The sequence below is a fragment of the Pangasianodon hypophthalmus genome, chromosome 30, assembly GCF_027358585.1.
Source record: "Pangasianodon hypophthalmus isolate fPanHyp1 chromosome 30, fPanHyp1.pri, whole genome shotgun sequence".
Lineage (NCBI taxonomy): Eukaryota > Metazoa > Chordata > Actinopteri > Siluriformes > Pangasiidae > Pangasianodon > Pangasianodon hypophthalmus.
Window position 1 is genome coordinate 6,512,756 of NC_069739.1, and position 72,089 is coordinate 6,584,844.

Below are 72,089 nucleotides of genomic sequence, written 5' to 3' on the forward strand. Positions count from 1 at the left end.
GGTACATCCAGTAAGCAGATAATTATGTTTATTTGTTTATATTTTGTTTAGTTGGGATTGTACCATATTTTAGTGTTGGGTTTGATTAGGAAAGGTTCACCTCTGTCAATATAAAGCTCACAGCTGATGGTGAGAGCAAAAAACAAGTCATGAGGTTGAAGGAATTGTCCAGTTTGTCATTAAGAGTTTTATTAAAAAAACAGGGTCAATAGTGGAACATCATCAGCTGGACTCAAAACCCTAATCTCTTGTTTCTCAGCCCAGTTCCTAACTACTGTGTGTGTTACACTATCTTGTGATCATGTGTGTATTTTTTTAAAATCCTTGAGAGCCACTTGTAGTTAGACAGATGTGGTTAGACACTAGGGATATAAACGGCTTGACAGTCATTTGCACTGCAGTCAATCCAAAGACTGGTGACGCATCTGTAACATCTGTTCTGGTGAAGAAAACAAAGTGTGAAATAGACAGACAGCTCCGCTAATGCCCCTGCATGGCTCTGTAGATGGATTCACTCCGCCTGTGTATCACGTATGTAAATGAGTTGATGACATCACCGTTCTACACGTGTTGGTGTGTTGCAGTTTAACATGGCAAGTGGAGGAGACAAGCCGCTGATAGAGCCGCCCCTGCATCATATAAGCCTCCTGTCTGGGAACATTTTGTACGGTGGCCGTAAAGTGCAGATGGATGCAGCAGAAATGTTGGATGTCCGGGATGATCACAGACAGAGAAACTGTCCGTCAGTTGATGCGACTGTTAGATGGACAAGAAGTGGATCTGTGTGCGCATGTATAACAGTCATAGGCCATTGTGTGTTAATCTACTCGAGTTTGAACTCAAATTAATGTATTTAGTGAGTTATAAAGAATGCAGTGATAAAGCATCAATCATTCTCTATAAATAGGCTCTATAAGAACAACACTCAACCAGACGCTAGCGCGCGCTCGTTACCTGAAGTTAGTCACATTTCAGGTACTGAGTCAAAGTCGATCTCTAAATAGTGAGAGAAAAAAGTCAGAATTGTGAGATGTAAAGTCGCAATTACCTTTTTTAAATTTTTTTTTTTTCCATAGTTAAAGTGTTCGTTACCAAATATAAGAGTATTCTTTCTTTGGATTTGGCAGTAGTATTTTTTTTTTCATAGCATAGCAAGTACCGAACCGAAACCGTGACCGTAAAATCGTGATACAAACCGAACCGTGAGGAATTTGAATTGTTACACCCCTATTAGACACCATGTTACAACTACATCTGAAAATAAAGAGCACTTGGAGAGAGTAATACTACAGAATTGCTTTAAGCTGATCAGTTTAAATAAGGTGTAATGTAGGAAGTGAAGTTGGTGGTCAGTGACAGAGGGACAGCAGAAAAAGGTATGAAATTCACACGCATCTATTTACAGCTAAGATCAGCATGAGGAAGCGACGTACAAGTTACAGGAAAATAACTTTTCTTTTTATGCTTTATATGAGTTATTATAGATATATTCAGTAAGACAGAGATTGTCAGAGATATAATTCAATAAATAAATGTAATAATAAAGATGTGTTTTTTCATTGCTGATGAAAAGTTTTGGCACCTAGAGGGAGGCTGCTGTGAGTTTGCTGTTTACCTTCCAGTGTTGTTGAGGATGATGCAGGTGGAGAGTTTGTTGTTTTACTCTGAGGCTGTTCTGATGGAGGTGTTGTGTCTGTTTTCCTCGACTGTGTTGAAGTTTCTCTTCTTCCTACTGAAAAGGCAAAACTTATTAAAATTAATGATCGTGTTTATCACTGTTAGTAATATGGCACATGACACTGGAGTAAAGCATTCTCACAGTCATTAATGAAAAAATGTACCTTTAACAGATAATCTGAAATCTCTGCTATCAGCCTGTACAGAACATCTGTAGTGTCCCTGATCCTCTTCAGTCAGGTCTGATATGAGTAGAGTGAGGTTTCCTGGAGAGTTTTTACTGACCAGTTTGACTCTGTTTCTGTGATGTCCAGTCTGTTCAGGGTAAATTTCTTGAAAGTGATTGATTTCAGTTGCTGGTAATGAAAACTCCCATTTTAGAGACTGTGGTTTGGCCTGTAGGTCAGTGCAGATGCAGGGCAAAACTACAGACTCTCCTGTGAACACAGTCACACGCTCTACCTCTGCCTTCTTCACCAGCTCACAGCCTGTAAACATAACATTTACAGTTAATAATAGAAACACTGCAATTATTAATATTCCCTGCTTGTAAATCACAACATTTTCTGCTGCAAACCAGAAGAGATTTTTAAACAATGTGCCAATCACCTATTTAAATCCTCTATATGAATCCAATATCAGGACTCTGATACACAATACTGACCCTATACGGACTTACTTTTATTTTAATAGCTGCTAAATATTTAATAATCTATATGAGTTTTAATTATTGTATTTCAGCTAATGATACTCTTGCAATTGGAAATTATAATTCCAATTAAGATATACACCTTGCATAAAAACAATAAAAGTCATCATATGTGTTTATGGCATGTACCTTAGCTTATAAATAAAGGTAAGACATTACTTAAGGGACATCTTCATAGGGCTACATGGTACTTACATAAACCCTTCATAACAACTGACATGCTGACAACTTAAACATTTATAAAGACATGTATTTAAAAAGACTTCCTAATGTGTCAGCTGACGTACAGACCGTGTTTATCAATGTTAATATTAAGTTGACATAACACCTAGTCTAGTGACACATTTCTGTAGACATTAAATGGTGTTATGAAGCTTACCAGGTTGATTTACTTTAGATCATTATGTAAAGTGTGTTATTTAGATTTTCTCTGACTCTAAATTAGAGTTGGTTTTAATGTTTCATGTCCTATTAACAAACTCTGATGTATCAGATATTAACATAAACCTATATAGCTTAACAAAAACTGACAAAACAAACTGACAGTGACATCTACTGAAGCCTTTATTAATGTTTATGTAGGCTTATGTCAGGTGTCATGAAGGGATTATACAGGTGTAGCTCTATAAACACTACAGTGTTAACAAAATTAATCACAGATTAGACTGAGAAATGTGTCAAATCCAATCAAATACCAGTCCAACATTTCAGGTCAGTCAGAATTGATCACGATTTATCACATGATACTGATGCGTCACAATATGACTCCTAAGAGTAATTGCCCTTTAATTATTGCAAATGGAGTAGACATTTTTGTTTCATATGCAACTATAATTCATTTGAAGACTTGTCAGTTCTGCTTTCACAATGAATATCAACTTTCATTGTGTATTTAAATGCTTTACCTTTAACATAAAGCCTGATGTCTCTGTGTTCCTTCTCAGTGCTGCACCTGTAGACTCCCTGATCCTCTTCTCTCAGGTCAGATATGAGCAGAGACAGATTAGCAGGAGAAATGTTATTAAACAGCTGAAGTCTGCCACGGTAGCGTTCATCATTTAACATTTCTGTCAGACGTCCTGTTCTGTCAGTCATCCAGGTGAATTTCTGAGGTTTGCTGTGTAGGTCAGAGCAGGAGCAGGGTAACAGCACTGAAGCACCTTTGTGTCGTGTGATTTCTACCAGCTTATCACCAGAAAGAGCACAGCCTGCAGAAACAAACATACAAAAAATTATGTTTATTATATTTTTGTTACGAGGCTCGGCGTTAGGATCTATAATAGTGTTTTGTGTAGCGCCCACTACATCGCTGGTGTGTGTTGGCTAAACCGAGTTTTTATTATGTGTATAATTACTGAAATACCCAGCAGTACTTTAAAACTAAGGAGGTTATCTGTGTAACCCGCTTAAAATTAACCTAAAGCAGAGTTGAGTTTTTTAGTTTTATCTAGTATTTAGGTTATTTTCAGCTATGTGTCTTAAGTGCATATCATTATTGTCCAGCAGATGGCAGTAGTGGCGCTGCAGAGAGGTGAAACCAATATAGTTTTCAGTAACGAGGAGAGGGAAAAAACGCGACCGAATGGTAGTGAGCTGAGCGGAGCTCTACACGAGGAAAGAACTACACCGAGTTAAATTTAAAACATAAGGTTTACAGCTATTTTGTTAGTTTCTACTTAGAAATCATCTTTTATACGGTATCACGGGGGAAGAGGCGTTTTAGTACTGATGATGATTTGTGGATTTTTCCGTTTCTCCGGTTGGTTTTTTTTTGTATGCATGATTTGATACGGCCTTTAGATTCACCGCCATTGGACAGCCGGAAGCACGGCGGAAGAGCAGAGCGCGAGGAGTCCTTATCAGCAGCAACTGTGTCTTCATCTCATCTCACAGATAAGCGCTGGAGATCATCACACTTTAAAAAACACACTACCCGGGTAGAACATTTAATTTTTTTTTTTCCTTTTTGAGAGCTCTGATCCTAATTTTGAAAGGCTCATTTAGATTTTTCTTTGTCCATATTTTTTTTTCTAAGTACACTGATACTGATTGGACTAGAAAGACACTGGATCTTACATCTGAAGGAAAAATATTGGATTTAAATTCTGAATTGAAAGGACATTTGAACATTTGACATTAGTTCTATACTAAAAGGACATTTATTTCTGAGTTACAAAAGGATATTGTGTTCCCAACTAAATACATTGTAACGGAAGAAAAAAGTCATTCTTAGTTTATGGTTTATTGTTAAATAAATGCCAGCTATGTATGTTTTTTGAGTGCAGTGAATTAGTGCCTGGATACTTTCATTTCATCACTCCTACTTGGAAAAAGTGTGAAGTCCTTACATCTGGAAGTCTAAGCGCATATACGAGCACGACTAAAATCCCCTTTACTAAAGAAACAAATACAAACACTCAATAGTTATAAAACACAAACAAACTGTTTACTTATTCAATCAAAAAAAAAAAAAAAAAAAAAAAAAAAACTACAGATATATAAAATTAAACCACAGTAGTGCTGCTAGTCTCAGTTCACACTCAGCAAAGTGAATTCAATTAAAAGAAAAATAGCCGGCAAATGTCAAACAAAAAAATACTACTACAAATGTTGCAGGCCTGTAGCGAAGCTAGGGTTCGTTGTAGCCTGAAAAATGGCTGCTTCACTCCTAAGAGCAGATAAAATAAAAATTCACTCACAGTCTTGCTGGTAATAGTGCAGTTCACACCTTACATGCACGTGATGTCAGTCCCAGGTCGGCCTCGGCGATGAGAGTCTGTCATGCGATGAATCCCACGGAGCCAGAGGAAGTTTGGATGTTCCGGAAACCCAAACCGCTATCTGGGTCTTCCATTCAGTTCACACTGTTGCCTCTTAAAGATGAGTGACTGTTTCTATAGTTCACTTTGTCAGCGCACCTTCAGTCCTTCCTCTACAATAGTACAGGCCTTAGCAGCAGCAATTAGCAATTTCTGGTGCACGTCGTCAGCTAAACCGAACCTAAACTCTTAGTCAAAGTAATGTTCAATTTACCCCGCACAATACCCAATGTCTATAAAGGTTTGTCACCTAAGTTACTTACGAGTATTTCTGAAAAATGTCTAAATCACACATTGATAAGAAAACCGTTGACTTTGCTACTTTCTTTTTTTTCCCTCTCCTCCTCTCCATCTTCCCCCTGTCCCGCCTCATTCTCCTGATGTCACGCCGTCCCGGACCCCCCATTGGACATAACAGCTTAGATGAGTTCACCTAACATTCCATGACTAAATAAATGAAACACAATATACATATTAGATAAACAATCTTGTACATTGTGATATTACGAAAAGAAAATATATACAATAAACAAAATAAACAACTAAACCAAATTTCTCAGCCTGGATCACTAACATTTACTTTTTATCCCAGTTACACTTGCAGGGCCTGCTTGTCTGAGAGGACAATACATGGAGTGTCCTCTCATTAGGAAACTCAGAGCCTACGGCTCAATACAAAAGCTCCGCAGCATAGCTGGAAAAATAGCACAGCATGGCCCTGTTGTTTGGCCAAACTTGAAAGAACTAAGTATTTACTTAATATTAAATATATCCAGCCCTGAATCTCAATATTCACTTCTCTGAACCAAAACTTAAATGTTCACTTTTCTTGAACATTAACATCAATATTACATTTTCTTGTCCTGAACCATGAACCGAATTAGTCAGAGCAGAATGGCGCTATTCTGCTAGCTGGTACAGAATTACGTCCTCAGGCGGAGTGAAGCTATTGCCGGGCTTATGAAGACACATGGCCAGGTGCTGCACATTTACACTGATTACCTGCACGAGAGCGCCACGTTATTAAAGCACGTGCAGGTGGCTGCGGATTTTCCTGAGAAGGCACTTGCGGTGTTACAGTTTTGTTTAGTTGGGATTGTACCATATTGTCGTGTTGGGTTTGATTAGGAAAGGTTCACCTCTGTCAATATAAAGCTGACAGCTGATGGTGAGAGTAAAAACAAGTCATGAGGTTGAAGGAATTGTCCAGTTTGTCATTAAGAGGTTTATTAAACACACAGGGTCAGTAGTGGAACATCATCAGCTGGAATCAAAACCCCTAATCTCTTGTTTCTCAGCCCAGTTCCTAACTACTGTGTGTGTTACACTATCTTGTGATCATGTGTGTATTTTTTCTTTTAAGACTCAAGTCCCAGAGAGTCACTTGTAGTGAGACAGCTGTGGTTAGACACCATGTTACAACTGAAAACTTGGAGAGAGTAATACTACAGAATTGCTTTAAGCTGATCAGTTTAGATAAGGTGTAATGTAGGAAGTGAAGATGGTGGTCACTGACAGAGGGACAGCAGAAAAAGGTGTGAAATTCACACGCATCTATTTACAGCTAAGATCAGAATGAGGAAGTGACATACAAGTTACATGAAAATAACATTTCTATTACATGTTATATGAGTTATTGGAGATACAGTCAATAAAACAGAGAATGTGCGACATATAATTTAGTAAATGTGTAAAAACATAGAATCCTCCTAATTCATTAGCCCACCTCTCTTCATCAGTACATTTTAGACTGAAATTAATCAGGAAAAAAATTCCACATGATCAAAGCTGAACAGGTCTAAATAAGGACATTATAACACAAGGCATGACGTGTATGTTTACCTTGCATATAAAGATTACCGCTGTCTTTGGACAATTTAACTAGAAGTACATACTGGTCTTGAAATTTGGCATTTTAGTAACATTACATTTATAAAATATGAAGCCATAATCAAATATTTCCATTGAATGTGTTCATCACTGTTGTCCCTATTTGATATTTAAAACTCGAAACGATAAACATTTTACAGTGTTGGTTTGGTTGTTCAGGAACAGGGCTGAACTACGGCCTACTGTAAACCCAGTCTGGACAGAAAGCACATGAACTAAACACAAAGCAGCTGAACTAAGAACTGGCTAATATTCTCTCTCCTTTCTGTAATAGAAAATAGAAAATAACTTCACTCACCTGCAGCGACGTGAAACACAACAGACAAAAGATACACACACTTCATCATTACTGATTCTTCTGCACACACACCAGTCCCTCAAAGTGAAAAACACACACTCTGTCACACTGCCTGAGTGTCTGTCTTTTATATACTTTGGTTTTCAGGAAACTGCAACAACGCTATGTCATTTCTCATCTTTGAAAATCTCTTTCATCACTCTTTCCATGAATCAATTTACATTTTATATGCACTATTAATACTTATACATATATTTTCTCATGTGGTGGTTTTATCATACTTCATGGTATCATCCTTATTATCTGTCTTAGGTGTCATTTTCTCAATGCTTCCATGTAGCCATTTTCTTTAGATGAAATTTTGCCTAAATAAGCAAATGAATGCATTAAAAATGGCTGTTAGTGTTTCAAATTTGTACAGTTTCTCCTCACCTTAATCTTAAGCAGCTCAAGTGGAGATTGTTAGATGACCCCTAGGAAGCCTGAGGGACCGAGTCAACACAACAGTAGACTTCAGGAGCGAAACTGTTCTGAACATATTGCAAAATAACATCCTTTTTTAATTCATTAAAAATTACATGATACTTTTTATTAAAAAAAAACTACTACAACGAATAATAGTAATAATAATATTTCAACATGGATCATTTAACTTTCGTGAGTATATTAAGCTGAATGAGCTGCAACATTAACTTCACTTTTCAACACACATCAATTCTAGTGTTTGGGACAGAGCTGTAATGTTCATCAGTATATTCATCAGCAAGTGTGTTTCCCTAGACTTACAGGAAGCAATAGACACAAATTTACTATGTGTGATCTGAGGAGCACTTAGAGGCTGGTCATGAGTGATGATCATGACTCATTATGAAAAGTAAGATTAATCATAAGTGTATAATTATAATCAATAACATCATTTATTAGCATTTAAAGATCTTAAAATGGAGAAAAAAGTGGTTGTTTTATTTAATTATTTATTTATTCTTTGATTACAGAGCTCTGGTTAAGTGCCTAAGTGGAGACATCTTGTGCCATAAAGCTGCTACTACAGCTGGTCTACAGATAATTGCTCATTAGAGATCTAAATCTACATCCAGATTTCTGCAGAAAGAAGAAAGAAGGCCTTTATTGTCTCATATACATGTACAGGACAATACAATTATTTTCCTTCACATACTGGTAGGAATTTGGGGTAAAGGTGTAAAGCTGCTTTGTGACAATGTGTAATGTTAAAAATCCTCTACAAACACCATAACATAAACTAGATAATAACTACTCATGAAAAAAAAGCCAAGCAACCGAGGAGTGAAAACACAAAACTTATAAATAGGAACCAATCAGGAGAAACACAAGACAGGTGTGTGCAGGAAATCAGTGAAACAACCAAGGAAGAAATTCATACTATGAGAGAGATGCCCTCTGCTGGTCTGGCAGGGAATTGTCTGTGGTAACAAATATAAAGTGATCTTTTCTATTTTTAATGACTTTGTGTGACAGTATCTATGTAAATTGTGCAAAACGTTGTATTCTTGTACATTTTGCTTCATTATTATAGTTTTTTTTTTTTAAAAAAAAACACTGGGTTCAGTTTTTTTAAATCTGTTAAGTGAATTGAAGTATTTAAGTTTTGATTCGCTTGATTGACCACTCCCGAAACCTTATGGGATTTTAGAAGTGCTGTGTAGAAAACCAGATCTCTGTACAAGCCTGCTTTACTAATTTATTTCATTTTTGTCTATAAAACAACATGAAATGGGCTGTCATAGGAAAATAATCAACAACAGAGTGGTATGAGAGTGGCCGTTTTCCTACAGTACATGTCGTAGCGGTTTATTCCACTTATACCACTGCAATTTGGCAAAAATTACAGTTTTTATTTATTTAAGAATGACACGTCTTATATTGTCTCCTATATATGCTCACCAAGAAGCAGGCCTAGACTAGATTTACTGAAAATGCCACTTTGTCACTACAACATGTGACATTATTAAGCTTGCCAGTCAGATTCAGCCAGGTCACTATGTACAGTACCAACTAGTGTTGAGGATGTTAGGACTGATGATGGCAGCCATAACAGTAATCCCCCTCCTCCTTGTGCTAGAGTCCTTTAAGGCTCCTCCTTACAAGCAAGATACCAGACTGAAATGGGTGTCTCTGAAAACTGCCTTTTTGCTAGTGTTCACTTCAGTGAAACGTGTGGAAGAACTACATACTCTGGTAATAAGCTCTTCCTGTGTGTGTTCCTCATGACATGGTGGCATACGTTATCCAGTTGATTCTCACCACTCCTGCAGTTAAGAAGGTTGAAATAGTAGTTAAGTATGTAACTATGGTTCTATGAGCCCTGGATGAACAGAGTAAATGCCAGTAGGTTTCAGGGAAAAACGTCCATATGACGGTGATATTTACTGCATATACTGTGTCACACATCCTTTACAATCTTTTTTTATAGTTGGTTACATATATTTCTCAACACTGAGTTCAATAAAATGTTAAAAAGTATAGATGGAGCATTTCACAGAGGAAGTCTCTGAAACCAAAATATTAATATTTTTCTTCATCTTCCTGCTGAAATAAAATGGACATTTCAAATCTCAAAGCCACTCAGATCAGTTTACAGTCACCTGCTCTATGCTCCCAATAGAAATCAATTCATCTAGAAATATAAAGTAGAAAGTAGAATTTTACTGTAGAAATGTCATTTTATTGCTCTTCAAAATCAGTGAATCTGTCAGTATAATTGAACCAGGAGGCTTTTTGATTCATTATAAAAGGGACATTTCAAACTGCTAGATGATCAAACCCACTGAAATCAGTTCACAGTGACCTTCTCTTTTTCTTTTTTTCTTTAGTGCACTCACACACACACACACACACACACACACACACATACATTTTATACTGGATTGAAAAGTGCCTCCTGGCACAATTATATTGACAGATCCATTGACTTTGAGAAGCAAATACTTTAAAATTCTACAGTAAAATTAGTTCATTATTATTGTGAACATAGAGTAGGTCACTGTGAACTAATTTCAGTGGGTTTATAATGAATCAAAATAGCCCCTTGGCCCAATTATATTAACAGATCCACTATATTATATAGATCCACATTATATTAACGCTCGCTTTCCGCTTTCGGTGTTATTACCGCTAAGTGTCTAAAAGCCGCGCCCCCGAATTGCACGAGCGGCTAGATTCCCCGTTGTTTCAGGAAGAGCAGCTGGTTTAACCGCAGTCAGGTGAGCCGGGTGCAGAGCAGCGCACAGATGCACACAAAAGCAGTTCGGAGAGTCAGCGTTGAAACAAAGGAAGAGAACTTTGAGTGTTTTCCCGTCATGGAGAAGTTCAATCCACCATCACCTATGCAGCTCAGCGGTAATCTTGCTGATAACTGGAAACGGTTCAAGCAGAGGTTCAGCATCTGTCTTGCTGCAGGCGGTGCAGGAGGGGATGATGAAAAGCTACAAGCATCCATCTTTTTGCATGTAATGGCTGAAGATGCACTGGACATTTCTAATAGCTTTCAGCTTGACGATGCAAATTTAACACTGATTGTTCTTATGGTAAGATTTGAGGAATTCTTTGTGCCAAACCAGAAAGTCACTTCTGAGAGATAGAAGTTTTTCTCTGCTGACCAGAAACAAGGAGTGAGTTTTGACCAGTACCTTGCTGAACTGCACACACTGAGTAAGACTTGTGAATTTGGAGATTAAAGAGATTCACTAGTGAGAGACAGAATAGTCTGTGGGATTCCTGACAATGGTCTCAGGGAAAGACTACCTGACTACATACTACATAGACTACACACACTCCTAGGCAAAAAGGAAAAAAAAGAAAATGGGCTAATCCTAAAATGGGAAAACATTAAGCTTTTAATGGTCTCAACAACAAATCATTGGTCAGAAAATTAGCAAGAATTAAACAAATGCGCTCCTGAGACCTCCTGTGCCACCATTTGCTGGTTTGCTTTTGCTGCAGTGAAGTGTTTGGGGAAAAGCTAGAAACAGGGAAATTCACTTATATAGTTGTGGTGGAGCGTCGGCTGTAGAAGGCCGGTGTGGGAGAGTGCAGAGGAAGACTCGGGAGACAGGAGGAATTTTAGTGGAACTCTGGCTCATGTTTATTCAGTCGATGAATTTCAGTGCACTTTCATCAGAATCAACAGAATCCAACACACAGCAGGAACTGGTCTGTCCCAGACTCACAGCTTTCACTCTATCAAAGTCAAGTTCACGCACTGTGTGTGTGTGTGTGTGTGTGTGTTGCACACTCTTTTCTGTCTCTCAGGTTATGAGCCAGCCTGAGGGCACAAAGAGACACACAAGTAAACTTGAGCAAATCAGACACAGTGAGAATCGTCATGCGTTACCTGCCAACTAATTGTATTGAATTAACTTTGTTGGCACTAATTTATCAGGCTTTTCTAACAAACTAACCCTCTGTGTGTTACAATGAATCTTACCTACTTTCGGTGGAATTGTACATGAACAGTAGGTGCAAGTTCAAGTGTTCATTTTTAGCAGAGATGTATATACTGCTTTTATAAAAACATGATTACTCTAACTTAAGTATTTGTTAATCTATTAAGCGAAAACCAAAAAGTGTTAGATTGTGCCCTGCTCTCCTCTATACTGATATACACTGAAAACAATTCTCCTCTATCCATAAAATTACATTAGTACCACATGTACTTTCAGTGGTATGTTTCCATGACTTGCGTACATGGCTTTTATCTCATTACTGATATTATAGAATTTTGTTTATTGGAATTATTCCAGTTGTGTGTGTTAACTTACTGTTGCAATTTTTGTTAAGGTTGATATAAAGTAAGTAGAACCCTTGTAAAGTATGTAACTATGGTTCTATGAACCCTGAATAACCAGAGTAAATGCAAATAGGTTCCAGTAGATGTCCATATGACAGTGATAATTACTGCAGATACTGACATAAAACACTTTGTGACTGTTGAATGGTCTCAGCGCGCACACACACACACACACACACACACACACACACACACACAGGAAGGTGTCGGGGTGATTCTCATCTCTGGCAGTTATCTCGTGGTAAGAAAACCACAGCTGCATACATACATAGAGTTTTCTTGGAGCCACTGTGAGCATGTCAGAGTAACCACATGATTGAGGCCAGGGCAGCATGGGGGCTGATGGGAAAACGGCTACTTCCTCTTTCTCACAGCGTCAGTTAACCGACGTTGTGCCATGCACAGAGAATACTGTGTAATACTCCACACTCAACAAGCACACTGTAATATTTTTACATTTGGCTACAAACAGCATATAGTAGTGTTTTTACACAAAATAGTATGATGGCAATAAAACTTCTAGAACATTCATTTCTTAACCTGATATAAGAATGGTATGAATAAGATAAAAATGACATGTACACTCAAATTATAATTAGCAAATTATCCATCCAGTTTTATCCAGTTTTTTATTCATTAACAGACAAAGTGAATGCAGAACAATACCCTTAGCTAACATAAGTAAATGTAACACAATACTCTGGATGAATCTGTTGAATTTGCTTTTTATGGTACAAAAAAAATTACATATATAAATGTATTTATATTTACTTTGAATTAGTTATAATGCTGGCATATTCAGTTTTCTCTCCAGCGTTGATCTGGACTCGTGCTGCTCCGGCTGTGTTAATGTGGGTTACAGTAGAGTAAGTAACATCAGGTACAGTCTGTGAAAAGACAGAAGATGAAAATTACACACATAACAAACATAAAAATTCTGTGTCTCTTACCATTTGACTCCAAAAAGCAAGTAAAATCCTGTAAAGACAAAACAAATTTCCAAATCTGAAGATACGTTCCTATAACTCACTATTCAGTGAAAGCATGTGTGTTTCATGTGTGTTACCTGCAGCGTGTCACAAATACAACTAAATCTCTAAAGCTAGAAACAAATCTGTTATAACTGATGATTGCAGAAGCCATGCAGAATTGAATGGAGATCAAATTAAGAACACAGTAGGACTCAAAGACTTAAAGATGTCACATGATGATAAAAATGCAGCTGAACCCAGGCCTGCATGTACACTAACCCGATCCTCCTGCTTTCCTTTACAGTCTGGACGTCCTTCAGTAATCATGCTCTTTTCACATCTTCCTCCTAATGAGAAAAGACCTCAGAAATCACACCTCTAGTGGTAATTACAGAATTTCACTATTTGAAGTAATCAGGTAAAGTGTTGAGGCTGCTGTTCTGCTTCAGCTCACATACATTAACCCTGAGTGATGCAAAGAGCCACATTTTAAACTTTACTTTGCAGTGATTATTGTACGTGCAAGTATCTTACTGAATTACTGACTGACTTATTTAGTTATTGACTAATTGTAACTAAATTTATAAAATTGTTACTGAATTACCGCGATCTGATTCCCAGTAGAAAAAAAATTGGGAAATTGTAAAAAAAAAAAAAAAAAAAAAAAAATAGTACAAAGAAACACCCACAAAATTTACCTAGTTAATCAGTCTCAAAATCCGTGTGTGCGTGCGTGTGCGTGCGTGTGCGTGCGCGTGCGTGCGCGTGCGTATACCTCTGCATTTCCAACAAATAAATGCCACTACACCGGCTATCACCAACAGTAAAACTGCCATAATGCCAAAAACTGTGTAATAAAACACCAAGAATAATAATTAATAAATGTAATAATAAAGATATGTTTTTTATTGCTGATGAAAAGTTTTGGCACCTAGAGGGAGGCTGCTGTGAGTTTGCTGTTTACCTTCCAGTGTTGTTGAGGATGATGCAGGTGGAGAGTTTGTTGTTTTACTCTGAGGCTGTTCTGATGGAGGTGTTGTGTCTGTTTTCCTCGACTGTGTTGAAGTTTCTCTTCTTCCCACTGAAAAGACAAAACTTATTAAAACTAATGACTGTTTTTATCACTGTTAGTAATATGGCACATCACACTGGAGTAAAGCATGCTCACACTCATTAATGAAAAAATGTACCTTTAACAGATAATCTGAAATATTTTCTATCATCCTGTACAGAACATGTGTAGATTCCCTGGTCCTCTTCAGTCAGGTCTGATATGAGTAGAGAGAGGTTTCCTGGAGAGTTTTTACTGACCAGTTTGACTCTGTTTCTGTGATGTCCAGTCTGTTCAGGGTAAATATCCTGAAAGTGACTGATTCCATTAAACTGCCATTTTAGAGACTGTGGTTTGGCCTGTAGGTCAGTGCAGACGCAGGGCAGAACTACAGACTCTCCTGTGAACACAGTCACACGCTCTTCCTCTGCCTTCTTCACCAGCTCACAGCCTGTAAACATAACATTTACAGTTAATAATAGAAGCACTGCAATTATTAATATTCCCTGCTTGTAAATCACAACATTTTCTGCTGCAAACCAGAAGAGATTTTTAAACAATGTGCCAATCACCTGTTTAAATTCTCAATATGAATCCAATATCAGGACTCTGATACACAATACTGACCCTATACTGGCTTACTTTTATTTTAATAACTGCTAAATCTTTAATAATCTATAATATCGGTTTTAATTATTGTATTTCAGCTAATGATTCTCTCACAATGGGACATAATAATTCCACTTAAGATGTACACCTTGCATAAAAACATTACGTATTAATATGTATAATTAATACGTGTTAACTGTACATATTAATATACTAATTTATGGCGTGTACCTTAGCCTTGTCATGGAACTACACTTCCCAGCAGCCCCAGCACGTCACATGTCCTAATCACACTCACCTGTGTCTCGTCTCACCCTCATTAACACCCCTATATAAGTTCTAGTGTTTGTGCAGCTCATTGTTAAGCTTTTGTTGTTGTTGTTGTGTGTGTCACAGCCAGAGGCCTGTTTCACGAAGCCGGTTTCGGTGGCTACTCAGGTAAGTCTGCGTTTAGTTTGAGTAAACTCTGCTTTTTCACTCTCAACAAGGTGGAGTGGTTTTTAGCGGGTTTCATCGCCATGGTAACGTACACTACACGGCTAACCTGCTCCGGAGCAGCTTTTATTCTGTGTAAGAGAACTCCAACCCAAACTGGACCAATCAGCTGTGAGCAAAGTGAGAGAACTCTGATGCAGGAAAGTTAACCCTTTAGTGTTTGTAGCGATGGCTTCAGCGTTTGTGGAGAATCCTCTGGAGCGCAAATAATAAGAAAGCACTTGGAAGGGAAAGAATTTTTAGGGACAGACACAATCCCCTGGATTTCCCGATGACCATCTGGATGAAAGATATTGATATTGGGCAGATGGTGTAGTTTATCATGTCATACATATTAATATTTTAAGATTTTTTATATTAAATGAAATTACATGAGTTGTTGGGGTTAAGTTTTAATCAGTTTATTCTCATTGTGAGTCTATAACAATAAACTTATTCATTTACACAATCAGTAATTTTCTCCAGCTTTAGCAGCTGCAACAGTGTTGCTTTTTTGCGGTTAGTGTAGGTTTAAATTCCTCATATTTCCGCATAATAATCTCTTGCTCTTCAGCCGGAAGTCTGCTCACCTGCTTTTTTCCATCTTGAACGCTATTGGCTGTTTGCTGCAAACGTCTGGCTTTTATGTGCACGCGCACGCTGAGTAAACCCTGATTCAGGGTTAAAACCTGGGTTTACTGAGAAAGTTGATAACCAGCATCATGAAAGCTGTTAACCTTTAATTAACCCGGGTTAGATCTGTTTGGTTTATGTAGGCTTATGTCAGTTGTCATGAAGGGATTATACAGGTGTCATGTAGCTCTATAAACACTACAGTGTTACCAAAATAAATCCTAGATTAGACTGAGAAATGTCAAATCCAATCTGAGAGCATTCCAAAGTTCAGGTCAGTCTGATACCATAATCAGTATTTACTGTCATTTATCACTTGATACTGATGTGTCACAATATGACTCCTGGATTAATTCCCCTTTAGTTATGGTAAATGGAGTAGACATTTGTTTCATATGTAACTATAATTCATTTGAAGACTTGTCAAGTCTGCTTTCACAATGAATATCAGCTTTTATTGTGTATTTAAATGCTTTACCTTTAACATAAAGCCAGATGTCTCTGTATTCTTTTAATCCAGTGCTGCACCTGTAGACTCCCTGATCCTCTTCTCTCAGGTCAGATATGAGCAGAGACAGATTAGCAGGAGAAATGTTATTAAACAGCTGAAGTCTGCCACGGTAGCGTTCATCATTTAACATTTCTGTCAGACGTCCTGTTCTGTCGCTCTCCCAGGTGAATTTCTGAGGTTTGGTGTGCAGGTCAGAGCAGGAGCAGGGTAACAGCACTGAAGCACCTTTGCGTCGTGTGATTCCTTTCTGATTATCAGCAGAGAGAGCACAGCCTACAGAAACAAACATACAAAAACTCACAATCTACTGAATACTATGGAAGTATTTTCTGGACAAATTGACAACATTCACAAATTGAAATGTTTTGCCCTTACTGTGGCAAAAGCTTTGAAGCCGTGCCAAGCTTCACATTATTATCATTATTATTATTATTATAGTAATTAATAAAGGTTTTTAAGTGATATTTTAGGCTTAATGCTTCTCTTTAAACTTGATCGATTGCCCATTTATTAAAAGTAAACTTTTAGCCATGTATACTCGGATATTGTGAATTGCGTGTTTTTGTTACTGATTTATTTAAAATGGTCATTTTGTAGAAAGTTAATTTGCTTTGGTTGTTAGATTCGTTTTCTCATTTAAGCGCTATTACCGCTAAGTGTCTAAAAGCCGCGCCCATTAAATTTCTTATGAGGCTAGATTAACCGTGGTTTCAGGAAGAGTAGCTGCTTAACCACAGTGAAGCTTGGAACGGCTTCAAAGCTTTTGCAACAGTAAGGGCACATTTCATTTTTTGAAACAGAAGAAAAGAACTTAAATAATTCAAGTGTTTTCGCTAGTCTAAGATATCAGCAGACTGAAAAAGCATAGTTCCTTTACACTTTGATAGTCATACCCCGTGTCCAATCAGAAACGAGCATGTGATGTTCAATAAGGACCTACCCTTTCCGTTTTGAGTTAATGTGTTTTTGGTTTGTTAAAATGTTTTGCACTTTAGGGCCACTACAATTTTGGGTTTGCCATCAGTTACATCTGCGATGGTGAAAAACATGTAGAGAAAACAGTCAGTGTTTGTAGACTTTGCTCGACGCGAGTGCCGCATGCTCATGGCAATACATCTAATATGACGTCATCTACACCGTCATCACCCGGGGATTGATAGCGCGCGGGTATGAAGCCCGTAGTGATGGGTTGTTCTTTAATGATTCGTTCATTTTGAACAAATCTTTAATGTGACTCGGGAAGAACGAGTCGTCTCGGGGAGTGATTCGTTCAGTCGCGCATGCGCAACATCCTATAGGTTCTGTACTGGAATTAGTTCACCTGTTTCGAGTCTTCGGGTCTGAGTCATTCGTTCATCACGTGACAGTGACAACCCCATAAGCTTAACCAGTGCAGTCTGAGCCGGAAAGAGAATTGATTAGTTCATCTCTCGAGTCGTTTGGTCTTTTGTCACCTGACCACTTCCCGGATCAGTACCTCAGTCATTAATACTATAACGTAAAACTGTATTTTTTGTATGTTGGATCATATTTAGGAATTATCATAAAATTATCAAAAGATGTGTAATAAGCATTTTCCTAGAAATATTTGTTACTGTTTCTTGAAGATCTGTGGTGTTATTGTTGTTATTATTATTATAACAACACCACAGAACCTTCAAGATTTGAAGACTGTTTGTGTGGAAGAATGGGCCAAAATCACACCTGAGCAATGCATGCAACTAGTTTCTCCATACAGGAGGTGTCTTGAAGCTGTCATTACCAACAAAGGCTTTTGTACAAAGTATTAAATAAATTTCAGTAAGCGTGTTCAGTACTTTTTCCCTGTCATTTCACATTATTACACATAGCTTAATTTATGGACATCTATGGTTTGTTTTTTTTTTGTTTTGTTTTTTTGTATGTGTGGATTGCATGGGTTGTTACCAACATCTGGTGAAAATTTCATGTCAATAGCACCTTTAGAAATATATTTACTGAGAAAAATGGTGACGTGCTCAATACTTATTTTACCCTCTGTATGCTTCAGTACATTTAATTCCAAAATCGTGTATTGTCTGTTTTACTACTACTGACTGCTTAAGAATTATTAGTTCATGTGGATAATACATTTTGGGATAATTTGAGATTTGGTACATCCAGGAAGCAGATAATGATGTTTGTTTGTTTATATTGTTTAGTTAGGATTGTACTATATTGTAGTGTTGGGTTTGATTAGAAAAGGTTCACCTCTGTCAATATAAAGCTCACAGCTGATGGTGAGAGAAAAAACAAGTCATGAGGTTGAAGGAATTGTCCAGTTTGTCATTAAGAGGTTTATTAAACACACAGGGTCAGTAGTGGAACATCATCAGCTGGACTCAAAACCCCTAATCTCTTGTTTCTCAGCCCAGTTCCTAACTAGTGTGTGTGTGTGTGTATATGTGGCTGTGTTGTACATGATCACAAGATAGTGTGTTTTCTTTTAAATCGCACAGAGCCACTTGTAGTTAGCCAGCTGTGGTTAGACACCATGTTACAGCTACATCTGAAAATAAAAAACACTTGGAGAGAGTAATACTACCAGCGTTGCTAACTCACACATTTAAAGTGAGATACACACTTTCAGGCTCTGTCTCACGCTCTCATGCTGCCCAAGTAAATCTCACACCAAATTAATTAACTAGCCAATGTACATATACAACATAGTCACGAATTTGCTCATATGATTATTTTTTTTTTCCTGTCAGTATAAAGAAGGTGTGGGGTTTAATTACACCAGTGAAGCCCCTCAACTTCTTGATTGGACCAATCTGAAGCGGCTGGGTTGAAGCAACATTTCTTCATTTCTGGAGAAAAGACAGAGGATAGTGGATTGGGCAAGAGACCCCCTGAGCTAATATTAGGTAGCTAGGTAACTAGCGTGCTATTTAGATCAGCAGACGTTTCTAAAATTGCATCTAGTACAACTTTAAGCTTAAGCATTTTGGTAGTTTGCAACATTAAGATGAATTTACAAAATTAATTGTTAGTCAAAAAGCATATAATGTAGCTTATAAATGTTTTTACAAGTGTATTTATAGGTAGCATACATGTACTGATCTAATTCTCTCTCTTTGACAGAGTAAAGTAAAGTAAAGAAAAGCAATCCCTAAAAAAGACTGCAGGGGCAGCCACATACAATTGCAAATTCAACCCCCATGGTCAAATGAATGAGCATTTATCAAGGCTGGAAGTACACCATTCAATTTTTGGTGCACAGTGTGCAGACATGAACTTGAATGTAAGCATCGAGGCAGAACAGATGTGCTGCGCCATGTTAACAGGGAGTCGCACCTGGAAAAAGTACAAACTCTGGAGAGCTGTTCCAAACTGGACAAATACACCTTGCCAAGAACAAGTGAAATGGCCCAGCTCGAGGCACAGGTGAACGATACGTGTCGGAGAACTGTCTATGAAATTAATTTTTAGTGTATTTGTGTGTAGGTATGTACATGTATGTGTTTGGGTTAAGTATATTTTATATACCTTTGTTACTTGTGCACAGACCAGAAGACCTGAGGTTAAGATGGCAGTCACCATGGTGCAGCACAACATTCCACTGACTTTCTCTGACCACTTGAGCCCATTCCTCAGAGTGTTTCCCTCACAGTTTGCCCAAAGATATTCTTCTGCCAGGACTAAGACCAGCGCCATAATCAACAAGTGTATAGCCCCCTATCTTACGAATGAACTAGAGAAGAACCTCTGCAATCAGCTTTTACATTAGCGACTGAGGGTTCCAATGATACTGGTGTGTATGAACATGTTGAACAGTTGATTACTGGGTGCTAAAGTCTATGTACAATTGAGTAATCAATTATATATTCCTAATATATAAACTATAATTTAACTCATTTGAGTCATAGGTGCTAAATGTTGCATTAAGTTATACTAAAATATGCAAATAAGTGTTGGATATATTCATTTTCACAGGAAGACAGAAGATGAATCCGATCACTGTGAAACTATGGAGTTTTGAAGGCGTGGTTCACAGATTTCTGGATATGGGCCTAAGTACAGGGACCAACTGCTGCACTGCAGAGGCCATGTTTAGTAAAATGCATGGGATGCTGCAAAGATACAACATCCCATGGACCAGTTGTGTGGCTCTTGCAGTTCACAATGCCAGTGTCAACATGGGTATCAGAAATTCAGTTAGGAGCAGGGTCCTGGACCAGAATCCTTCTGTATTTGTCCAAAGCTGTCAGGCATTGATATTGAGGATTTTTGTATTGATCTTGTATACTGGTTCAAATCCAGAAGAGAAAGAACATGCTTGATGGCAAGTTGTCCTTGCACAACAAATTTATTGTACTTTGCCATTTCTGGATCTCACAAAATTCCCAATCGTTTATTGAAGGGCCATAATACTCATAATACTTAAATTTTTATATTATATATAATTATATATATTTTTAGAGTTCTGTGTGTTTTGTGACAAAGTACATGAAGGTACTGCAGCATTTGAGCATTAGGTGGCTCAGTTTGGACCTAGCTACGAACTGTATACTCCATCTCTACAATGCTCTAAAGTGCTACTTTAGATCCATAGTTTTGTAAAAGTTCAGTTTGATTATTATTTGCATAAATAATGAAATTAATGTACAGAAGGACGCTATAGCTGATGTGGTAACTTTTTCAATGTTAAAATACTTTCTCCTACCCCAGCTTATTAAGCAGAGACAAATAAGTAAGCTATTTGTAGGTTAATTTTCTGACTGTAAACACTGTATCTCTGTGGCACTAAAAAGTGAATTGCTTATTTTCTAATTTTGTTTGGGGAAGCTAGTTGTGCAGAAATTACCCACTTCAGCTTTAATAAACCATACTTCCTTTGTATATGAAAGGTAAGTAAGATTTTTTTCTCTGTTTTCAGGATCCAACCATTGAAGTTCATCTCCTGTTATCAAGTACTTCTACCTGTATTTATGGAGTTTAATCTGTTATTCACGTTCAGTTAGTGTAATGTGTTTTTGGGAGGTTAATATCTCTTTCAGATAGGGAGTTTCATATGAAAGCTGATGTCAAAGTTCCTGAAGCCTGTAGCTTTCAAGACAGGTTTAGAGACTGCTGACCTTCTAGGACAAGAAAACCAACTGCCATCTGAATAAAAGTGACTAGATACAGGTCCATAAATATTGGGACAGTGACACAGTTTTGGTAATTTTGCCTCTGTACACCACCACAGTGGATTTGAAATGAAGCAGTCAAGATGTGACTGAAGCGTAGACTTTCAGCTTTAATTCAAGGGGTTTAACAAAAATATTGCATTAACCGTTTAGGAATTGCAGCCATTTTTTACAGAGTTCCTCCATTTTCACAGGCTCAAAAGTAATGGGACAAACTAATATAATCATAAATATTAGGATTATTTTTATTACTTGGAGGTAAATCCTTTGCAGTCCATGACTACCTGAAGTCTGGACCCCATGGACATCACCAAATGCTGAGTTTCCTCCCTTGAGATGATTTGCCAGGTCTTTACTGCAGCCATCTTCAGTTGCTGCTTGTTTGTGGGTCATTCTGCCTTCAGATTTGTCTTCAGTAAGTGAAAAGCAGCTCAGGTGGGTTGAGGTCAGGTGACTGACTTGGCCATTTAAGAACATTTAATTTCCAAGCTCTTCGGCTGCTTTCACAGTATGTTTTGGGTTGTTATCCATCTGTACTGTGAAGCGCTGTCCTATCAGTTTTGCAGCATTTGACTGAATCTGAGCAGAAAGTATAGCTCTGTACACTTCAGAATTCATCCTGCTACTTCTATCAACAGTCACATTATCAATAAACCCCAGTGACCCAGTTCCATTGGCAGCCAAACATGCCCATGCCATAACACTGCCTCCACATGTTTGACGGATGATGTGGTATGCTTTGGATCATGAGTCCTTCCTTTCCTTCTCCATACTTTTCTCTTCCCATCATTCTGGTACAAGTTAATCTTGCATCAGAACTGGTCAGACTTTTTTTTAGAGGTTTTTTAGCAAAGTCTAATCTGGCCTTTGTGTTCTTGAGTGTTACCAGCGGTTTGCATCTTGAGGTAAACCGTCTGTATTTACATTCATGAAGGTGGCTCTTGATTGTAGACTTTGACAATGATAGGCCTACCTCCTCCAGAGTGTTCCTGACTTGGCTAGATGTTGTGAAGAGGTTGTTCTTCAATAAGAAAAGAATTCTGCAATCATCCACTTTAGTTGTTTTCTGTGGTCTCCCAGGCCTTTTCGTGTTGCTGAGCTCGTCAGTGCATTCCTTCTTTTTAAGAATGTACCAAATTGTTGATTTGGCCCTCCTAAAGTTTCTGCTATCACTCTGATAGGTCTGTTTTGGTTTTTCAGCTTAATGATGGCCTCCTTCACTTGCATCAACACCTCTTTGGACCGCATATTGTGAGTTCCCATGTACAGCTAATGCAAATTCAACACTTGGAATCAGCTCCAGACCTTTTATCTCCTTAATTTATCATGATATAAGGAGGGAACAGGCAACAGCTGGCCATGAAACTTCTTATCAGTCAATTGTCCCATTACTTTTGAGCCTGTGAAAATGGAGGAACTCTGTAAAAAATGGCTGTAATTCCTAAACGGTTAATGCAATATTTTTGTTAAACCCCTTGAATTAAAGCTGAAAGTCTACGCTTCAGTCACATCTTGACTGCTTCATTTCAAATCCACTGTGGTGGTGTACAGAGGAAAAATTACCAAAACTGTGTCACTGTCCCAATTTTTATGGACCTGACTGTATGTTACTTTTTTTTTTTTTTTTTTTTTTTTTTTTTATAAATGAAAACTGCAATAACTTATTGATATGTAGTGAGGGCAGCATGCTTCTGCTGTGAGATGAAGAGATTTGTTGTCTTTTTGGCACTTCAGCTTGGCCCTAGGACTGACAACAAACGCCACTGTGAGAAGGCTGCGTGAGGCTGGCGAGATTTCCTCCAGTGATGTTGCAAACTTCTACAAAGCAGCAAAGGGCTTTCTGGTGAGGTCTACAGAGTATACCTTGACAAAGCTGCAACTGAATGACCCAATTCTCTCACATGCTCAGTTTGTGGACTTCAGGCAGAGACTGGACACCAAAAGGGATGATGTGCTTTACTTTGTCCAAAGGTGAACAAATTAACCCTGTTTATACCAGTAATCTGAGAGACTTGGAGTGGTGGCTCTACCAGCTGCTGAAATGATCAGTTTCCAGTTTTTATAATTGCTTGCACATTTCTCAATACTATGTTCACTTTTTCAAAACTCTTCACACAGTTGGCTTTACCAGTGTGCACATCCATATCAATATCACAATGCCCTATAACTATTGAAACACTTCATACATGCCTGGAGCATACTGGAAACACACCCTGGATTGTACACCAGTCAACTGCAGGAACCATACACATACACATACATAACAAAGAGCAATTTATCTTAGCCGGTTCACCTACTGGCATGTTTTAGAAGGAGGAAGGAAATCCACATGGACATGAGAACAAGCACAGAAACTCCACACAGATGGGGACCCTGGAGCTGTGAGGAGACAACGCTACCCACTGCATCACCACACTGCTCATAGGTCCACAGCTTTCCCCTTTTGTATAGATGTTAATGAAGTGAAAAATGGAACACCTGGGTAAAGCTAAATTGAAAATGAGCTGTGGATTGTTTGTTTGTTCTTTACAATTATTATTATTTTTTTTATTATAAAATGTACCACTTTGTTTGGATTTGATCTTGTATCGATTAGTTTTGAAAACTGTATGTGAACATGTGAAAAATAATTTGTAGATACACAGAGTTTTGTTGGAGGTTGAGTTTGAGTGAGAAAAGAATTCAGGAATTTTGAAAGCCGAGGTTATTCAGCCTGTTCTGTGTCAAAGCAATAAAAATTGAGACACAGTTCAGTCCATATAGACCGCTAATGTGAGTTTTGAAAATGTGAACGGGGTATTAATAAAGGTACTTTTTTTTTTTTTTTTTTTTTAACTGAATAAGGTGTAATTTAGGAAGTGAAGTTGGTGATCACTGACAGAGGGACAGCAAAAAAGGTGTGAAGTTCACACATCTATTTATAGCTAAGACCAGCATGAGGAAGTGACATGCAAGTTACAGGAAAAAAACTTTCTTTAATGCTTTGAGTTATTATACATTCACTAAAACAGATTGTGAGAGATGTAATTCAGTAAATGTGTAAAAACATATGCTGTAAGTATTATAGGGATGTAAAATAATCTCACTGTAGAATCCTCCTTGTTCATTAGCCCACCTCTCTTCAGCAATACATTTTAGACTGAAGTTAATCAGGAAGAAAAAATCGTGTAGTAAGTAAAGTTGTTAATTATAACTCTAAATGATAAACATTTTACAGTGTTTGGTTTGGTTGTTCAGGAACAGGGCTGAACTACGGCCTACTGTAAACCCAGTCTGGACAGAAAACACATGAACTAAGAACTGGCTAATATTCTCTCTCCTTTCTTTAGTAGAAAATAGAAAATAACTTCACTCACCTGCAGCAACGTGAAACACAACAGACAAAAGATACAAGCACTTCATCATTACTGATTCTTCTGCGCATACACACCAGTCCCTCAGAGTGAAACACACACACACTGTCACACTGCCTGAGTGTCTCTCTCTTATATAGTTTGGTTTTCAGGAAACCACAACAACACTGTCATTTCTCTTTTTGGCAAATATTTTCATCACTCTTTCCATTACCTAATTTACTTTTATATGCAGTATTAATAGTTATTCATATATTTTCTCATGTGGTGGTTTTATCATACTTCACAGTATCATCATTGTCTCTCTTAGGTGCCATTTTCTCAGCGCTTCTGTGTAGCTTTTTTTTTTAAAGAAATTTTTATCTAAATAAACAAATGAATGCATTAAAAAATACTTTTAGTCTTTCAAATTTGTACAGTTTCTCCTCACCTTAATCTTGATTTTAAGCGCTGTTTCTATACTTTATCAGCTCAAGTGAAGTTTGTTAGTTTGTTAGGAAGCCCAAGGGACCGAGTCAACACAACAGTAGACTTCAGGAGCCAATTCAGTGTCAGTTGAATTCAATTTCAATTCAGTGAAAATGACAGATGACATGTTTTATAAATAATAAAAAAAAATACTACTACAACTAATAGTAATAATAATAATTCAACATGGATCATGTGATTTTAGTGAGTATATTAAAAGCAAAACTGGACATAAGCTGCAACATTAACTTCACTAATTTCAACACACTTGAATTCTAGTGTTTGGGACAAAGCTGTAATGTCCATCAGTATATTCACCAGCAAGTGTGTTTCCCTAGACTTACAGGAAGCAATAAAGACACATTTACCATGTGTGAGCTGAGGAGCACTTAGAGGCTGGTCATGAGTGATGATCATGACTCATTATGAAAAGTAAGATTAACCATAAGTGTATAATTGTAAATATTATCATGGGTTATTAGAGTTTAAAGAGCTTAAAATGTAAAAAAAAAAAATTATTAGTTCATTTAATTATGTTTTTTATTTATTCTTTGATTATAGAGCTCTGGTTAAGTGCCTAAGTGGAGACATCTTGTGCCATAAAGCTGCTACTACAGCTGGTCTACAGATAATTGCTCATTAGAGATCTAAATCTACATCCAGATTTTTGCAGAAAGAAGAAAGAAGGCCTTTATTGTCTCATATACATGTACAGGACAATACAATTATTTTCCTTCTCATATTGGTAGAAATTTGGGGTAGAGCTGTAAAGTTGCTTTGTGACAATGTGTAATGTTAAAAGTTCTCTACAAACACCATAAACTAGAAAATATCTACTCATGAAAATTGCTAAGCAACTAAAGAGGGCAAACACAGAACTTATAAATAGGAACCAATCAGGGGAAACACAAGACAGGTGTGTAGAGGAAATCAGTGGAACAACCGAGGAAGACATTCATACTATGAGAGAGATGCCCTCTGCTGGTCTGGCAGGGAATTGTCTGTGGTGACAAATATAAAGTGATCTTTTCTAGTTTTAATGACTCTTCTTTGTGTCAGAGAATCTATGTAAATTGTGCAAAACCTTGTTTTTGTACATTTTGCTTCATTATTATAGTTTCTATTTAGAACACTTGTGTCAGTGCTTTTAATCTGTTAAGTGCATTAAACTATTTAAGTTTTGATTTATTTGATCCACCACTCCAGAAACCTTGTAGGATTTTAGAAGCACTGTGTACAAAACCAGAAAACATAATTTATTTCATTTTTGTCTATAAAACAAGATGAGATGTGCTGTTATAAGAAAAAAATCATCAGCAGAATGGTATGATGTCGTTTTAGTACAGTTCATGTTGTAGCGTTTTATTCCACTTCTACCACTGCAATTTGGCAAAAATTACAGTTTTTATTTATTAAAGAATGCCACGTCTTATTTTGTCTCCTATATATGCTCACCAAGAAGCAGGCCTAGACTAGATTTACTGAGAATGTCACCTTGTCACTACAACATGTTATATTATTAAGCTTGCCAGTCAGATTCAGCCACGTCACTATGTACAGTACCAACTAGTGTTGAGGATGTTAGGACTGATGATGGCAGCCATAACAGTAATCCCCCTCCTCTTTGTGCTAGAGTCCTTTAAGGACTACTAAGTCCTACACTACTTCTTGTGCCAAGCCAAAGAAGAACTACATACTCTGGTAATAAGCTCTTCCTGTGTGTGTTCCTCATGACATGGTGGCATACGTTATCCAGTAGATTCTCACCACTCCTGCAGTTAAGAAGGTTGAAATAGTAGTTAAGAGTGTAACTATGGTTCTACGAGCCCTGGACTAAATGCAAGAAGGTTTCAGGGAAAATATTCATATTACAGTGATATTTATTGCAAATACTACATCATACTTCCTTTACAATCTTTTTGAAAGTTGGTTACATATATTTCCTCAACACTGAGTTCAGTTTTTCAGAACGCTTCTCTTCTCTACCAACATGCAGCTCAGTACAGCAGTTAACCTCACAACCAAAAATGCAGATTAGATCCATGTTCATTCATTCATACATGTTCAGTAAGCACTTTATCCTGCTCAGGGTCATAGTGGATCTGGAGACTATCCTGGGAACACTGGATGCAATGTGGGAATACATCCTGGAAAACACACTCATTCACACTTAGGTGCAATTTAGTGTAGCCAATCCACAGAGATTTGCTGGAAATCTGATCCACAGTTCAGTCCACTCTGTGCTAACTGTGTGAGCTTTGAAAAAATGAACTCACTTGTGTTTAAAAAAAAAAAAAAAATTATAAGGAATATTATGAAAAATTTCACAAAATCTGGGTTAGAAACACATTCAACAATCCTCCTTCTGTTATTTTTACACAAAGTCTTTAAAAGTCACTTGTATAGCAGTCTTCTTACACAAAACAGCATGATGGAAACAGCCTTCTAGAGTATTCATTTCGTAACCTGATATAACAATGGTACACATAAGATATAAAATAACACACACTTGCATATACCTGAATCTGCTATTTAAATGTAAAATTTATAAAAATCACAAAAAGTCAATATTGTGAATCCTGTGCTTGCCATAGTGTGTATTTAATATGTTTTCAGCATTATTCTATAATACCTGAGAATGTATCTATATTTACTTTGGATTAGTTTGTTATAATGCTGGCATATTCAGTTTTCTCTCCAGTGATGATCTGGACCCGTGCTGCTCCGGCTGTGTTAATGTGGGCCAGTAGAGTAGCAAGTGTAAATGACAGAAGTAAATAAAGTGACATCAGACACAATCTGAGAAAAGACAGAACATGAAAAATGATACATATATCACATATATAAATTCTGTGGCTCCAAGAGGCAGATAAATCTCTCTACAGAGTGTGATGTGCCTGATAACATGCAATTTGGTTCCGCTTGTGTGTGTTTCTGACCGGACAGTTTAGAGAAGGGCACCAGTTGTTGGACTAATGCTGTGTGTGCGCGTGCTTAAAGTTATGTATAATAAAGTAGCTGAAAGGACGTTGAATCTCTCTGTCGTGTTGTTAAAAGCATAACATGGTGTCAGAAATAGGGACTGGCGAACACTGGAGAGTTTTTGGAAAAAATAAATAAATGAATTAAATAAACGGCAGCGATGCCAGAGCCACAGAGAGCGCGAGCTGCACGGAGAGCTACAGTACATGGGCATGCACATGTGAGGCGCCGGGGCGCGAGCGCAGGTGAGACTGCGGTTAATCTAGCCGCTCGTGCAATTCAGGGGCGCGGCTTTTAGACACTTAGCGGTAATAACACCGAAAGCGGAAAGCGAGCGTCCGCGAGCTCCTACACAACCAAAGCAACTTCACTTTTATACAAAAAGAAATTTAAATAAATAACAAAAGCAACAAACAACAGTTCACAGTATTTATGAGTATACAGGGTAAACGCTTTTATATTTACACTTTTACTTTTAAATAATGGACAAAATCGATCAAGTTTATAGAGACGGTATAAATCATTAAGGCAAATAAAAATAAAAACATCATTTAAGAAACTTTATTATTATTATTATTATTATTATTATTATTATTATAAATCTAAGCATGAATAAAATGTTAAAGTATAGATGGAGCATTTCACAGAGGAAGTCTCTGAAACCAAAATATTAATATTTTTCTTCAACTTCCTGCTGAAATAAAATGGACATTTCAAATCTCAAAGCCACTCAGATCAGTTTACAGTCACCTGCTCTATGCTCCCAATAGAAATCAATTCATTTAGAAATAGAAAGTAGAAAGTAGAATTTTACTGTAGAAATGTCATTTTATTGCTCTTCAAAATCAGTGAATCTGTCAGTATAATTGAACCAGGAGGCTTTTTTGATTCATTATAATTATTACAGGTGACTGCAGGATTGCTAGGTGGCGATAGAGATTCGTGCTGCTTGAGTAAAAGTGAAAAAATGGCGCGATCCTAATAAAACCCAGCGCCACCTGGCAAGTCTTTAATCAGTTCAATCATGTGGAATTCATTAGTTTTTCTTTCCGTGTTTATCTGCGTTGATCGGCCATTATCGGAGTTTATCACAAATAATCAGCATTTAGCCATTATGGGCATTTAGCAGCCTTTTTAGCATTTATCTGCCATCATCAGCTATTCTCAGCGTTTATCTGCGTTTATCAGCATTAACCAGTGTTCATCAGCCATGATCAGTGTTTACTAGCGGTTACCGGTCTAAACTGCTGGTCAGGATAATAAAGGGTGACGTAGACGCAGAAGCGTTGCTTATTGGCTGCTGCACTGGCATCGAGGGAGCCAATCGGAGCACGGATAGAGTTTCATGGCTGAACTAGACATATATTCACTACACATACTGTACATAGACACACATATGCATGTAAGATATCAATCAAGCACAGTTTTGAAAATATTATGTAAACACGTGAAAAATAAGATGTGTGAGTTTTGAAAAAGCATGTAACTAACTGTAAAAACAAACAAACAATCAAAAATTGTTAAAACTATGAGGAGTATTTGGAAAATGGCCCAAAAACTAGGTTAGAAACACATTCAGTCCAGACAGATTCAACAATCCTCCTTTTATTTTTTTTTATGCAAAATCAGGAGACTTCAAATTTCACACGAAAGTCACAAGCAAGAACATGTAGAGCAGTCTTCTTACACAAAACAGGATGATGCTTCTAGAGCATTCATTTCTTAACCTGATATAACAATGGTACACATAAGATATAAAATGACACGTACACGCAAAATATAATTAGCAAGATTATCCATCAGCAGTTTTTAATGATTAACAGTGAATACAGAACAATACCCTTAGCTAACATAAGTAAATGTAACACACACATGCATATGCCTGAATCTGCTATTTAACTGTAAAATTTATAAAAATCACAAAAAGTCAATATTGTGAATCCCGTGCTTGCCATAGATTGTATTTAATATATGTTTTTAGCATTATTCTATAATATCTGAGAATGTGTGTATATTTACTGTGGATTAGTTTGTTATAATGCTGGCATATTCAGTTTTCTCTCCAGCGTTAATCTGAACTTGTGCTGCTCCGGCTGTGTTAATGTGTTATTTAGTACAGAAAGTTTCAACATCAGGTACAGTCTGTGGAAAGACAGAAGAGGAAAATTATACATATAACACACAAACAGTGACAATACTGTGGCTGTTGACGTTGAATCTAAGAAGCAAGTAAAATCCTGTAAAGACGAAACAAATCTCCAAATGTGACTTCTTTCTTTACACCATGTTTTGTTCTGATAGAAGCAGCAGAAGATACTTTCCTATAACTCACTGTTCAGTGAAAGCATGTGTGGTTCATGTGTGTTACCTGCAGTGTATCACAAATACAACTAAATCTCTAAAGGTAGAAACAAATCTGTTATAACTGTTATTTTACGTGTGCTAACCTGATCCTCCTGCTTTCCCTCACAGTCCTGATGTCCATCAGTAATCACGTTCTCTCCACATCTTCCTCCTAAAGAGAAAAGACCTCAGAAATCACACCTCTAGTGGATTGTAAGTGGTTTCTGTAGTAAGGTGTGGAGGCAGCCGTGCTGTTTGAACTCACACACAGTAATACTGAGTAAAACAAAACAGTACTGGTTATGTGTGAAAGCAAACATTTACTTATTTGGCTCAGAATACTTGTGAACAAACAGAGAGACAGACTGACTTACTGACTGACTGCCTGGCCTTGATCTGATTCCCAAGGGAACATTTCAACAAAATGTATCAGCAAAACATTTAGTTTTCTTTCAGCATGAATTGAATTAAGTGGTTAAGTTCCTGTAAACGCAAGTTGGATCACAAATTCTTCAGTTAATCTCCAAATCTGCTTTTATATTCTGAATTGGGAAGCCAAAATAGCAAGTTACATAAAAAGGATTTAATCTGAAAGAGAAATTCCATCAGTTAACCTTTGAAAAACTTGGGGTGTGTGTGTGTGTGTTGTGCTTCTGCATCCCCAACAAATAAATGCCACAACACTGAGTGTCAGCAGCAGCAAAAGCACAGGAATACAGAAAACTGTGTAATAAAACATATAAAAATGTGAGTAAATCTCTATTAAAATAATAGAGATGTGTTTTTCACTTGGGATAATGGAAAGTTACATTAGCTAGAGGGAGGCTGAGTGTTTGCTTTTTTTTAAATTATTATTATTTTTTAAAATTATTTTTATCTTGTTGCTAAATGATGATGATGCAGGTGGAGAGTTTGTTGTTTTACTCTGAGGCTGTTCTGATGGAGGTGTTGTGTCTGTTTTCCTCGATTGTGTTGTAGTTTCTCTTCTTCCTACTGAAAAGACAAAACTTATTAATACTAATGATTGTTTTTTATCACTGTTAGTAATATGGCACATGACACTGGAGTAAAGCATGCTAACAGTCATTAATGAAAATATGTACCTTTAACATATAATCTGAAATATCTTCTATCAGCTTGTACAGAACATCTGTAGCGTCCCTTGTCCTCTTCAGTCAGGTCTGATATGAGTAGAGAGAGGTTTCCTGGAGAGTTTCTGACCAGTTTGACTCTGTTTCTGTGATGTCCAGTCTGTTCAGGGTAAATTTCCTGATAACGATTTCTTCCATTAAACTCCCATTTTAGAGACTGTGGTTTGGCCTGTAGGTCAGTGCAGACGCAGGGCAGAACTACAGACTCTCCTGTGAACACAGACACACGCTCTACCTCTGCCTTCTTCACCAGCTCACAGCCTGTAAACATAACATTTACACTTAATAATAGAAGTACTGCAAATATTAATATTCCCTGCTTGTAAATCACAACATTTTCTGCTGCAAACCAGAAGAGATTTTTAAACAATGTGCCAATCACCTGGGTAACCCTAGGTAAGTCTGCGTTTAGTTTGAGTAAACTCTGCTTTTTCACTCTCAACAAGGTGGAGTGGTTTTTAGCGGGTTTCATCGCCATGGTAACGTACACTACACGGCTAACCTGCTCCGGAGCAGCTTTTATTCTGGGTAAGAGAACTCCAACCCAAACTGGACCAATCAGCTGTGAGCAAAGTGAGAGAACTCTGAGGCGGGAAAGTTAACCCTTTAGTGTTTGTAGCGATGGCTTCAGCGTTTGTGGAGAATCCTCTGGAGCGCAAATAATAAGAAGGCACTTGGAAGGGAAAGAATTTTTAGGGACAGACACAATCCCCTGGATTTTCCCGATGACCATCTGGATGAAAGATATTGATATTGGGCAGATGGTGTAGTTTATCATGCCGGCTTCTTGAACCGCACATTAAAGATCTGACGCACTGAACCGCAAACTGTGTGTGTTGCTGTACGGTTCTTTCTGAGTGGAACATATTTGCATTATTCCTGTCCTAATATATTTTCATTTATATTACTAATATTTAATTAAAATTTTTCATTTATAGGCCTGTTACATGAGATGTTGGGGTTATAAGTTTTAATCGGTTTATTCTCATTGTGAGTCTATAAAAATAAACCTATTCATTTACACAATCAGTAATTTTCTCCAGCTTTAGCAGCTGCAACAGTGTTGCTTTTTTGCGGTTAGTGTAGGTTATAATTCCTCATATTTCCGCATAATAATCTCTTGCTCTTCAGCCGGAAGTCTGCTCACCTGCTTTTTTCCATCTTGAACGCTATTGGCTGTTTGCTGCAAACGTCTGGCTTTTATGTGCACGCGCACGCTGAGTAAACCCTGATTCAGGGTTAAAACCTGGGTTTACTGAGAAAGTTGATAACCAGCATCATGAAAGCTGTTAACCTTTAATTAACCCGGTGTTGGAAAGGAAAGTGCAAGCCAGTCCAGCAGAGGGCGCTAACAGACTATCATATGACTGCCTTAAAGACTACTTGAACTGTTTATACAGTTAATCTTGCTTTGGTGGATTTGTACGTGCGGAAAATTGTAAAGCTTGTCATATTTACGCAGTATATGTATAAGTTTGAGCAACTTTATTGTGCATTCGGGCCGTTCACTGCTTGCCGTTGAATGACTGAATAACTGAATGCACTTTCTGCTTCCCGTCAGTTTGAGATGTAAACAGTTGGCGGTAACATTTGCATCTTGCACTGTAATTGTTAATTATCGGCAACTTTTTGATCTAAGGAGGATTATTTGTTATTAATACGGTTTATGATTCATATGACGTGTGGTACAGCTCGATTGTCATAATCATTTTCATATAGTTTAAGAGCATGTTATTGTCTATTTGACTATTTCAGCATAAGACAATCTAATAACTATCAACTGTATTGTTATTAATGATTAATGCTTGTGACTGTACTCAGAAAAGCTATTACATAGATACATTACATACATTTCCTTCTGTAGAACCACATCTCTATCCACCTGTAACCTAAAGGAATCTAGTTGGAATAAAAGAGAATGTAGGTGGAGAACAAAGCACTTGTGCATTGTAACAGATTCCCCACAGTGATCATAACTCCAAACTTGTTACACAAACTTAATCCTTCATTACACCCGGGTTACATCTGTTTGGTTTTCGTAGGTTTGTCAGGAAGGGATTATACAGGTGTCATGTAGCTCTATAAACACTACAGTGTTACCCAGATAAGTTTGGATTTGACATTTCTTAGTCTAATCTATCTGATAGCCTCCCAAAGTTTCAAGCCAGTCTGATTCATAATCAGTATTTATTGTCATTTATAACTTGATACTGATGTCACAATATGGCTCCTAGATTAATTCTCCTTTAGATAAGATAAATGGAGTAGACATTATTACATATGTAAGTATAATTCATTTGAAGATTTTTTTCATTGTGAAAGCAGACTTGATATCAGCTTTTATTGTGTATTTAAATGCTTTACCTTTAACAGAAAGCCAGATGTCTCTGTGTTCCTTTTCAGTGCTGCACCTGTAGACTCCTTGATCCTCTTCTCTCAGGTCAGATATGAGCAGAGACAGATTAGCAGGAGAAATGTTATTAAACAGCTGAAGTCTGCCACGGTAGCGTTCATCATTTAACACTTCTGTCCCATCTCCTGTTCTGTAGCTCATCCAGGTGAATTTCTGAGGTTTGGTGTGCAGGTCAGAGCAGGAGCAGGGTAACAGCACTGAACCACCTTTGTGTCGTGTGATTTCTGTATCATTATCAGCAGAGAGAGCACAGCCTACAGAAACAAACATACAAAAACTCACAATCTACTGAATACTATGGAAGTATTTTCCACACAAATTGAAATGTTTTGAACAAGTGAACAAGTGTTTTCGCTAGGCTAAGATATCAGCAGACTGAAAAAGCATAGTTCCTTAAACTTTGATAGTCATACCCTGTGTCCAATCAGAAACGAGCATTGATTAATGTTCAATAAGGACATACCCTTTCCATTTTGAGTTAATGCGTTGCGTTTTTGGTTTGTTAGTGTTCTGCACTTTAGGGCCACCGTAATTTTGGGTTTGCAATCAGTTACATCTGTTATGGTCAAAAAAAAATGTGAAAACAGTCACTGTTTATAGACATTGCTTGACGCAAGTGTCGTTTGCTCATGGCAATCTTCAGCTGGACTCTAATCTCTTGTTTCTCAGCCCTGTTCTTAACTAGTGTGTGTTGCTATCTTGTGATCATGTGTTTTTTCTTTTAAATCCCAGAGAGCCACTTGGTAACATGATACCATGTTACAATTACATCTGAAAAGAAACACCACTTGGAGAGAGTAATACTACCAGGGTTGCCAACTCTCACGCATTTAGAGTGAGACACACTTTCAGGCTCTGTTTCATGTTCTTATGCTGCTTAAGTAAATCTTATGTTGTAAAAATACAACATTGTCACATTTGCTCATGATTTTATTTATTTATTTATTTATTTTTTGTCAGCATCAAGAAGGTGTGGGGTTTAATTAAACCAGTGAAGTCCCAACTTCTTGATTGGACCAGTCTGAAGCAGCTGGGTTCTGTACCAGCCACATTTCTTCCCGCTCTGTGCAAGGTCACTGAACAAAATGAAAATGGTGCTGGAGTAAAGACAGAGGATGGTGGATTAGGTAGCTAGGTAACTAGCGTGCTATTTGGATTAGCTGAAGTTTCTAAAAGTGTGTCTAGTACAACTTTAAGCTTAAGCATTTTGGTAGATTGAAGCATTAAGATTAATTTACAAAATTATATGCTTTTGACTACAATTTAATGTTGTGGCTTTTAAATGTTTTTAAACAAGTGTATTTATAAGTAGCATTCATGTACTGATCTAATTCTCTCTCTTTGAAGAACTTAAGTAAAGAAAAGCAATCCCTAAAAAAAAAAGACAGCCATATACAGTTCAAGGCTGGAAGTACACCAATCCATTTTTGGTGTACAGTGTGTAGACATGAACTTGAATGTAAGCACTGAGGCAGAACAGATGCGTTGCACCATGTTAACAGGGAGTCGCACCTGAAAAAAGTACCAACTCTGGAGAGCTGTTCCAAACTGGAGAAGTACACCTTGCCAAGAACAAATGAAATGGCCCAGCTTGAGGCACAAGAGATCAATGTCTGAGAACTGTCTATGAAATTCATTTTTTGTGTATTTGTGTGTAGATATGTACATGTATGTGTGTTTGGGTTAAGTATATTTTATATATCTTTGTTACTTGTGCACAGAGCAGAAGAGCTGAGATTAAGATGGCATTCAGCCCATTCCTCAGAGTTTCCCTCACAGATTGCCCAAAGAGATTCTTCTACCAGGACTAAGACCAGCATCATAATCAACAAGTGTATAGCCCCCTATCTTGTGGATGAACTAGTGAAGAACCTCTGCAATCAGCATTTTACATTAGCGACTGATGGGTCAACGATACTGGTGTGTTTGAACATTTGATTACTGAGTGCTAAAGTCTATGTACAATTGAGTAATCAATTATATATTCCTAATATATAAATTATAATTTTGAGTAATAGATGCTAAATGCAGCATTAAGTTATATGGGAAGAGAGGGATTCTGTAATTGATTTCCCCTTTTGTACAGATGGTAATGAAGTGAAAAACAGAACACCTGAGTAAGGCTAAATTGGAAATCAGCTGTGATTCTTTGTTTGTTTGCTTGCTTGCTTGTTCTTTATAATTTTAATTTTTATTATTATAAAATGTATCACTTTGTTTGGTTCTGAACTTGTAATGATTAGTTTTGAAACCTGTATGTGAAGAATAATTTGTAGATACAGAGTTTTGTTGGAGGTTGAGTTTGACCGGAAAAAGAATTCATGAATTTTGAAAGCCGAGGTTATTCAATCCTTTTTGTGTCAAAGCAATAAAAATTGATACACAGTTCAATCCATATAGATCGATAATGTGAGTTTTGAAACTGTGAACACAGTATTAATAAAGGCACTGTAAAGTTAAAAAAACTGCAAATAGGGCATAATGTAGGAAGTGAAGTTGGTGGTCGCTGACGGAGGGACAGCAGAAAAAGGTGTGAAATTCACACGCATCTATTTACAGCTAAGACGAGAATGAGGAAGTGATGTACAAGTTACAGGAAAATAACTTTTATATTACACTTTGAGTTATTATAGATACATTCAATAAAACAGATTGTGAGAGATGTAATTCAGTAAATTTGTAAAAACATACACTGTAAGTATTATAGGGATGTAAAATAATCTCACTGTAGAATCCTCCTTATCCATTAGCCCACCTCTCTTCATCAGTACATTTTAGACTGATGTTAATCAGGAAGAAACAATCCACATATTTCCATTGAATGTCTTCATCTCTGTTGGTCCTATTAATATTATGACACTGTAGTAAGTAAAGTTAATTAAAACTCAGAAATGATAAACAGTTAACAGTGTTGGTTTGGTTGTTCAGGAACAGGGCTGAACTACGGCCTACTGTAAACCCAGTCTGGACAGAAAGCGCATGAACTAAACACAGCAGCTGAACTAAGAACTGGCTAATACTCTCTCTCCTTTCTGTAATAGAAAATAGAAAATAACTTCACTCACCTGCAGCGACGTGAAACACAACAGACAAAAGATACAAGCACTTCATCATTACTGATTCTTCTGCACACACACCAGTCCCTCAAAGTGAAAAACACACACTCTGTCACACTGCCTGAGTGTCTGTCTTTTATATAGTTTGGTTTTCAGGAAACCACAACAACGCTATGTCATTTCTCTTTTTGGAAAGTCTTTTCGTCACTCTTTCCATGACTCAATTTATTTTTATATGCAGTATTAATAGCTATTCATATATTTTCTCATGTGGTGGTTTTATCATACTTCATAGTATCATTGTTTTCTGTCTTAGGTGCCATTTTCTTAATGCTTGCATGTAGCCTTTTGCTTTACATGAAGTTTTACCTAAATAAATAATTGAATGCATTAAAAAATGGATTCAAAATATTTGTACAGTTTCTCCTGGCTTGATCTTGATTTTAAGGGCTGTTTCTGTATTTTCTCAGCTCAAGTGAAGTTTGTTAGATGACCCCTAGCAAGCCTGAGGGACTGAGTCGACATAACTTCATGAGCAAAACTTGTTCTCAACATATTGCAGTGTGACACAGCTTCCTTTTCAGTTCAATAAAAATGACCAATGATACTTTTTTCTTAAAAAAAAAAAAAAAAAAACAGCACTACAACAACCAATAGTAATAATAATTATAATTCAACATAGATCATGTGACTTTAGTGAGTATATTAAAAGCAAAACTGGGCATGAGCTGCAACATTAACTTCACTTTTCAACACACATGAATTCTAGTGTTTGGGACAAAGCTGTAATGTCCATCAGTATATTCACCAGCAAGTGTGTTTCCCTATCATTATTTGGCGACATCATGTGCCATAAAGCTGCTACTACAGCTGGTCTACAGATAATTGCTCATTTGAGATCTGAATCTACATCCAGATTTCTGCAGAAAGAAAAAAGAAGGCCTTTATTGTCTCATACATGTACAAGACAATACAATTATTTTAGGAATTTGGGGTAGAGCTGTAAAACTCCTTTGTGACAATGTGTAATGTTAAAAGTCCTCTACAAACACCATAACATAAACTAGATAAATACTAATGAAAACAAATGCTAAGCAACCGAGGAGTGAAAACACAAAACTTATAAATGCGAACCAATCAGGAGAAACACAAGACAGATGTGTACAGGAAATCAGTGGAACAACCAAGGAAGAAATTCATACTATGAGAGAGATGCCCTCTGCTGGTCTGGCAGGGAATTGTCTGTGGTGACAAAGATAAAGCGATCTTTTCTATTTTCAGTGACTCTTCTTTGTGTCTCAGTATCTGCGCAAATTGTGCAATACGTTGTATTCTTGTACATTTTCCTTCATTATTATGGCATATACTCAGAACATTGGGTTCAGTGTTTTTTTTTGTTTTTTTTTTTTAACCTGTTAGTTTGTTATAATGCTGGCATATTCAGTTTTCTCTCCAGTGATGATCTGGACCCAAAACTCTCCAAATCTGACTTCTTTCTTTACACCATGTGCTGTTCTGATAGAAGCAGCAGAAGATACTTTCCTATAACTCACTGTAGTGCCTGTAAAATTCCCACCAATAAATGGGTTGAATTTATGTCACTAAAAAAACTGAATTCATGTGTGAGGTTATGTTTTTTTTTCTTCTGTAATTCAATGTAAATTGTCTTGTTTAAGTGGTTAAAAGTGATAAATGCTCTCTCACATTTGCAGTGTGGGGGGATGGTAATTGTTATTAATTGTTTGGCCAATGGGTAAAGAGGACTGTTTCATTTTGGCGGAAAAGGGGCGGAGTCTCAGGGTTTTTTTTTCTCCCCCTCAGGAGTGAGAAGGAGGACTGTGAAATGTATTTTTCTAGGGTTTGGAATTTTTGCTTTCAGGGGAGGGAGTGAAGAAATGAAGAGTATCGGCAGTTGTTTTCTTTGGGAGTGAAGAGAAAGAGGAGCAAGGGATACAGAATAGCGGAAGAGGAACAACGAATCTCGCTATTTTCTTGATTCGACTTGCTTAAGCCCGGATGCTAACGCAAGACAGAGCGAACCAGAACAAACGGTACTCTTGTTCCAGTTCGAGTGGACTTGTTCGGCGAACCGGGAAAAGTTTTCCTCGAGTCTGACTTGAAACGACAAGGAAAAGAAAGTTCCCGCGCGAACAGAGGGACTTTGACTCAGTAGAAAAGAGAGTGAGTTTTGTCCGAAGCCTGTCGGTTGACTCGGTCACGGAGGAGTGTTTTTGTGAAAGCTTCAAGCTGCTTCTGAGTAGCGAGTTCTGTGCTAGGTGTGCTGATGTTCGGCGAGGATCTCCGCACGTGCATTTCTTGTCTCTCCTCAGGAAACGTGGACCTTAGCGGTTCTTCTCGCCACTTTTCCAAGGGTTTGAGTACACTTTGTTGTTGTTGAACAGATATGAGCTCCAACAATTGACTTAAAATCTCTCAGCTGGATTTTATTGAGTGTTATTTGGGTGTTGTTTTGTTTCTTTCTTTTAGTTCTTATCCTGTGTCTGTTTCTAGTTGAAGGGTTAAACTATTAGCTGAATTGGAAAGTAAAGCTTAAACATCTATAGAGATAAAATACTCACAGAGAGATTTAAGGGATAAATATATGACACTGACTCATTTTTAAAGTCATATTTCCTTTTTGTGTATGTACACAAAAGAGTGTATCGACTTTCTCTACTTGCAAAGTGTTGGTTATAATTTGATAGACAACTCAGTATTAAACCACTGAATTGAGAAATTGCCTTGAGGACTCACACATCACGTAAATCTCCCAAATTTTCCTTAAAGTAATCTGAAGCAGGGAGGAAAGTCTTGTGAAGTAGACAACAAGTGTGTTACTGAATATTCCTACATTTCCTGTTTACATCTTGTCAATGAAAAGTATTCAGATGTACTTCCCACCTGTAGTTAAAAGTTCATGGAAACTCCCCTAGACGTTGTTTAAGAGCCAGAATCATGGGTGTGAGGGCTCAATCACTGTTCAGTGAAAGCATGTGTGGTTCATGTGTTCTAGCTGCAGTGTATCACAAATGCAACAAAAGCTCTAAAGGTAGAAACAAATCTGTTAAAACTGAGCTTGTGTGATATTTTCCTCTGCTTATGATTTTCCATTTTGAAAAACCATGAGAAACGATTTAATTGCCCAGAAAAGACAGAAAAATGAACATTTCCACTATTTCTGGTTTAAAGAGTGTAGGGGAAACGTTATAAAATATTAGTAGCTGTGCAGTCAGGAGCTGCTTGTTGGCAGTGGCAATTTCACAAACTCAGCTAGTTGGTTGATTTTTAGGTGATTCTGAAGTAAAATGTAAAGAAAAATTAAAAAGTACATTTTCAATATAAAGTTTTAAATAACTGGCTACATCATGTCCACATGGCTAAAGTTTTCACTATTGATCTCCTGCACAAAATGGTGAACATGTCTGAGTGATTAAAAACAGTGTATTGAATCACTTTCTAATTATCATCACCATTACCATTATTTGTAAAGTGGTAGATATGATACTTTGTTGCAGGTCTATTTAATCTTTTTGAGGCAAAACAATCATCCTTCTTTCACTTTTGGTGGAAAACCAAAAGGGCTGGTTTTGACCATTTCAGGCCAAAGGATTTTGGTATCATCCCTAATAAATATAATTAACTGATGTTAAATACATACTGTACATATCTAATGTTAGCTAAATCAAACATACATTGATCGATTGTTTCACATTAATGAACTCAAAACATTCTCCGTTTGCCGTTGCAGAAAGTGAGGGCACCCTGTGAGTCGAGAGCATGTGAGATGGAGGGAAGGGGGCGGGGCTTCCAGGTGGTGTCTGTGAACATGGGAGAGCTCAACATATACGTGCAAATCATGCCCACAGCCCAATTTTACTTCAGATATTTTACAGTTTCTTTTAAAATACAGATATATAGAAATATATACTAAGCAATGTTTAGGCTGCATTACTTTCTATTCCTGGCAGACTAGATAATAACTCATGAAAACAAATGCTAAGGAACTAAAGAGGGAAACACAAGACGGGTGTGCACAGGAAATCAGTGGAACAACCAAGGATGAAATTCAGGAAGGTATCTGGATGATTCTAACCACAACTGGCAGTTTCAGGCATTAAGAAAACCACAGCTGTAGTGTTTTTTAATGGAACTCAAAGGACACTCAGCATATCAGAGTAACCACATGATTGTGGCCAGAGCGGCATGGGGGCTGATGGGAGAACGGCTACTTCCTCTTTCTCACAGCGTCAGTAAACCGATGCTGTGCTATGCACAGAGAATACTGTGTAATACTCCACACTCAACAAACAGTGTCATATTTTTATATTTGGCTACAAACAGCATACAGTAGTCTTTTTACCCAAAATAGTATGATGGCAAAAAACTTCTAGAACATTCATTTCTTAACCTGATATAAGAATGGTATGCACAAGACGGAAAATGACATGTACACTCAAATTATAATTAGCAAGATTATCCATCCAGTTTTATCCAGTTTTTTATTCATTAACAGACAAAGTGCATAAGTAAATGTAACACAATACTCTGGATCAATCTGCTGAATTTGCTTTTTATGGTACAAAAAATTATAAATGAATATAAATCATATAAATGTATTTTTTTTTTAACTTCCGATTAGTTAGATCTTGATCTACATCCAGAAAGAAGGTCTTCATCTCCTCATATATATGTACAGAACAATAAAATTATTTTCCTTAAAGTTGTTTTTCTACTGTTAAAAGTCCTCTACAAATAACATCTAGTTGAATTAAATAGGACAACCTACTAAGTAATGTTTATGCTGCATTACTTTTTCACTCTGATGGACTAGATAACAACTACTATGTAAAACAAATGCTAAGCAGCTGACAGGTAAAAAAAAAAAAAAAAAAAAACTTATAAATGGGAACCAATCAGGGGAAACACAAGACAGTTGTGTACAGGAAATTAATTGGACAACCAAGAAAGAAATTCATACTGTGAGGGGGGATGCCAATCCACTCTAACTCAACAGACCCCTCTAACTTCTGCCCTGTGTGCCACAGTCGCTCTTTGGGCTTTTTGCCAAATAATCCCTGGGTAGGAGAGTGCAGTTTTCAGAATCATGAAATTCGCATAGTTGCAAATCAGCCATGCACTTTCAGGTCATTGCAGCCCAGTTCCATGTTCTAATGCCCATAAAGATTTCTTCTACATGCAGCTATGTTATATTAGCCCCCAGGTGTGAATGTGTGGGAATGGTGCCCTGCGATGAACTGGCATCCCATCCGAATTCTCCCACCTGGTGCCCTAATTAAGCCTATAGCAGCATCATGCTGTTCGTAAGCCATAGTACCTATGTTTTCTTCTCTTTGCTTGAAATATAGCATCCTTGTTTCCATAAAGTGGGACGTGGAAAGTACCTACTTGATATTTCTGACTTTCTATCACAAAGAGATCTAGTGCTTGGAGCTCAAAAACGAACCATGATTGAAAACCAAGCTCAAAACAAAGGATTCTACTCCTTGTGCTATTTTGTTCAAAAGGTTTCTATCCAGTTCTACATTTGAGAGGATTGAACTGGATCCTTAAAGACCCTCTGTGCTAATAAACTGAATGCTAAGGGTGTCGGATGTAATCCATGCCGTGCAACCACAGGACTGGTTCCCGACAGTCACAAACAAGAAATTCTACAGCACTCGTTTTACACAGAAAAGGATGATGACAAAAGCCTTCTAGAACATTTATTTTCTAAAGTGATATAAGAAAGGTAGAAAAAAATATAATTTGATTATCCATCAGCATACAAATATGATTAAATCTGCTATTTGTGGTAAAATAAAAAGTCATAGTAAAATAAACAAAACCAATATTGTGAATCCTCTGCTTACCATGGTGTTTATTTAACGTACTGTATGTATTATTACTGTACTGTATTGTTCTATATATTTACTGTGGATTAGTTTGTTATAATGCTGGCATATTCAGTTTTCTCTCCAGTGTTGATCTGGACTCGTGCTGCTCCGGCTTTGTTAATGTGGGTTACGATGGAGTAAGTAACATCAGGTACAGTCTGTGAAAAGACAAAACATGAAAATTACACATATAACACACATACCAATTTCTGGTGCTTTTACTGTTGACCCGAAAAACCTCAGCTTTTATTTATTCATCTGAGTAGTTGAGGACCCTGCTCAAGTAATTTGAACTCACAACCTTTCAAGAAGTCCTGTGACTTAACCACTAGCTATCACTGCCTGAATGGTCCTGATAGAAGCAGCAGAAGATACTTTCCTATAACTCACTGTCCAGTGAAAGCATGTGCGGTTCATGTATGTTACCTGCAGTGTATCACAAATACAACTAAATCTCTAAAGATAGAAACAAACCTGTTATAAGTGATTATTGTAGAAGCCATGCAGAATTGAATAGAGATCAAATTAAGAACACAGTAGGACTTTGATGGACGAGAATTTGGTGAAATTTTATAATTCCTTTTCAGTCATTTATCTCCTAGCTTAAAGATTTGAAGATGCCACTTATAATATAATTATAACTTATAGTAATAAAAATGCAGCTGAACCCAGGCCTGCATGTACACTAACCTGATCCTTCTGCCTTCTCTTACAGTCTGGACGTCCTTCAGTAATCATGTTCTCTCCACATCTTCCTCCTAAAGAGAAAAGACCTCAGAAATCACACCTCTAATGGCAACTACTGAATTTAATTTTCCTTATCGAGAGAGACTTACAGAAGTCCTACTGGATGTACAGCTACTGGTTCTAGAGGTTTTCAGTTAATCAATCTAAAAATTTATTTTGTGTGTGTACCTCTGCATCTCCAACAAATAAATGTCACTACAGCAGGCATCACCAACAATAAAACCGCCAGAATGCCGAAAACTGTAATAAAACACCAAAAATGTTAACTGTAATTTAAAAAAAAAACTGTGTTTTTTCATTCTTGATGAAAAGTTTTGGCACCTAGATGGAGGCTGATGTGTTTCTTTTGTTCCAGTGTTGTTGAGGATGATGCAGGTGCAGAGTTTGTTGTTTTACTCTGAGGCTGTTCTGATCGAGGTGTTGTGTCGGTTTTCCTCGACTGTGTTGACGTTTCTCTTCTTCCCACTGAAAATAATGACAAAACTTATTAAAACTAATGACTGTTAGGATTAATGACTGTAGGATTGAATCACAAATTCCACAGGTTTTCAGTTAATCTTCAAATCTATGTTCATAGTCTGACCTGGGAAGCCAAAATAGTGAGTTAAATTAATCAGGATATAATCAGAGCCGAAAGGCCAATTCATCCAGGTAACCCATGATACATTTCACATGGTGTGTGTGTGCGTGCGCACCTTTGTGCCTCTGTGTATCCAAAAAACAGAATGTAAAATACTGTGTGCTGATAAATAAATGTAAGAGTGGAGATATGTTTTTTTTTCACTTATGAGTTAAAAGGAAAGTTTTGGCACCTAGAGGGAGGCTGCTGTGAGTTTGCTGTTTACCTTCCAGTGTTGTTGAGGATGATGCAGGTGGAGAGTTTGTTGTTTTACTCTGAGGCTGTTCTGATGGAGGTGTTGTGTCTGTTTTCCTCGATTGTGTTGAAGTTTCTCTTCTTCCTACTGAAAATAAAGTCAAAACCTATTAAAACTAATGACTGTCTTTATCACTGGTAGTAATATGGCACATGACACTGGACTAAAGCATGTCATTAAAGAAAAAAATGTACTTAGTTTTAATAAGGGAATTAATAATTCTTAATGAATATGGAAATTAAATTATTTAATATTTTATCTGGAAAATATATATTGAGATAATTTGAGAATTGGTACAGAAAGCAGATAATTATGTTTATTTGTTCCTATTTTGTTAGCATTGTACCATATTTTAGTGTTGGGTTTGATTAGGAAAGGTTCACCTCTGTCAATATAAAGCTCACAGCTGATGGTGAGACTAAAAACAAGTCATGAGGTTGAAGGAATTGCCCAGTTTGTCATTAAGAGGTTTATTAAACACACAGGGTCAGTAGTGGAACATCATCAGCTGGACTCAAAACCCCTAATCTCTTGTTTCCCAGCCGTGTTCCTAACTACTGTGTGTGTTACACTATCTTGTGATCATGTGTGTATTTTTCTTTTAAATCCCTGAGAGCCACTTGTAGTTAGACAGCTGTGGTTAGACACCATGTTACAACTACATCTGAAAATAAAGAGCACTTGGAGAGAGTAATACTACAGAATTGCTTTAAGCTGATCAGTTTAAATAAGGCATAATGTAGGAAGTGAAGATGGTGGTCACTGACAGAGGTACAGCAGAAAAAGGTGTGAAATTCACACGCATCTATTTACAGCTAAGACCAGAATGAAGAAGTGTTACAGGAAAATAACTTTTCTATTACACTTTGAGTTATTATAGATATATTCTATAAGACAGATTGTGAGAGATGAAATTCAGTAAATAAATGTAATAATACTGGTGTGTGTTTCAGTGCTGATGAAAAGTTTTGGCACCTAGAGGGAGGCTGCTGTGAGTTTGCTGTTTACCTTCCAGTGTTGTTGAGGATGATGCAGGTGGAGAGTTTGTTGTTTTACTCTGAGGCTGTTCTGATGGAGGTGTTGTGTCTGTTTTCCTCGACTGTGTTGAAGTTTCTCTTCTTCCTACTGAAAATAAAGTCAAAACCTATTAAAACTAATGACTGTCTTTATCACTGGTAGTAATATGGCACATGACACTGGAGTAAAGCATGCTCACAGTCATTAATGAAAAAATGTACTTAAGAGAATTAATGATTATTAATGAATATTAATGAAAAAATGTACCTTTAACATATAATCTAAAATATCTTATATCTTCCTGTACAGAACATGTGTAGCGTCCCTGGTCCTCTTCAGTCAGGTCTGATATGAGTAGAGAGAGGTTTCCTGGAGAGTTTCTGACCAGTTTGACTCTGTTTCTGTGATGTCCAGTCTGTTCAGGGTAAATTTCCTGAAAGTCCTTAAACTGCCATTTTAGAGACTGTGGTTTGGCCTGTAGGTCAGTGCAGACGCAGGGCAGAACTACAGACTCTCCTGTGAACACAGTCACACGCTCTACCTCTGCCTTCTTCACCAGCTCACAGCCTGTAAACATAACATTTACAGTTAATAATAGAAGCTCTGCAATTATTAATATTCCCTGCTTGTAAATCACAACATTTTCTGCTGCAAACCAGAAGAGATTTTTAAACAATGTGCCAATCACCTGTTTAAATTCTCTATATGAATCCAATATCAGGACTCTGATACACAATACTGACCCTATACTGGCTTATTTTTATTCTTATCTTATATTTCTTATCTTATCTTTAATAATCTATAATATTGGTTGTAATTATTGTATTTCAGCTAATGATGCTCTTACAATGGGACATTTAAAGATATACACCTTACATAAAAACATGTATTAATATGTATAATTAATACGTATTAACTGTACATATTAATATACATATTTATGGCATGTACTTTACAGCACGTCACATGTCCTAATCACACTCACCTGTGTCTCGTCTCACCCTCATTAACACCCCTATATAAGTTCTAGTGTTTGTGCAGCTCATTGTTAAGCTTTTGTTGTTGTTGTTGTGTGTCTCACAGCCAGAGGCCTGTTTCACGAAGCCGGTTTCGGTGGCTACTCAGGTAAGTCTGCGTTTAGTTTGAGTAAACTCTGCTTTTTCACTCTCAACAAGGTGGAGTGGTTTTTAGCGGGTTTCATCGCCATGGTAACGTAACTACACGGCTAACCTGCTCCGGAGCAGCTTTTATTCTGGGTAAGAGAACTCCAACCCAAACTGGACCAATCAGCTGTGAGCAAAGTGAGAGAACTGTGACGCGGGAAAGTTAACCCTTTAGTGTTTGTAGCGATGGCTTCAGCGTTTGTGGAGAATCCTCTGGAGCGCAAATAATAAGAAAGCACTTGGAAGGGAAAGAATTTTTAGGGACAGACACAATCCCCTGGATTTTCCCGATGACCATCTGGATGAAAGATATTGATATTGGGCAGATGGAGTAGTTTATCATGCCATACATATTACTATTTAATTTGAAGACATTTATATTAAATGAAATTACATGAAATGTTGGGGTTATAAGTTTTAATCAGTTTATTGTCATTGTGAGTCTATAAAAATAAACTTATTCATTTACACAATCAGTAATTTTCTCCAGCTTTAGCAGCTGCAACAGTGTTGCTTTTTTGCGGTTAGTGTAGGTTTAAATTCCTCATATTTCCGCATAATAATCTCTTGCTCTTCAGCCGGAAGTCTGCTCACCTGCTTTTTTCCATCTTGAACGCTATTGGCTGTTTGCTGCAAACGTCTGGCTTTTATGTGCACGCGCACGCTGAGTAAACCCTGATTCAGGGTTAAAACCTGGGTTTACTGAGAAAGTTGATAACCAGCGTCATGAAAGCTGTTAACCTTTAATTAACCCGGGTTAGATCTGTTTGGTTTATGTAGGCTTATGTCAGTTGTCATGAAGGGATTATACAGGTGTCATGTAGCTCTATAAACACTACAGTGTTACCAAAATAAATCCTAGATTAGACTGAGAAATGTCAAATCCAATCTGATAGCATTCCAAAGGTCAGTCTGATACCATAATCAGTATTTACTGCCATTTATCACTTGATACTGATGTGTCACAATATGACTCCTAGATTAATTCCCCTTTAGTTATGGTAAATGGAGTAGACATTTGTTACATATGTAACTAATTTATTTGAAGACTCATGAAGTCTGCCTTCACAGTGAATATCAGCTTTTATTGTGTATTTAAATGCTTTACCTTTAACATAAAGCCTGATGTCTCTGTTTTCCTTCTCAGTGCTGCACCTGTAGACTCCCTGATCCTCTTCTCTCAGGTCAGATATGAGCAGAGACAGATTAGCAGGAGAAATGTTATTAAACAGCTGAAGTCTGCCATGGTAGCGTTCATCATTTAACATTTCTGTCCAATCTCCTGTTCTGTAGCTCATCCATGTGAATTTCTGAGGTTTGGTGTGCAGGTCAGAGCAGGAGCAGGGTAACCGCACTGAACCCCCAGTGTATCCTACTATTCCTCCCTGATTATAATCAGCAGAGAGAGCACAGCCTACAGAAACAAACATACAAAAACTCACAATCTACTGAATACTATGGAAGTATTTTCCACACAAATTGAAAACATTCACAAGTTGAAATGTTTTGCCCTTACTGTGGCTTTGAAACTGTGCCAAGCTTCACTTCTTCTTATTATTGTAATTAATAATAGTAGTAATAAAGATTTTTAAATGGTTATTTTAGGTTTAATACTTTATAGCGTCCCTTTAAACTTGATTGACTTGCCCATTTTTTTAAATGTAAACTTTTAGCCTGTATACTCAGTCTGAATTGTTGTGTTTTTGTTACTTATTTATTTAAAATGGTTGTTTTATAGAAATTTAAGTTCTTTGGTTGTGTAAGAGCTCGCGGATGCTCGCTTTCTGAATTTAGCGGTTACCGCTAAGTGTATAAAAGCTGCAAATTTTACATGCGGCTAGATTAACCATGGTTTCAGGAAGAGTGGCTGCTTAACCTCAGTGAAGCTTAGAACGACAATCCCTGTCGGACCTGAGACTCGAACCCACGACCTTCACATTCGGGTTACAAGGCTGACTCTCTGACCATTAGGCCACGACTGCCAACGGAAAAATACGAGTCACAAATTTACTGGAAAACTGCCTTGCTCAAGGTGGATGGGGAGAAAGAATTCCACCAAACGGACATCATATGGGCACACTTGAGTGCCATGAAGAGCCGTTTAACAGGTGCACCCAAGTTCCAAAGACTTGCGAAAGTGACACAGTTTGTACTCTGCCTACCACACTCAAATGCAGATTCCTAGAGAACCTTCTCTGATAGGCCTCAACAAAACTGAGACAAGTAAGTTATGACTAGAAGGTACATTGTCCTCTGTAATGTGTATCAAGATGACCCAAATGGAGCCATGCTACAAATATGAGCCACCTCTGCAGATGATTAAAAACTCAGTCTGCAGCCTCCAAATACAACAAAGAACATTCAACAAAATAGGTTCATAAAACATGTCAGAAAAATGTCTTTCCTATTTTACTTCAAAAGAAAAGCATGAAATGTATATTTACATTTACATTGTTTTCATGACCTTTGTACACATATTACTCCCTAATTCTCATTTCTGAACAGCAAAAAAGGTAATTTGATTCATAAATCTTAATCCAGCCAGGGGGCCAAATTTGGCAACCCTGTAGTACAGAATGTGCAGATTTCTTTAAAGTTATATCAGTTTTTTATAATTAGTTACACACATTTCTCAATACTATGTTCACTTTTTCAAAACTCTTCACAGTTGACTTTACCAGCGTGCAGCTCAGTCCAGCAGTTATCCTCACATCCATAATGCACTATAACTATTGAAACGCTTCATACACACCTCAAAACCAACTCATTCTACCAGAACACTAGCAAAGGCTTTCTCTCTCTCATCAACATATACCTGGAGTATACTGGAAACACACCCTGGATTGTACACCAGTCAACTGCAGTAACCACACACACACACAATCATAACAAAGAACAATTTATCTTAGCCAGTCCACCTACTGGCATGTTTTAGGAGGAGGGAGGAGATCAGAGGAAACCTACAGGGACATGGGGAGAACAAGCACAGAAACTCCACACAGATGGGACCCTGGAGCTCAGGATTGAAGCGGGGACCCTGGAGCTGTGAGGAGACAACGCTACCCACTGCATCACCACACTGCTCATAGGGCCATAGATTTCCCCTTTTGTATAGATAGTAATGAAGTGAAAAACAGAATACCTGGGTAAGGCTAAATTGGAAATCAGCTGTGATTATGTTTGTTTGTTTTTATTATTATAAAATGCACAAATTTGTTTGGTTCTGAACTTGATTATTGATTAGTTTTGAAAAACGTATGGAAATATGTGAAAAATAATTTGTAGATAGAGTTTTTTGGAGGTTGAGTGAGAAAAGATTTCATGAATTATATAAAAGATTATTCAATCATTTTGTGTTAAAGCAATGAAAACTGACACACAGTTCAGTCCATACAGACCACTAATATGAGTTTTGAAAATGTGAACACAGTATTAATTAGTGGCACTGTTTGTTAAAAAACAAAACAAAACAAAAAAAAACCCTGCAAATAAAGTGTAATGTAGGAAGTGAAGCTGGTGGTCAGTGACAGAGGGACAGCAGAAAAAGGTGTGAAATTCACACGCATCTATTTATAGCTAAGACCAGCATGAAGAAGTGACATGCAGTTTACAGGAAAATAACTTTCTATTAAGCTTTATGAGTTATTATAGATACATTCAATAAGACAGATTGTGAGAGATGTAATTCAGTAAATGTGTAAAAACATAAGTTTTATGTAAGTATTATAGGGATGTAAAATAATCTTGCTGTAGAATCCTCCTTATTCATTAGCCCACCTCTCTTCATCAGTACATTTTAGACTATTTAATCAGGAAGAAAAATCCACATGATCAGAGCTGAACAGATCTAAATAAGGAAATAATAACACAAGGCATGACGTATGTTTACCTTGCATATATAGATTACAACTGTCTTTGGGCAATTTAATCAAAAATACATGCTGGTCTAAGCTGAACTAAGAACTGGCTAATATTCTCTCTCCTTTCTGTAATAGAAAATAGAAAATAACTTCACTCACCTGCAGCGACGTGAAACACCACAGACAAAAGATACAAGCACTTCTTCATTACTGATTCTTCTGTACACACACACACACACACTGTCACACTTCCTGAGTGTCTCTCTTTTATATACTTTGTTTTTCAGGAAACCACAACAACCACTGTGTCATGTCTCTTTTTTGAAAGTCTCTTTCATCACTCTTTCCATGACTCAGTTTACATTTTATATGCAGTATTAATATTTATTCATATATTTTCTCATGTGGTGGTTTTATCATACTTCATAGTATCTATCATAATGGGGGTCCATGGAGACGGATGCAAATGCAGAACTTCTTTAATAAGACTCAAGGAAAAGACACAAGGAAACACAAACACAGGGAAACAAGAACCTGGAACAAAGACTCAGTGAACAAGGCTCGTTACAACATGCTCCCTCCGATCATCTAGCACTACTCGACTGGTCCCACCATCTCTCAGGGTACAAAGAAGGCATGCATCGAGACTCTTCTCTGTTCTGGCACCTAGGTGGTGGAATGAACTTCCCCTAGATGTCCAAACAGCTGAGTCACTGGCAGTCTTCAAACAGCATCTAAACACTCTTCTTAAAGTACTTAAATTAGCACTTTACAAAGTTTTTTTTTTTTTTTTTTTATTGTCTGAGCACTTGTTACTATATTACCTCCCCAACAGAGTTTTGAACTGATCATATTCTTAGTTTGTGACCTAGCGAACCAGTATCAGAATGTATTTATTGATAGAGACTTCCAAGCACTTTCGTAAGTCACTCTGGATAAGGGCATCTGCCAAATGCCATAAATGCAAATGTAAATGGCTAAAACAAAGGCTAAGACTAACAATAACAGACTAGTAAGCAATATATACACAGTGCAAACATTAACCTATCTACTGATGTCCTCAGTGAGAAGCAGCTTCTCAAGGTTGCATTGTTTCTCCTCGAGAACAAGGACCCACTCCTGCCACAGCACTGCTAGTTCTGCTTCATCCTTTAGTAGTTAGAGCATTCTGTCATAATGGGAGTTCATGGACATAGATGCAAATGCAGAACTTCTTTAAAAATACTCAAGGAAAAGACACAAGGAAACACAAACTCAAGGAAACAAGAACCTGGAACAAAGACTCAAGGAGCAAGGCTAACACAAAGGCTAGGACTAACAGAAGAACAGATGAGTAAGCAATATATACACAGTACAAACATTAAGTAAGCTACCACAATAACAAAATGCTGGCATGACACAACACAAATCTGACATAAACCTAGCAAACCTAACAAAATCTGCCGCAAACCAAACAAAACCTGCCAAAATGCTCCAACAAACAAGAGGGGAAAATTCAGAACTTAAATAGGGAAGCAAATCAGGAAAATAATGAACAGGTGAGCCTTATCAACACAGGAAATAAGGCAAACAATAGAGAAAGTTCTACACTGGGAGTCCAGGTGCCATCTAGTGGCCCATGGTGGAATTGCCCCTAGAGGCCATAACAAGTATCATCATTGTCATCTGTCTTAGGAGCCAATTTCTCAGTGTTTGTGTGTAGCCTTTTACTTTAGATGAAATTTTATGCAAATAAACAAACGAATGTATTAAAAACATTTGTACAGTTTCTCCTGGCCTTAATCTTGATCTTAAAGGCAGTTTCTATACTTTATCAGCTCATGTGAAGTTTGTTAGATGACCCCTAGGAAGCCTGAGGGACCGAGTCAACACAACAGGAGTCTTCAGGAGCCAAACTTGTTCTGAACGTATTGCAGTGTGACACAGCTTCCTTTTCAATTCAATAAAAATGATGACACTTAATGATAGTAATAATAATTCAACATAGATCATGTGACTTTAGTGAGTATATGAAAAGCAGAACTAGACATGAGCTGCAACATTAACTTCACTTTTCAACACACATGAATTGTTGCATTTGGGACAAAGCTGTAATGTCCATCAGTATATTCACCAGCAAGTGTGTTTCCCTAGACTTACAGGAAGTAATAAAGACACATTTACCATGTACCATGTACCATGTTTTGCTATCACGACTGCGCAGCAATGCACAGCACAAACCACATCATAAAGTTCGCCGATGACACGACCGTGGTGGGTCTCATCAGCAAGAACGACGAGTCAGCATATAGAGAGGAGGTGAAACATCTATCAGCCTGGTGTAAAGCCAACAACCTATCTCTGAATGTGGACAAAACTAAAGAGATGTGTAACCTAGGTGTAGATAGCCATAAATTAATATATAGTGATTACATAAGAAAAATATTGAGCAGAATTTCATCATTTAAGAAAAAAAATCATAGTAGTGATTAAAAGCAACCTTAAACTAGATAAATAGGATAAAAACAGTATTTCATCAGATGATAAATTATTTGTCAGTTTGGTTTAATAGTTCTGTTACTTTAAGGAATTGCATATCTGTTAGCCAATCGGAAAGCTGCTAATGTTTTTTTTTTTTAGAAAAAGAAGCGGCCGACAGAGCTGAGGAAGAACAAGAGATGAAGGGTTGCATGGCGTGTTAAATCCTTGAGCAAATTGAAAGAAAGAAACATAGAGTATTGCTGATAATTATTTTGTGTTTTGAAGTGTTTTATTTAGCGTTCTTGTCTATGTTGATAGACTGTGGTTATTTTTTACATTTTCTTGTTAAGTTGACTAATTTTCCGGGAAGAATCGCGAACCGCTGAAGCGCATGCGTCGAGCACATGGACGTGGATGTTCGATGGCGAGCCACCCGCTTGAAGAACCGGGTTCTCTTCACACTACTGCCATCAGGGAAGAGGTTCCGAAGCATTCGGGCTCTCACAACCAGACTGTGCAATAGTTTTTTCCCTCAAGCCATCAGGCTTCTCAACACACACAACTGAACTGGAACTAAACTCACACACACACACACACACACACACACTCACACTCATTCAACTTCATACATTCATTAAGTTATTACAAACAAGTTGGCTTGTTCTACTGTTTACATTCCACCACTGCTACTGCTGCTCTGCTCGGTTCTTTTTGCACATCACTGGCACTGCCACTTTAATACTTGTAAATTTGCACATTGCACTGTATATAGATGTATATACAGTAGGTTACGGGTTGCTGCTATTTTGTGTTTGTGTACTTGTCCTGTACAGTACTTGTCCTGCACTGTCTCGTGTTGTCTGTTCTGCACTGTTTTGTTTTGCACTGTTTGCACTAGGTTGCACACGATGCACTTTATGTGGCTAGGACAACTTAGTCTAGTCCTCAGCTCTGTGTTTTGTAACTCTATGTTGTGTGTTTTATGTAGCAACAAGGTTCTGGAGAAACACTGTCTCATTTCACTGTGTACTGCGTCAGCTATATATAGTTGAAATGACAATAAAAGCCTCTTGACTTGACTTGATGTGTGAGCTGAGGAGCACTTAGAGACTGATCGTGAGTGATGATCATGACTCATTATGAAAAGTAAGATTAATCATAAGAGTATAACTGTAGTCAGTAACATCATCTATTAGAATTTAAAGAGCTTAAAATGAAAAAAAAAAGGTTGGTTTATTTAATTATTTATTTATTCTTTGATTATAGAGCTCTGGTTAAGTGCCTAAGTGGCGACATCTTGTGCCATAAAGCTGCTACTACAGCTGGTCTACAGATAATTGCTCATTAGAGATCTAAATCTACATCCAGATTTCTGCAGAAAGAAGAGAGAAGGCCTTTATTGTCTCATATACATGTACAGGACAATACAATTATTTTCCTTCACATACTGGTAGGAATTTGGGGTAGAGCTGTAAAGCTGCTTTGTGACAATGTCTAATGTTAAAAGTCCTCTACAAACACCATAACATAAAGTAAATGATAAATACTAATGAAAACAAATGCTAAGCAACCGAGGAGAGAAAACACAAAACTTATAAATAGGAACCAATCAGGAGAAACACAAGACAGATGTGTACAGGAAATCAGTGGAACAACCAGATGATCAAATGATATTATTTTAAAAAGCTTACAACATGAATACTAACAAAAAGGATAATATAAGAACAAGTAGAAAAGTTTGTTTCTTTACTGCAAACACCATTAATTAAGTAAATTAAGTAAACAATCAAGCAAATTTAAAAAAAAAAGAAACAAAATATATAAATTATTGAATATATTATTATCAAAATAGCCTCCTGGTTCGTATGAGGTTCAGATCGTATGAGTTTGAGGAGCAATTACTTAAAGAGTCTACAGTAGAATTAATTGGTCTTTATTGTGAGCATAGAGGAGCTCAGTGTGAACTGAACTCAGTGAGGTTCATCATCTACTAATTTGAAATGTCCCTTTTATAATGAATCAAAATAGCCTCCTGGTTCAGTTATACTGACCGACATAGTGAATCTGAATTGCAATCAATTAAAAATTCTACAGTAAAATGAATTAATCTTTATTGAGATCATAGAGGAGCTCAGTGTGAACTGTTGTACATGGGTTTGATCATCTACCAGTTTGAAATGTTCATTTTATACTGGATTGAAAAGTGCCTCCTGGTTCAGTTATACTGACAGATCCATTGACTTTGAGAAGCAAATACTTTAAAATTCTACAGTAAAATGATTTCATTATTATTGTGAACATAGAGTAGGTCACTGTGAACTAATCTCAGTGGGTTTGATCATCACTACCAATCTGAAATGTTCATTTTATAATGAATCAAAATAGCCCCTTGGCCCAATTATATTAACAGATCCACTATATTATACAGATCCACATTATATTAACGCTCGCTTTCCGCTTTCCGTGTTATTACCGCTAAGTGTCTAAAAGCCGCGCCCCTGAATTGCACGAGCGGCTAGATTACCCGTTGTTTCAGGAAGAGCAGCTGGTTTAACCGCAGTCAGGTGAGCCGGGTGCAGAGCAGCGCACAGATGCACACAAAAGCAGTTCGGAGAGTCAGCGTTGAAACAAAGGAAGAGAACTTTGAGTGTTTTCCCGTCATGGAGAAGTTCAATCCACCATCACCTATGCAGCTCAGCGGTAATCTTGCTGATAACTGGAAACGGTTCAAGCAGAGGTTCAGCATCTGTCTTACTGCAGGCGGTGCAGGAGGGGATGATGAAAAGCTACAAGCATCCATCTTTTTGCATGTAATGGCTGAAGATGCACTGGACATTTCTAATAGCTTTCAGCTTGACGATGCAAATTTAACACTGACTGTTCTTATGGTAAGATTTGAGGAATTCTTTGTGCCAAGCCAGAAAGTCACTTCTGAGAGATAGAAGTTTTTCTCTGCTGACCAGAAACAAGGAGTGAGTTTTGACCAGTACCTTGCTGAACTGCACACACTGAGTAAGACTTGTGAATTTGGAGATTAAAGAGATTCACTAGTGAGAGACAGAATAGTCTGTGGGATTCCTGACAATGGTCTCAGGGAAAGACTACCTGACTACATACTACATAGAATACACACACTCCTAGACAAAAAGATAATAATAAAAAATAAAAAAATGGGCCAAGCCCAAAATGGGAAAACATTAAACTTTTAATGGTCGTAACAACAAATCATTGATCAGAAAATGAGCAAGAATTAAACAAATGCACTCCTGAGACCTCCTGTGCCACCATTTGCTGGTTTGCTTTTGCTGCAGTGAAGTGTTTGGGGAAAAGCTAGAAACAGGGAAATTCACTTATATAGTTGTGGTGGAGCGTCGGCTGTAGAAGGCTGGTGTGGGAGAGTGCAGAGGAAGACTCGGGAGACAGGAGGAATTTTAGTGGAACTCCGGCTCACGTTTATTCAGTCCATGAATTTCAGCTCACTTTCATCAGAATCAACAGAATCCAACACACAGCAGGAACTGGTCTGTCCCAGACTCACAGCTTTCACTCCGTCAAGTTCACACTCTGTGTGTGAGTGTGTGTTGCATGCTCTTTTCTGTCTCAGGTTATGAGCCAGCCTGAAGGCACAAAGAAACACACATAAGTAAACTTGAGCAAATCAGACACAGTGAGAATCGTCATGCGTTACCTGCCAACTAATTGTATTGAAGTAACTTTGTTGGCACTAATTTATCAGGCTTTTCTAGTAAACTAACCCTCTGTGTGTTACAATGAACCTTACCTACTTTCAGGGAATTGTACATGAACAGTAGATGCAAGTTAGATTGTGCCCTGCTCTCCTCTATACTGATATACATTGAAAACAATTCTCCTCTATCCATAAAATTACATTAATACCAGATGTACTTTCAAGTGATATATGTTTCCATGAATTGCGTACATGGCTTTTATCTCGTTACTGATATTACAGAATTTTGTTTATTGGAATTATTCCAGTTGTGTGATATAACTTACTGTTGCAATTTCTGTTAAGGTTGACATAAAGTAAGTAGGACCCTTGTAAAGTATATAACTATGGTTCTATGAACCCTGAATAACCAGAGTAAATGCAAATAGATTCCGGTAAAAGATGTCCATATGTCAGTGATATTTATTGCAGATACTGACATAAAACACTTTGTGACTGTTGAATGGTCTCAGCATGCACACACACACACACACGCACACACAGGAAGGTGTCGGGGTGATTCTCATCTCTGGCAGTTATCTTGTGGTAAGAAAACAACAGCTGCATACATACATAGAGTTTTCTTGGAACGTTAGAGCCACTGTGAGCCGCTCAGCATGTCAGAGTAACCGCATGATTGAGGCCAGGGCGGCAAGGGGGCTGATGGGAGAACGGCTACTTCCTCTTTGTCACAGCGTCAGTTAACCGACGTTGTGCCATGCACAGAGAATACTGTATAATACTCCACACTCAACAAGCACACTGTCATATTTTTACATTTGGCTACAAACAGCATATAGTAGTCTTTTTACACAAAATAGTGTGATGGCAATAAAACTTCTAGAACATTCATTTCTTAACCTGCTATAAGAATGGTATGCATGAGATAAATGACATGTACACTCAAATTATAATTAGCAAGATTATCCATCCAGTTTTATCCAGTTTTTTATTCATTAACAGACAAAGTGAATGCAGAACAATACCCTTAGCTAACATAAGTAAATGTAACACAATACTCTGGATGAATCTGTTGAATTTGCTTTTTATGGTACAAAAAAAATACATGTATGAATGTATTTATATTTACTTTGGATTAGTTGCTGGCATATTCAACTGTCTCTCCAGCATTGATCTGGACTCGTGCTGCTCCGGCTGTGTTAATGTGGGTTACAGTAGAGTAAGTAACATCAGGTACAGTCTGTGAAAAGACAGAAGATGAAAATTATACATATAACAAACATAAAAATTCTGTGTGTTTTACCACTGACTCCAAAAAGCAAGTAAAATCCTGTAAAGACGAAACAAATCTCCAAATCTGACTTCTTTCTTTACACCATGTGTTGTTCTGATAGAAGCAGCAGAAGATACTTTCCTATAACTCACTGTTCAATGAAAGCATGTGTGTTTCATGTGTGTTACCTGCAGTGTATCACAAATACAACTAAATCTCTAAAGATAGAAACAAATCTGTTATAACTGATTATTGTAGAAGCCATGCAGAATTGAATGGAGATCATATTAAGAACACAGTAGGACTCAAAGTCTTAAAGATGTCACATGATAATAAAAATGCAGCTGAACCCAGGCCTGCATGTACACTAACCCGATCCTCCTGCTTTCCTTTACAGTCTGGACGTCCTTCAGTAATCATGTTCTTTCCACATCTTCCTCCTAAAGAGAAAAGACCTCAGAAATCACACCTCTAGTGGTAACTACAGAATTTCACTATTTGAAGTAATCAGGTAAAGTGTGAAGGCTGCTGTTCTGCTTCATCTCACATACATTAACCCTGAGTGATGCAAAGAGCCACATTTTAAACTTTATTTTGCTGTGATTATTGTACGTGAAAGTATCTTACTGAATTACTGACTGACTTATTTAGTTCATGACTAATTGTAACTAAATTAATAAAATTTTAATTTTATAGTCTTAGATCTGACAGATCTGATTCCCAGTAGAAAAAAATGGTGGAAAAAAAAACACCCACAAATTTTACCTAATTACTCAAAATCTGTGTGTGTGTGTGTCTGTGTGTATATATACCTCTGCATCTCCAACAAATAAATGCCACTACACCGAGTATCACCAACAGTAAAACCGCCCTAATGCCGAAAACTGTGTAATAAAACACCAAAAATGTTAATAAATGTAATAATACAGATGTGTTTTTTTAATTGCTGATGAAAAGTTTTGGCACCTAGAGGGAGGCTGCTGTGAGTTTGCTGTTTACCTTCCAGTGTTGTTGAGGATGATGCAGGTGGAGAGTTTGTTGTTTTACTCTGAGGCTGTTCTGATGGAGGTGTTGTGTCTGTTTTCCTCGACTGTGTTGAAGTTTCTCTTCTTCCCACTGAAAAGACAAAACTTATTAAAACTGATGACTGTTTTTATCACTGTTAGTAATATGGCACATGGACTGTGGACTGTGAGCAAAGCACATTAATGAAAAAATGTACTTAGATTTAATAAGAATTAATAATTATTAATGAATATGGAAATTAAATTATTTAATTTCCATATTATTATTTTATATGGAAAATATATATATTAGGATAATCTGAGATTTGGTACATCCAGTAAGCAGATAATTATGTTTATTGTTTATATTTTGTTTAGTTAAGATTGTACCATATTGTAGTGTTGGGTTTGATTAGGAAAGGTTCACCTCTGTCAATATAAAGCTCACAGCTGATGGTGAGAGCAAAAAACAAGTCATGACGTTGAAGGAATTGTCCAGTTTGTCATTAAGAGGTTTATTAAACACACAGGGTCAGTAGTGGAATATTTTCAGCTGGACTCAAAACCCCTAATCTCTTGTTTCTCAGCCCAGTTCCTAACTACTGTGTGTGTTACACTATCTAGTGATCATGTGCATTTTTTTTTTTAAACCCCAGAGAGCCACTTGTAGTTAGACAGCTGTGGTTAGACACTAGGGGTGTTGTCGTGGGAAATACTTCTGCAAATCAGAATAAGAAAAATTAGTTACAAAGACAAGGGGCTCTGTCTGCAGAGCATCTGATTTACATAATCGTGGCCCATGCTTTTATACAATTCTAAAACAATGATCTCATCGGATGGAGTTTTCTCTTCTTTCTTTTAATCACCCACCTATCCCCTTATCTCAGTTTTAACCGTGGTGAGAGTTCAGTCAGTTTATGTTTTCAAAAACATTAGCCTTCACCTTAAAAAACACCACCTACAAGGTCACACCAGTCTGTTCTCACAGAAACATCCCTATAAAAATGAAGTTCTGAAAGTTAATACATGAGGTGATTTAAGGTCACTTTTCAATACTGTTGCATAGATACTGATTGATATAATACTGATTAACAAATGATATTGATATAGATAACAGGAAATTCCTCCATAGTGTTTAAAAAAACGTATTTGCACTGCAGTTAATCTAAAGACTGGCGACGCATCTGTAACATCTGTTCTGGTGAAGAAAACAAAGTGTGAAATAGACAGACAGCTCCGCTAATGCCCCTGCATGGCTCTGTAGATGGATTCGCTCCGCCTGTGTATCACGTGGGTCAAAGAGGAGTTGTCCAATCGACTGCACTGTATGTAAATCAGTTGATGACATCACCGTTCTGCACGTGTTGGTGTGTTGCAGTTTAACATGGCAAGCGGAGGAGACAAGCCGCTGATAGAGCCGCCCCCTGCATCATATAAGCCTCCTGTCTGGGAACATTTTGGGTTTGCAATCAGTTCCAACTGCGATGGTGAAAAACATGTAGAGAAAACAGTCAGTGTTTGTAGACTTTGCTCGACGCGAGTGCCGTATGCTCATGGCAATACATCTAATATGACGTCATCTACACCGTCATCACCCGGGGATTGATAGCGCGCGGGGATGAAGCCCGTTTCCGCCCCGGAGAAAAACATTAAAAAGGTAACTGCGACTTTATATCTCACAATTCTGACTTTTTTCTGTGTGGATCTGTCTATGTATAACAGTCGTGGGCCATTGTGTGTTAATCTACTCGAGTTTGAGCTCAAATTAATCTATTTAGTGAGTTATAAAGAATGCAGAATGATTACCTTTTTAAAAATTTTTTTCCATAGTTAAAGTGTTCGTTACCAAATAAAAGTGTATTCTTTCTTTGGATTTGGCAGTAGTATTTTTTTTTTTCTGAGCACAGCAAGTAACGAACTGAAACCGTGACCGTAAAACCGTTCATTGCTGATGAAAAGTTTTGGCACCTAGAGGGAGGCTGCTGTGAGTTTGCTGTTTACCTTCCAGTGTTGTTGAGGATGATGCAGGTGGAGAGTTTGTTGTTTTACTCTGAGGCTGTTCTGATGGAGGTGTTGTGTCTGTTTTCCTCGATTGTGTTGTAGTTTCTCTTCTTCCCACTGAAAAGACAAAACTTATTAAAACTAATGACTGTTTTTATCACTGTTAGTAATATGGCACATGACACTGGAGTAAAGCATGCTCACAGTCATTAATGAAAAAATGTACCTTTAACATATAATCTGAAATCTCTGCTATCATCCTGTACAGAACATGTGTAGATTCCCTGGTCCTCTTCAGTCAGGTCTGATATGAGTAGAGAGAGGTTTCCTGGAGAATTTTTACTGACCAGTTTGACTCTGTTTCTGTGATGTCCAGTCTGTTCAGGGTAAATTTCCTGAAAGTCCTTAAACTGCCATTTTAGAGACTGTGGTTTGGCCTGTAGGTCAGTGCAGACGCAGGGCAGAACTACAGACTCTCCTGTGAACACAATCACGTCCTCTACCTCTGCCTTCTTCACCAGCTCACAGCCTGTAAACATAACATTTACAGTTAATAATAGAAGCACTGCAATTATTAATATTCCCTGCTTGTAAATCACAACATTTTCTACTGCAAACCAGAAGAGATTTTTAAACAATGTGCCAATCACCTGTTTAAATCTTCTATATGAATCCAATATCAGGACTCTGATACACAATACTGAACCTATACTGCCTTATTTTTATTTTAATAACTGCTAAATCTTTAATAATCTATAACATTGGTTGTAATTCTTGTATTTGAGCTAATGATGCTCTTACAATGGGACATAATTCCAGTTAAGATATACACCTTGCATAAAAACATTATGTATTAATATATATAATTAATACGTATTAACAAAGCGGAAAAGTGAGAGAACTCTGAGGCGGGAAAGTTAACCCTTTAGTGTTTGTAGCGATGGCTTCAGCGTTTGTGGAGAATCCTCTGGAGCGCAAATAATAAGAAGGCACTTGGAAGGGAAGGAATTTTTAGGGACAGACACAATCCCCTGGATTTTCCCGATGACCGTCTGGATGAAAGATATTGATATTGGGCAGATGGTGTAGTTTATCATGCCGGCTTCTTGAGCCGCACATTAAAACTCTGACACGCAGAAGCCGCGCGCGCACTGAACCGCAAACTGTGTGTGTTGCTGTGCGGTTCTTTCCGAGTGGAACATATTTACATGCGGTGCCATTATTCCTGTCCTAATATTCATGAACTGATATTTATTTTATTAATATTTAATTAAAAATTTACTTTTATAGGCCTGTTACATGAAATGTTGGTTATAAGTTTTCAGTTTATTGTCATTGTGAGTCTATAAAAATAAACTTATTCATTTACACAATCAGTAATTTTCTCCAGCTTTAGCAGCTGCAATGGTAGTTTTTTCTTTTTTTTTTTTTTTTTGCGGTTAGTGTAGGTTTAAAAAAATAGTGTAGGGTTAAAACCAGGGTTTACTGAGAAAGTTGGTAACCAGCGTCATGAAAGCTGTTAACCTTTAATTAACCCGGGTTAGATCTGTTTGGTTTATGTAGGCTTATGTCAGTTGTCATGAAGGGATTATACAGGTGTCATGTAGCTCTATAAACACTACAGTGTTACCAAAATAAATCATAGATTAGACTGAGAAATGTCAAATCCAATCTGATAGCATTCCAAAGTTCAGGTCAGTCTGATACCATAATCAGTATTTACTGCCATTTATAACTTGATACTGATGTCACAATATGACTCCTAGATTAATTTCCCTTTAGTTACGGTAAATTGAGTAGACATTTTTGTTACATATGTAACTACAATTAATTTGAAGACTTATCAAGTCTGCTTTCACAATGAATATCAACTTTTATTGTGTATTTAAATGCTTTACCTTTAACATAAAGCCAGATGTCTCTGTGTTCCTTCTCAGTGCTGCAGCTGTAGACTCCCTGATCCTCTTCTCTCAGGTCAGATATGAGCAGAGACAGATTAGCAGGAGAAATGTTATTAAACAGCTGAAGTCTGCCACGGTAGTGTTCATCATTTAACATTTCTGTCAGATGTCCTGTTCTGTAGCTCTCCCAGGTGAATTTCTGAGGTTTGGTGTGCAGGTCAGAGCAGGAGCAGGGTAACAGCACTGAAGCACCTTTGCGTCGTGTGATATCTGTCTGATTATCAGCAGAGAGAGCACAGCCTACAGAAACAAACACAAAAACTCTCAATCTATATGGAAGTATTTTCTGGACAAATTGAAAACATTGACAAATTGAAATGTTTTGCCCTTACTGTGGCAAAAGCTTTGAAGCTTTGCCAAGCTTCACTTAATAAAAAAAAAAATTAAAAAAATAAAATAATAATAATAATAAAGGTTTTTAAATGATGTTATTTTAAGCTTAATGCTTTAAGCACACTCTTTAAATTGATTGACTTGCCCATTTTTTAAATGTAAACTTTTAGCCTGTATACTCATAGATACTTTAAATTGTGTGTTTGTTTTGTTACTTATTTATTTAAATTGGTCGTTATGTAGAAAGATAAGTTGCTTTGGTTGTGTAAGAGCTCGCGGGCGCTCGCTTTCTGAATTCAGCGCTATTACCGCTAAGTGTCTAAAAGCCGCGCCGTAAAATTTTACTGCGGCTTGATTAACCGTGGTTTCAGGAAGAGTGGCTGCTTAACCGCAGTGAAGCTTGGAACAGCTTCAAGCTTTTGCCACAGTAAGGGCACATTTCACATTACAATTTGTGAAACAGAAGAAAAAAACTTGAATCATTCAAGCGTTTTCGTTAGTCTAAGATATCAGCAGACTGAAAAAGCATAGTTCCTTTACACTTTGATAGTCATACCCCGTGTCCAATCAGAAACGAGCATTTATTGATGTTCAGTCAGGACCTACCCTTTCCGTTGTGAGTTAATGCTATTGCGTTTTTGGTTTGTTAAAGTGTTTTGCACTTTAAGGCCACTAATTTTGGGTTTGCAATCAGTTACAACAGCGATGATCAAAAAAAGTTGAAAAAACAATTACAATTATTTTTTGCAATTACGAGTTTTCTTAGTCGCATTTGTCATGGCTTGTATGACTATGGAAAACATTATAGAGGATTATTTTTGTTTCACAAATAGAGAAAGCTTGATTTTATTGGAAGAGTCACAACATAAACCTTCGTCTCCAGACTCTTGAGAGAACGTTATGCAGAAACCAGTTGTGGTGGAGACGCAACAAAACAGATGAAGCCGAAGTGGCATATTTTATACACCAGCAGCTTCAGACATCAGAACGACAACATGGCTATCAGTGGATGCAGCAGAAATGTTGGATGTCCGGGATGATCACAGACAGAGAAACTGTCCGTCAGTTGATGCGACTGTTAGATGGACAAGAAGTGGATCTGTGTGCGCATGTATAACACTCTTGGGCCATTGTGTGTTAACCTACTCGAGTTTGAACTCACTACATAGATTAATTTGAGTTAGAAAGATTGCAGTGATAAAGCATCAATCATTCTCTATAAATAGGCTATATAAGAGCAACACTCAACCAGACACTAGCGCGCGCTCGTTACCTGAAGTTTCAAAATTACATTTTATGAATCTACTTATGCTTTAGCACATTTAATTCCAAAATCATGTATTGTGTCTGTTTTACTACTACTGACTACTTAAGAATTATTAGTTCATATGGAAAATACATTTTGGGATAATATGAGATTTGGTACATCCAGCAAGCAGATAAGTGTTTTTGTTTGTATTTTGTTTAGTTAGGATTGTACCATATTGTTTCCCTCACAGATTGCCCAAAGATATTCTTCTGCCAGGACTAAGACCAACGTCATGATCAACAAGTGTATAGCACCCTATCTTACACATGAACTAGTGAAGAACATCTGCAATCAGCATTTTACATTAGCGACTGAGGGTTCTGCAAAGTTACAACATCCCATGGATCAATTGTGTGGATCTTGCAGTTGACAATGCCAGTGTCAACATGGGTATCAGAAATTCAGTTAGGAGCAGGGTCCTGGACCAGAATCCTTCTGTATTTGTCCTAGGCTGTCCCTGCCACATTGTAGACAATAATACACATGCTGGAGGGTTGCTGTATTCAGAGGTAATTGCTTGGAAGTCACAATGTTAGCTGTGTTTAAATCTTGTTTATAATTTCTATTTCAGGGAGTGATTTGACATACAGTAATATGACTAACATAATGTTTTATTTACCCCCCAGATATCAGGCTTTGATGTTCAGGATTTTTGTGTTGATCTTGCATACTGGTTCAAATCCAGCACAAAGAGGAAGTACATGCGTGACGGAAAGTTATCCTTGCATAACGCATTTATTGTACTTTGTGAATATTGTGAGATGAAATGGCAATCATTTATTGAAGGGTCATACTATTGTATAATACTTGTATAATTATTAAAATATTTTATTTATTTATTTATTTAAGAGTTATGTGTGTTTTGTGACACAAAGTACATGGAGGTACTGCAGCATTTGAGCATCAGGTGGCTCAGTTTGGACCTAGCTATGAACTGTATACTCCGTCTCTACAACGCTATTTTAGATCCACAGGTTGGTAAAAGTTTCTTTTATTATTTGTAAGAATTTGTATGACACTTCAGCTTTAATAAACTGTACTTAGATGAAGGGCAAGCCAGATTTGTGTGACTCTGTTCCCTTTTTGAGGATTCAACTGCTGAAGTTCATCTCCTCTGTTATCAAGCACTTCTACCAACATTTATTGAGTTTAATCTGTTATTCCAGAGACAAGACCCACACCTCCATCCCCTTTCATGGGCAGGTACGTGATTTCACTATTTCAGTAAGTGTAATGTGTACAGTTGTTTTTGGGAGGTTAATATCTCTTTATTTCAGATAAGGAGTTTCATACGAAAGCTGAGGTCAATGTTCCTGAAGCCTGTAGCTTTCAAAATGACAAGTTTAGAGACTATTGATCTTGTAGGACAAGAAAATCAATTGCCAGGTGAATAAAAGTGACTAGATATGTTAACTTTTTACATTTTTTTAAAATGTAAACTGCAATAACTTATTGATATGTAGTGAGGGCAGCATGCTTCTGCTGTGAGATAAAGAGATGGTTTGTTGTCTTTTTGGCACTTCAGACCTCCAGCTTGGCCCTACGACTGACAACAAGTGCCACTGTGAGAAGGCTGCATGAGGCTGGCAAGATTCCCTCCAGTGATGTTGCAAACCTCTACAAAGCAGCAATGGGCTTTCTGGTGAGGTCTACAGGGGAACCTTGTATACCTTGACAAAGCTGCCACTGAATGACACAATTCTCTCACATGCTCAGTTTGTGGACTTCAGGCAGAGACTGGACACCAAAAGGGATGATGTGCTTTACTTTGTACAAAGGTGAACAAATTAACCCTGTTTGACTGTACCAATAATCTGAGTGATTTGGAGTGGAGGCTGGCTCTACCAGCTACTGTAATGGGTAAGACAAGATCCTTCTGAGGCTGGAGGGCTTCTGTAATTGAAATGTGTTTTTTGTCTTGTTTGGCTAAGTTGGTGATGAAGAATTAGTTGCAGTTTTATTTAGAGAATTTCATAAAACTGAAGTAAACTTGTGTTGATATTTGACAGTCACCGTCTGCCATTTGACAATGCCAGAGAACAGGACAGCATGGGTGTGGAGTTTCTGGATTTTCAAATGCTAGAAGACACCAACATCCCTGAAAGGGTCTGGAAAACTGCCCTGGTCAAGGTGGATGGGGAGAAAGAATTCCACTCAACGGACATCATAAGGGCACACTTAAGTGCCATGAAGAGCTGTGCTCTGCCTACCACACTCAAATGCAGATTCTGAGAAAACCTTCTGTGATAGGCCTCAACAAAACTGAAACAAGTAAAAAATTATCACTAGAGGGTACAATGTCCTCTGTAATGTGTAACAAGATGACCCAGATGGAACCATGCTACAAATATGAGCCACCTCTGCAGATGATTAAAAATTCAGTCAGCAGCCTCAGAATACAACAAAGAGCATTCAGCAAAATAGGTTCATAAAACGTCAGGAAAATGTCTTTCCTATTTTAATTCAAAAGAAAAGCATGAATTGTAAATTTACATTTACATTGTTTTCATGACCGTTAGGCATATTTTATCCCCTAATTCTCATTTCTGAACAGCAAAAAAGGTAATTTGATTCATAAATCTCAATCCAGCCTGGTAGCCAAAGTCGGCAACCCTGTAGTACAGAATATGCAGATTTCTTTAAAATGATCAGTTATCAGTTTTTTATACTTACTTACCCACACTTCTCAGTACTATGTTCACTCTTTCCAAACTCTTTACATAGTTGGCTTTACCAGAGTGCAGGTCAGTACACCAGTTAACCTCACATCCATAATGCACTATAACTAACGAAACACTTCATACACACCTCAAAACCAACTCATTCTACCAAAACACTAGCAAAGCATCTCTCGCCCAACAACATATAGCTGGAGTATACTGGAAACACACCCTGGATTGTACACCAGTCAACTGCAGTAACCACACACACACATACAAAATGATAACAAAGAGCAATTTGTCTTAGCCAATCCACCTACTGGCATGTTTTAGGAGGAGGCAGGAAGCCAGAGGAAACCTACATGGACATCGGGAGAACAAGCACAGAAACTCCACACAGATGGGACCCCGAGCTCAGGATTGAAGCGGGAACCCTGGAGCTGTGAGGAGACAACGCTACCCACTGCATCACCACGCTGCTTACAGGTCCACAGATTTCCCCTTTTGTATAGATGGTAATGAAGTGAAAAACAGAACACCTGGGTAAGGCTAAATTGGAAATAACCTATGGTTTGTTTGTTTATTCTTCACAATCTTAATTTTTATTACTATAGAATGTATCGATTTGATCTTGTATTGATTAGTTTTTGAAAACTGTATGTGAATATGTGAAAAATAATTTGTAGATACACAGATTTGTTGGTTGAGTTTGAGTGAGAAAAGAATTCATGGATTTTGAAAGCTGAGGTTATTCAATCCTTTGTGTCAAAGCAATAAAAATTGATACACAGTTCAGTTCAAATAGACTGCTGTTGTGAGTTTTGAAAATGTGAACACAATATTAATAAAGGCACTTTTTTTTTAAACAAACAAACAAAAAAAATGCTGCAGATAAAGTGTAATGTAGGAAGTGAAGCTGGTGGTCACTGACAGAGGGACAGCAGAAAAAGGTGTGAAATTCACACATCTATTTACAGCTAAGACCAGAATGAAGAGGTGACGTACAAGTTACAGGAAATTAACTTTTCTATTACCCTTTATATGAATTATTATAGATAGATAGAAATAAGACAGATTGTGAGAGATGTAATTCAGTAAATTACAGTGCATGTTTTCACACATTATTGTAGGGATGTAAAATAATCTCACTGTAGAATCCTCCTTATTCATTAGCCCACCTCTCTTCATCAGTACATTTTAGACTGAAGTTAATCAGGAAGAAAAAATCCACATGATCAAAGCTGAACAGGTCTAAATAAGGACATTATAACACAAGGCATGATGTGTATGTTTACCTTGCATATAAAGATTACTGCTGTCTTTGGGCAATTTAACTTGAAGTACATGCTGGTCTTGAATTTAGCATTTTAGTAACATTACATTTATAAAATATGAAGCCATAATCAAATGTTTCCATTGAATGTGTTCACCACTTTTGGCCCTATTAATATTATGACACTGTAGGACGTACAGTTAATTAAAACTCTAAATGATAAACATTTTGCAGTGTTTGGTTTGGTTTGTCAGGACCAGGGCTGAACTACGGCCTACTGTAAACCCAGTCTGGACAGAAAGCACATGAACTAAACACAAAGCAGCTGAACTAAGAACTGGCTAATATTCTCTCTCCTTTCTGTAATAGAAAATAGAAAATAACTTCACTCACCTGCAGCGACGTGAAACACAACAGACAAAAGATACAAGCACTTCATCATTACTGATTCTTCTGCACACACACCAATCCCTCAAAGTGAAACACACACACTGTCACACTGCCTGAGTGTCTGTCTCTTATATAGATTGATTTTCAGGAAACCACAACAACGCTATGTCATTTCTCTTTTTGGAAAATCTTTTCATAACTCTTTCCATTACCTAATTTGTTTTTATATGCAGTATTAATAGCTATTCATATATTTTCTCATGTGGTGGTTTTATCACAGTATCATGATTGTTATCTGTCTTAGGTGTCATGTTCTCAATGCTTGCATGTAGCCTCTTTCTTTAGATGAAATTTTAAATAAACAAATGAATGCATTAAAATTTGCTCTTAGTGTTTCAAATTTATACATTTATACAATTATACAATTTCTACACTTTAATCTTGATCTTAAGGCAGTTTCTATACTTTATCAACTCAAGTGAAGTTTGTTAGATGACCCCTAGGAAGCCTGAGGGACCGAGTCAACACAACAGTAGACGAATTGCAATGTGACAAATCTTCTTTTTCAATTCAATAAAATGACAGATGACACTTTTTATTAACCTAAAAAAAAATACTACTAGAACTAATAATAGTAATAATAATAATTCAATATAGGTCATCTGACTTACTTGAGTATATTAAAAGCAAATCTGTGCATGAGCTGCAACATTAACTTCACTTTTCAGCACACATTAATTCTAGTGTTTGGGACAAAGCTGTAATGTCCATCAGTATATTCACCAGCAAGTGTGTTTCCCTAGACTTACAGGAAGCAATAAAGACACATTTACCATGTGTGAGCTGAGGAGCACTTAGAGGCTTTGATGATCATGACTCATTATCAAAAGTCAGATTAATCAGAAGACTATAACTGTAAGCAGTAACATCATTTATTAGCATTTAAAGATCTTGAAATGGGGGGGAAAAGGGGTTAGTTTATTTAATTATTTATTTATTCATTGATTATAGAGCTCTGGTTAAGTGCCTAAGTGGCGGCATCTTGTGCCATAAAGCTGCTACTACAGCTGGTCTACAGATAATTGCTCATTAGAGATCTAAATCTACATCCAGATTTCTGCAGAAAGAAGAAAGAAGGCCTTTACTGTCTCATATACATGTACAGGACAATAAAATTATTTTCCTTCTCATATTGTTAGGAATTTGGGGTAGAGCTGTAAAGTTGCTTTGTGACAATGCCTAATGTTAAAAATCTTCTACAAACAACATAAACTAGATAATAACTACTCATGAAAACAAATGCTAAGCAACCGAGTAGTGAAAACACAAAACTTATAAATAGGAACCAATCAGGAGAAACACAAGACAGGTGTGTGCAGGAAATCAGTGGAACAACCAAGGAAGAAATTCATACTATGAGAGAGATGCCCTCTGCTGGTCTGGCAGGGAATTGTCTGTGGTGACAAATATAAAGTGATCTTTTCTGTTTTTAATAACTTTGTGTCACAGTATCTGTGTAAATTGTGCAAAACGTTGTATTCTTTTACATTTTCCTTCATTATTATAGTTTCTTTTTAGAACACTGGGTTCAGTTTTTTTTTAATCTGTTAAGTGAATTGAAGTATTTAAGTTTTATTTAATTCACCACTCCAAAAACCTTGTAGAATTTTAGAAGCACTGTGTACAAAACCAGAAAACATAACTTATTTCATTTTTGTCTATAAAACAAGATGAGATGTGCTGTTATAGGAAAATAATCAACGAAAGAGTGGTATGATGCCGTTTTCTTACAGTACATGTCATAGTGTTTTGTTCCGCTTATACCACTGCAATTTGGCAAAAATTACAGTTTTTATTTATTATAATTATTATTATTATTTATTATTATTATAAATCTAAGCATGAATAAAATGTTAGAAAGTATAGATGGATCATTTCACAGAGGAAGTCTCTGAAACCAAAATATTAATATTTTTCTTCAACTTCCTGCTGAAATAAAATGGACATTTCAAATCTCAAAGCCACTCAGATCAGTTTACAGTCACCTGCTCTATGCTCCCAACAGAAATCAATTCATTTAGAAATATAAAGTAGAAAGTAGAATTTTACTGTAGAAATGTCATTTTATTGTTCTTCAAAATCAGTGAATCTGTCAGTATAATTGAACCAGGAGGCTTTTTTGATTCATTATAATTATTACAGGTGACTGCAGGATTGCTAGGTGGCGATAGAGATTCGTGCTGCTTGAGTAAAAGTGAAAAAATGGCGCGATCCTAATAAAACCCAGCGCCACCTGGCAAGTCTTTAATCAGTTCAATCATGTGGAATTCATTAGTTTTTCTTTCCGTGTTTATCTGCGTTGATCGGCCATTATCGGAGTTTATCACAAATAATCAGCATTTAGCCATTATGGGCATTTAGCAGCCTTTTTAGCATTTATCTGCCATCATCAGCTATTCTCAGCGTTTATCTGCGTTTATCAGCATTAACCAGTGTTCATCAGCCATGATCAGTGTTTACTAGCGGTTACCGGTCTAAACTGCTGGTCAGGATAATAAAGGGTGACGTAGACGGAGAAGCGTTGCTGATTGGCTGCTGCACTGGCATCGCGGGAACCAATCGGAGCACGGATAGAGTTTCATGGCTGAACTAGACATATATTCACTACACATACTGTACATAGACACACATATGCATGTAAGATATCGATCAAGCACAGTTTTGAAAATATTATGTAAACATGTGAAAAATAAGATGTGTGAATTTTGAAAAAGCATGTAACTAAATGTAAAAAC

At 37.2% G+C, this 72,089-nt stretch overlaps 1 protein-coding gene and 2 long non-coding RNA genes across 4 annotated transcripts in view; 2 read left to right on the forward strand and 1 right to left on the reverse strand.

The window, feature by feature from the left end:
* The first annotated feature begins 17,609 nt into the window (after positions 1–17,609).
* LOC117596586 (uncharacterized) lies at positions 17,610–23,061 on the forward strand. 2 transcript variants are annotated; one of them, XR_004577640.2, is made up of 4 exons: positions 17,610–19,355; positions 19,573–19,875; positions 19,997–20,242; positions 20,425–23,061. It is a non-coding gene; the product is annotated as an uncharacterized LOC117596586 (long non-coding RNA). The 2 variants fall into 2 exon arrangements; XR_004577639.2 differs by having other exon boundaries at positions 17,610–19,875.
* A 42,013-nt stretch (positions 23,062–65,074) lies between these two features.
* Positions 65,075–68,674, forward strand: LOC128317799 (uncharacterized). Its single transcript, XR_008301283.1, has 6 exons — positions 65,075–65,480; positions 65,598–65,945; positions 66,138–66,174; positions 66,249–66,357; positions 66,497–66,749; positions 66,981–68,674. It is a non-coding gene; the product is annotated as an uncharacterized LOC128317799 (long non-coding RNA).
* Positions 68,675–71,820: 3,146 nt separating this feature from the next.
* Positions 71,821–72,089, reverse strand: part of LOC117596543 (polymeric immunoglobulin receptor-like) — a 6,494-nt gene continuing 6,225 nt past the window's right edge. Inside the window, exon 5 of the mRNA XM_053231632.1 lies at positions 71,821–71,943. Within this exon, the coding sequence (XP_053087607.1) occupies positions 71,821–71,943 (123 nt within the window). The remainder of the gene's footprint in view (positions 71,944–72,089) is intronic.